The following is a 60,948-nucleotide window of genomic DNA, read 5'->3' on the forward strand; positions in this document are numbered from 1 at the left end:
GAGGGGCACAAGAAGTTGGGAGGGGCCACAGCCAGGGCAGCTGACCCAAAGTGGCCAAAGGGGTATTCCATACCATGGGACGTCACATCTAGTATATAAACTTGTTGGAGGGGGTGGGGGCATCGCCGCTCGGGAACTAACTGGGTGTTTGTTGGCAAGCGGTGAGCAATTGCATTGTGCATCACTTGTTTTGTATATTCCAATTCTTGTATTATTATTATTATTATTATTGTCATTTTATTATTGTTATTATTATTTTCTTCCTTTCTGTTCTATTAAACTGTTCTTAACCCACAGGTTTTAATTTTTTTCCCGATTCTCTCCCCCATCCCATTGGGGGGGGGGGGAAGTGAGTGAGCGGCTGCAGCCCCGGTTTATATACTAGGCATGACGTGACATGGTATGGAATATCCCTTTGGCCACTTTGGGTCAGCTGTCCTGGCTGTGGCCCCTCCCAACTTCTTGTGCCCCTCCAGCCTTCTTGCTGGCTGGGCGTGAGAAGCTGAAAAATCCTTGACTTAGTCTAAACACTACTTAGCAACCACTGAAAACATCAGTGTGTTATCAACATTCTTCTCATACCGAATCCAGAACATAACACTATACCAGCTACCAGAAAGAAAATTATCTCTATCCCAGCCGAAACCAGGACAAGCGGGTCCTGCGATGAGCCACAAAGATGGTGAAGAGACTCAAGCATCTGATATAGGAGGAGAGGCTGAGAGAGTCGGGACCATTCAGCTGGGGGGAGAGAAGACTCGGGGGTATCTTTTCAATGTGCATTAAAAGCTAGTGCGGGGAGTGAAGTATAGCAGCTAAGGAGCAGACCCACTGCTAGCTTCATTGCATCTGTTGCAAGAAGAGTGATTTTTGGCAGCTGGAGTCATTAACATTTTTAATTGCTGCAGCTAAATCTGAACAGTGCTCAGGGATCAGATCCTTTATGTAAAAAAAAAACCATTTAGTTCATATAGGATAAGAAAGCAAGTATCCATAATAACTCACAACTTCCTTCTGCTTACACAGTCCAACTAAAATGATGTGTTCGGTTTTGTTGGGGTTTTGGGGGCGGCCTCATGACATCCAGCAAGGTCAGAAGAAGTTTTGAATTAAGTACATTTTAGCAATAAAATAACAAATGCCTTTAAGCAAAATGAGGGAAAAGAAATAATATATAACTTTTTATGACAAAATGCTCCTTGATCTTGCACTTTGGATGAGAAGAAATGGCCTCAAGTTGTGGCAGGGGAGGTTTAGATTGGCTCTTAGGAAAATTGTCTTCACCGAGAGGGTTGTCAAGCACTGGAACAAGCTGCCCAGGGAAGTGGTTGAGTCACCATCCCTAAAGGTATTTAAAAGACGTGTAGATGTGGCACTTAGGGACATGGTTTAGTGGTGGACTTGGCAGTACTAGGTTAACAGTTGGACTTGATGACCTTAAGGGTCTTTTCCAACCTAAATGATTCTGTGGTTCTATGACTAAGAGCTGCTTTAAAAATCCTTGACTAGAAATTAAAACCCAAATAAAAAAAGCTGCTTATAAATGCTGTTGACCTTAAATATGAGAGGTCCTCTCTCTTTCTACAGAGAACATAATACTTCAAAAGAGCAATGTAATCCCAAAATAAAGATTAGCCTTGCCTAAAGAGGAAGTTTTCTTTTGATTATGTGTGAAGGCTTTTGCAGTACGTGTTAGATGGTATTACTTTATTTTTTAAAATATACTTCAGTGCATGTAGAAAGTTTACTTTTTTATAAGGTATTTTTTAAAATGCATATGGTGAATTTTACTTTTGCTTAGAAGTGTAATCAGTATATCTCTTCATCTGATTGCATCAGATGTTCAAGAATGGTGGATTGCTGCTATGAGTGTTTTTAAAAGCACTGAATTAAATGAATGCTTAATGAGTCCCAGCTAGGTAGCATTAGAAAATGCTTTTCCATTCTCTAAGGAAATTATGCTGGTACTGAGCTGAAGAAACTGCTTTAGCTCATTTCTTCAATTCCTTTAGCTTAGAAAGGATCTTCAAAATGTCAGTGTAATTCCTTACACTATCCAAGCCACGCCAGGAAATATCTTACCTCCATCAAAGGAAATATGAACTTTTACCACAGCAAATTCTGAATAAACTTATGAAACAACTCATTGTGCACTACTTTTAATGAGCACTCCTTTCTTTTCCTTTTGAGTCATACACCCTTATTTTGTTAGCCTTTTTTCCACTCCCTCATTTGTACTAATAGATGTAATTGTTGTGAAAGTCCTCTTAAGAATCCAGCTTCTGGCAGTACTGTAAAGACATGTTTACTTTGTTTTCTGCTTTGGTAGTGAACCCTATGCTGTGTTTGGGCAAAACAAAGGCGTATGACATTAGCACACAGAAGACACTACAAATCATGTTTCTTCACTAAGGCCCTACTCACTGAAACCCGAGTTTAAATGCCATATTCATCAGATCAGACACCTCTACACTTGCAGAGTGTGCAGGAGGGAGGTGGCCTTGAGCCTGCCCTTACCTGCCTTGCTGTGCTGGACCCAAAGGATTTTGTGAGTCTGTGGAAGCAGCTGCTCCTGGCCAGGCAGCAGCTGTACTCACCCACCTCGTTACACCCAGCTTGTACTGCAGTCGTTTCTCAGGTACTGTTCAAACTCTCCGGCCAAACCCAGTTTTGCTATTTATAAGGCAAGAGTTGAATGCAAAGAATCCAAAAGAAGCAAAAGACCTAGAAATAGCTCCATATTAGAGTTTTGAGAGGGATTATGAGAGGTTTTCTGCGTAAAACCTGCGTAGTATGATCTCAGAGGATGTTTTGAAATCCCCAACAAATCGCTTTTAACAGAGGCTGGATTAAGATCTGTGGAGTAAATGCAGTCATGGGCCTGTGCTACATCACAGAAAGGAATGAGTAACAAAAAAATTGAAATATTATTATTACTTTTACTACTGTCATTATTAATACTATGGAAACAGCTCACTTGATAAGTATTGTGATGCTTCAGTCTTTCAGCTCTATTGTATAGTTGCAACTACAAAGACTAGAGACACTCCTATAATGAACACGTAAGATATATAATCTCCCTCTGGCTTTTAGTACTTCTCTGGATCACAATGCTGAAGTAAAAACAGTTAGAAGAGAACAGACAAGCCTGAGGATTTCAGCATTGTTTCCCAGAGACTGCACAGCAACTAGTGGCTACACAGAAAGAAATTGGGGGGGGGGGGGGTGCTGCCTCTGAGAATTCATGCTGTATTTGGTTTTCTTCTTTTTAAATAGCTTTTATACATTTTGGATGCTTTATTAATTTTGGCTCACCTGAAACTTTTATATTATAACTACTAACTAACTTTTATTTTAATCTGTCACACGTATTTTTTTATTATCTCATTTTCTTTTCAATATAGCTCCCCCTGAAGAGATACTTGGGTAGGATTCAGAGGGAGGAGGCTCTGTTGGACGGAGAAAAATTCATAGGGCTGTGTGTAGGAGGATGAGCAGGACAAGGAAGAGGGGGTGATCTTCATGTTTTGGAAGGAAGGAGAAGGACTGTATCAAAATAGTGAGGTGAATTAAACAGAACAAGAGAGCAGAAGGTGAAAGGAATGGGGACTAAGACACTGTTTTAATAGAAACAGGGATCAATGGCAAAGAGGTGTACCAGGGAGACAGTCCATACAGAGCAGTAAAGAATCGAGGGAATCAATGTTTTACAAATGGAATGAAAACAGGAAGAAAAGATTTAGAAGATTGCAGCATTTACCAGGCTCTTCCAAACAGCAGTGTCTTTCATTAGAATATTATAGTAGCCATGTACCAAGGAACATTCTTTTACGTATTTTCTTACTTTAAGAAATCACAATAAGCTGAAGTGATCAAGGATTGTCTGAATAGATTAGCTGTGGTATTTTGCATATCAAGGCACTCAAACTGACTATTTTGCAAGGCAGCCAGGTGCTGGAAGACAGTAGCTTACTGTTAAGCATCAAGCACTGTGGAAGTTAGTATTTCCTGAAGATAAAAAACCTTTTGCATAATCCTTTCTATATTATCCCCTACATCCTATCCGCACTACATTTAAGAAACCAGAGATCCACCACTGATCCAATTACTCCAGTTAGCACCAACTGAAAACAAAAAAATCATACCTCCACCTCAAAATGCTGTGAGCATCTAGCTAACTCTGGGGAAATAGGAGCTCCGGAGAAAATCTGGAATCTGGCAGCAGAGGTTGGCTGTGGTGTTAGGACATGGTAAAATTTTGACTGAATTTAAGAATATAATTGAGCAAAGGTAGATCTAAACAATTTCCATGGCATTATGTCCATCTTGGTTTGGTAACACTTGACCAGATAGTAATACGTTGATAAGTGGTGCTACTTAGCACCGTTATAGCAATTAATCTGTTGGAAATGCCAATATGGAACACAAAGCCAGTCATGGCTATTACCTAGATGATTACTCTGTGTGAAATCTATTTTCTTTATGTTAATAAGAGGTGAATTGTGGACAAGTCAAATGAGTTCTGTAGTGACTTGAATATGATATCAAATTATCACCCAAAACTGTTGATTATAATGTTACTAGTAAAAGCTAGACCACTACACCTCTGCAGCTGCCAGCCACCTACTCACCTACCTAAAAGATAAGCTGATCTGTTTCTGTTAATGAGGTTTAGCCACCATTATGGAAACTATTGATTTGCATATGCACAGATAAATGATATTAAACTCGTGATATGCTATTGTACTTTATTAAAAAAAAATCAGCAGTATGCTAGCACTTGGAAAGCTTGCAAAAATTCTAAGCCAGACTTTATATGCTGCAGCCATGTTGCCCTGACTGAGTATCTGGAATTATCTTTCATTACTGCTATCTACTGCAGAGTTTCATGTACATACTTAAGGATTGTTCTACTGCCCTGGTGCTACAATCCTGATAAATGCAAAAAGGCCCCAAAGATCCAGAGTTTTTTCAAAACTTAGTCTAGTGCATCTCATAAATCCTAAATTCATACTGAAATTTTCAAGAGAAAACATGCCTGGGAGACTTTGGTATTTAAATTAATGTCTGGAAGGCTAGAGAGATGTTCAATAGCATTATTTTAATCAAGGATCTGCATCACATGAAGAAGCTGTACACTTCAGATCAGTGAAAAATGCCAAAGGAGGAGGAAAAAAGAGTAGAAGGTTAGCAATGCACATCTATCTTTCTTTATTTCTGGTCCATTTAGGAATGGCCATTTTTCATATGGGAGGAGAGATGGGAGAACGTTGCAGAAATAATCGCACGGTTGTGATTATCTAACAGATGGGTAGGCACTGGAAATCTTTAGACAGAGCTTCACAAATCGTGGCATATGCCAGTGGTGGCACGTAGACCATTGCCGAGCAGCATGCCATCCAGGAAAGAGCCAAGAGCTGCTGCTGCGGTGGTGGCTTTCAACGGCAACTTCAGCTATTGCACTTCCTCCTCTTCAGGCCTGGCCAGGGTCCCCAGAGCACACTACCAGAGGTCTTTGTATAGGTACTTAGTGAATCCTCCTTTGGTTAACACTGTATGTGTGATCCACTTCCAGATACCTCACGTATCTGAAGGAAGATTAACAATCTAGGCTATTCCACGTTCTACACTTAAATAATTCTGAGGTAAAATCATTATGCCCAAGGTAGGGTGGTTTTTTTCAAGTATAGCTAATGTTGCACTATAATAATATTTTCTATTACTCTTAATTAAGACTCTTGCCTTTTTTTAATTCTAATTTTTTAATTACTCTGTCAAATTCACCACTAATGGGTTCCCTTTATCATAAAAAAGCTAGCTTTCTTCTTCATGTTTCCATTCCTTTGTTATGTTCTTATGAGCTTGCAAATCTGTAAGCACTTTTCTCCATTTGCAGGCCAATGCAGGGAGGTCAGGATGTTTATAAGGACCTGGAATTCCAAAAAAATTCATTTTGTATTTTAGTTTTGATTATTGCCACTTAAGCATAATGACAACATCCATCCAGTTAAAAGTTCAGTTTCATTGGAAATTGCTTTTTTTTTTCAGTGAACCACTGCTAATCAAAAATGTATGAGCAATGTTTTCATAAGTAAAAAAAATAGTAAAATAGCCTCATAAGTAAAATAAAATAAAAAATGAAGAGTGAACAACTTTCTATTCTAACGTGGCCATCTGTCATTTATAAAGACATCACCCCATTAACCTGTCTAATCAACTCCATTCTTTTTTCAAAGTTGGTTAAGTAAGTTTATGAGGAGATGTAGATGTTCTCTTGATTAAATCTGTTGTAAAACGGCCTCCCTGGTGTTCTGCTTTGTGTGCATTTACACATATAAAGGTAATTACAAGTACATATCACTACTGTAAATTCCATGCTTGTCATATTACAGTACATGACATTTTCATTTCCTCCTGGTGAAAATGAAATCTGATCTTTTCTGTTCAAGCAATAATGACCAATTAGAATTTGTTATTATTGTTTGTCCTAAAGTGCTCCAAGTCATGAGGTGGTTTCCTCCTAGGCAGTTGAATTTATAATGTGGAAAAAAGGGGGTTGACATGTTGCTGTACCACCTTCAACCATTCCCTCTCAAGCCTGGTTATTTCTTCAACAAACTGGGAGATCCCTATGGAAAACCCACAATGTAGGGAAGAATATTACTGAGCTCAAGTTTAAGGTGGAGAGTTGAAATAACTGATTCTCCTGAGCAGAAATTTCTGAAGTCTGTCTCTGACCTTCCCTCCCTGACATTTTGCTTTTACCGTGGGGACCAGAGCTTAGTTCTCTTGCAAGTGAACGTAGCTCTGCAAAAGTCAGAGTCAGTTAAGTTACATCAGTTCTGATGCAATGTGGTCAGCTGTCTTCATCAGGATTTCTTCAGTGCCTTCAGATTCTACCAGTAAGGGGGAACCTATTGGAAACCGACCCTTTGAAGAACTGCCCAAGGAATGAATTCAAATAACTGCACTATACCTAGGAACCACAATAGAAAGGCTTCTATAATACGCAGTCAAAGTATGTAAATAGCTGAAATCCTGAATATGTTTTAAATGCTTTACTATTCACTTCGATAAGTTCCAAATAGGTTATATTTGATAAAATGCCAGTTTTATCACTGCCGATTTCAGCATCTGGATAATTTTTTTATTGCCTGAATCTTCTTTTATTTAAAATAAAATACGTGTCCTCAAATCCTGAGATGAGTAGATTTACATGTATGGAAAATTTTTGTGAAGACCCTTCAATGGTGATGGAAAGCACATTTATTTTTAGAGGAGTACTAACCGCTTGGTTTGAGAACCAAATCTCTACATTATACGTGAAATCTTCCCTCTGGAAACTTTCCTCTCTAGAGGTAACTGCAGAGACAGGTGACACACAAATGCACAATGAAGAGAGGAGAAAAGATGATTCTATATCATATGTGGAGGGAGAAAGGGTTAAAAAAGAGCAAGCAGTTGGAATTATGTCGTGACACATCATATGGTAGAAAGCAGATGACAACTTTTGGGGTGCTCCATTTGGAGGATGAAAACAGATCTGCTCTGTTCTCACCGAAATGCCGTGGAGGAGGCTGGTAAAGAATTGGCTGGGAATTATTACAACTCAGGGAGTGGCCAGCACATCTCTTGACAGATCTCAGAGTATTAGAAATTCAAAGGCAGCCTAAAAATACTCAGGGGAAAAAAAAAATACCCACAACCATGTCTCAAGCACAGACACAGAAGAATGGAGGATTTCTTTCTGAATCTGGCTGGCCACTTTTTCCTCTTTATGAGTTCATAAGTACCTGTAGCATAGTCACAGACATAAAGTGGCAACTGTTTCATCACCTTTTTCTCTCCTTGAAGAAAACTGACACTTTGAAAAACAAGGAGTAACCTTATGCCACCTTTTCAAGTCTGAAGGCAACTAGATGTAATACCACGAGGCAGCTAAAATTCTAATCCAGTGTTGGCAATTTTAAAAATTGAGTGGTTTTGCCCAGTTTGATATGTACTCTACTGGCTCTTGCCTTACAATTTTTTTTTTTTTTTTTCTGAAAAGCCAAGGGAGCTAGTAGTAGCAGTAGCAGAGAGTGGAAGCAGCAGTGGCAGATGAAAAACTCTGAACTTCAGCTTATTCAGGCAGCTAGCAGGCAGGATCTCATGGGAGGGTGCTCTGAAGGGCAAAGGGCCACAGAGAGCTGGTCAGTCTTTGAGGCCAGCCTCCTGAAAGCACAAGGACAGTCCATCCTGAACTGCAGGAACATGGATGTGCGTAGCAGGTGGCCAGACTGGCTGAACAGGAAACTCCTAACTGAGTTCAAATGCAAAAAGAAACTGCATGGGGCTGGAAGTGGGGATGGGCTACGCAGTAGAAATAGAAGTATTGTGGATATGCAAGGATGGAGTTGGGTGTTACATTCTGTTACATGTTGCCCAGAGAGGCTGTGGAGTCCCCAGCTGTGAAAATTTAAAAAACTTGAATGCATAAGACCCTAAGTAACCTGACTGAACTTCGAAACTACACTTACTTTGAGCCGGAAGCTAAAGCAAATGGCCTCCTGAGGTCCTCTCCAACCTAAAGTACTCAATGACTATATTCTTCATAGAATCAAGAGTCATACAGGCCAACCTAGACCAGTTTGCTCAGGGCACTGTCCATCTGAGTTTTTTGCTATCTCTACAGAAAGGCTACTCACAATTTTAACTTAGACATATGAATTGAACCTAATTTAAACTTAATCCCTACTGTTTCATTTCTGGCAGTCTTTCTTTTCAAATTGTGTGAAATATATGTACCACTATGTGGGTTTCTTTCTTGGGGGGGATGTCAGTTTTCAAAGCAGAATCTGCATTGTCATGAGGATTTTAAAGCTTAAATCAATTAACAGCCTGACTTAATGTAGGCTAAAATTGTTTTTCTAAAGAAATACAGACCAGAGGCTACCTTTTAGTTGTTTCTTTCTATGTGTATAGACAGTTTATAAAAGTATAATGTGATATTTTGAAATGAGGGGTACTTCAGGACATTGTTAAAGATTGTCTCGTTTTGAACATTGGTAATTATAAAAAAAGAAGTTTACAAATATTTTCTGATACTCGGTCGTATCAGAGGAAAAAAAAACCCATGTCTTATCATAATGAAGGATACATGATAGGAGAGTAGCAGTGATTTTCTACAACATTCACTGCACTCTTTATTCAAAAAGTTATATAAATGGGTCTAAAAATATTTATAGTAGGGAAGTGGACTAGATGACTTCTTGATGACACTTCCTGTAAAATATTTCTGTAATTTCTTTGTCAGGATATCACATTATAACAGATGTGAGCCCAGGGTTAAGAAGTCTTTCTGCATAAGCCCATGCCTATTGAAATGCACTGAGGTATCTTTAGTTAGAACATCATATTTAGCTGAAAGACATCTAAAAAAGAAAGGCTAGGTGCAGAAATAAAGGTTTACATGTTCTTGTAGTGCAGCTGGACTGGTTTTGATGAGAATGCCATGGGTGGTTTTTTCCGCCTCTTTTCGAGTACACTTCCAGTAGAATGGCAAGGGTATTTATCCATTTCAGAAGGATCTCTTTTTCAACTTAAGTTTGTACCTTAAAAGGATACAAAATTAAAATAGGTGTTATCATTCAATTACATATAACCTCACTGTTTGAATTCATAAATACTGCAAATGGGAGTCTTGCTTAAAGAAAGGAGCAAAAATTAAATAAAGGGTTTGGGATTCAGCTGTAGAAAATAACCATAAGTATCCACACGTTTTTAGAGGCTTGAATCCCAGTGTTACAAGAGTGTGAATGTCGTTAGGGACTGGATGTAGTATTATTCTAGTGATAAATCTATTTTCTGCTTTTTGAAAAAGAATTTTCCACTAAGATTATGACTGCCAGCTTTCCTACACCATTAGCCTCAAATATTTTGGAGGCTCCCATCATCTTAATACAAGATGTAAAAGGGATGATTTGGCCCTGGGACCACGTATGCGCCAGTTACTACGACACTTCAGACAGCTGGTAGTCTGAAGATCACAATTTGAAAACCCTAATGTGAGCAAATAACCATGTTCTCCACTTAATCAATTTAACTAACCACACTGTAAAATTATACCGCAAGCCATTCATGATCCTTGAGACGAAACATGTTACTCTTCAAATAATGCTTTACAGTGAAATATTTATTCCTTCTAGGGAAAAAAAAAAATCACAGAAGTATCTTAATTTAACTGTGGTATCTGATCTTTCATATTTTTAACATATCTGCCTAGTAGAACTGATGATTGGGTAAATAGACATTCAGCCATATGCCTTTTAGACAAAAACTTTTAAAGTCACATTTTCTTCATTTGAAGTGGGTGATGGATAAAATGCATGAGGAAAGTCAGATTTTTCTGCCAACTACAGCATAGTGGAAATCTTCTTGCATAATGAAGTGTTAACTAAGTCATGCTTTTGCAGAATGATTTAAAGTGTGATTCCACCACCAAAAGACTGTAAAAAAAGCAGGGCTCCATGGTGTCTCAGTAATTTCAACACAAGATATGCTGAGTTTGCAAGGAAAAAAGGTGGGAATGTTTCATTTGGGAATTTTTCCCCTCCTAATTTCCAGTCCCCCAACCTCCTCCTTTGGGCTTTTTACATCTCATGCATCATTAGCTGGAATAAATTATCATCAGACTAAGTTGCATGATTAACTATAGCTGAGTTGGCAGTAGAGGGAGAGAGACGTTAACCTGCACCATAGGCAAATTTGGTAGGAAATAACCGATAAAGAAAATACTCAATCACCTCACTAGGGCACTTTTACAAAATAATCTTTTGTAGAAGAATCAGAGCTTTAAGAAAAGCATAATAATGAGATAAAACAACCTTGTATAAAAAGATGCATGGTATCCCAGTTTCAGGAAAACTCACTACAGTCAGAAAATTACCAGGTTTATGGATAAATTTCAGACTGTTATATAAAACACTGGGGGTGGGGAATCAGAGAATTGAAAAACACACAGATAAATAAAATCTTGATAATCAATTATTTGCTTAGCAAAAAAAAAAAATGTAGAGAGAATAGATGTGCAAATAGTTTACACAGAAATGTCCTAAAACAGGTAAATCTGAATAATCCACTGAAGTGTAATCTAAAAGGGCAGAAGATTATAGAGTGCAGGCACTATCTGTCCCCCCCCACTCTGTTTAATTTGCAGAAGTAAAAAATTAAGAGGCAGCATGTAACATCTGGTCTCTATTCCCTACAGAGACCAGATTTAATTGTACTTATATAGAGAGACCATGATTTTTGTCTAAACAGCTTTCTGCTCTTTAAAAACCTCCAACTATAGTACTCTTAGTATCTTGGCTCTGCCTGTGCAGAATCTCTCCAATCCACCCTTCAAAGCAGCAGCACTAGCAGAAGGAAATGAACGGTGATTTTCTGGGAGGAGGGCAGATATGGCCCATTGGCACCTCCTTTCCCTGCCCATTCCCCACTGCTGGGGCAGGGGGAGAGCCACAGCAAAAGGCTGTGACTACAGCAAGTAAGACAAGAGGTGAGAGGGGCTGGATGTGCAGTGTGCTACCCTGTTATTATGAATGCTGGGAAGTGATCTATGCTAGCAGTAGCTTTTTCTTTGTAATTTATGTGTTATGCCATGATGTTTTGCTACAGTGGGATTCAAACTATTCAAAGTATTTTTAATTAACGAGGATCCACAAAGGAAGAAAACTGTATTTGTACAAGGAAATAGGACAACACAGAGGTTCTCATGTGAGCCAGGGTTCTAAGGAAAATATTGTCAATGAGGCATAAGGCTGCCTGCATCTGGACTTACACTGTGGTGTAAATACTTAGAGCTAGCTATACAATGTAAATTTGAAGCAAAATCAAAAGCAGAACATTAAATAGGCTATAGCGGTGCTATGAAAAAGCATATACCCACCAAGAATGAACATTGCCTGGCAAAGCATTCAGACCCTGATTTATTCTGCCTAATTTACACCTGAACTGTTGACTAATGTTACTCCAAATGAAATTTAGGTTTGATTAATCTATTCCTTAATATCTGCTTGTTGTAGGCAAAAGTATAGAGTTATACAGAACAAACCTAAATAGTTTTCCTAAATTAGAGGGTTTTATGTATAAAGTTAACGTAAATGAATTTGCCGGGGAAGCAGGCCAGCAGGCTGTAGCACGCTGTGCAGAGATACGGAGTTGGTTTTGCTTTTTTGCTCTGCAAGTTATTTCTGTAGATTTACCTTGTCTATAAGATTTGCTAAACTGGAAGTGCAAAAAAAGCCGTAGGAGTTATCTGAGAAGGGGAGAGGGGAATTTGAAACAAAGAGCTTGTGTTCTACTTTGCTTGTAAGGTAGAAGCAAAGGGAAATTTGGGGATAGTGTGTATTATGTATGCGTTATGAAAACTAAAACAAAAGGGAAGATTGCTTTTTTACATCTAGAAAGAATAATTTTCCTGATTTAGATACTAAGTAAATGCTAGTAATTCCTTCCTCAAGTACATAAATAAGTCATATAAGAATACTTATTTTGTTGTGCAGTATATTCATAAATATTAGATAGAAAAAAAATCTCACTTAAAGAAAGCAACAAAAGCTAGCGAGGCCTCTTGAGTTTTGCTTTTATTAAAATAAATCAGTAGTCTTGCTTGGATTCTTAAAAATAATTTATGTCCAGAAGTTAAACATGTTTGAATACATTCACTGCATAGATCTTCCAAAGAAAAAAAGGTCCAACACTACAGTCAGATTTTTGGAGAAAGCCTCTTGGTTTTATTCTGGTGGGTTAAAAAGTGTATGTTAAATAAAGCATGGTTTCTGTTGATTACTTGATAATGGTTTGTACAGTCTGTGTATAAAAAATTGCAGGTTTCTGTCAAAGAGTCTGTTTTAGTAGGAACTGCTAGTTTTCACTGGTGGTTTCAAAAAAAAAAAAGGTACCACAAGGGTAAGTTTCTTAGGAACACTTTAAAAAAATATCTTTGACACATGTAGCAAGAAGAAAGTGTTATTAAAAGGATGATCATTTAAATAGAATTAATAGAAATCCATTTTGTTTAGACTGGAAACCTGAAAGAACAAGACTGAACAAGACCCTCATGCCGCTTTTTTTAAAAAACAGTCATACCCTGAAGTGCTGACTGAGCTGTATGCTGTTAGCTCTTCTTGACTTTAAAGGTGCCCTTCACTTTGTCTGCGCTGTGTGACAAGAATAGTGACTTCTCCTTTCTTCTAACCTGTAGAAAGATCCTTCAGACTGATTTGATTTAGGGACCCTAAGAACAGGCAAGTTTCTGATACTTAAATTGTCCTTATCTTATGTAACAATTAGTAGAAAAGGGTACTACAGAACCCTTTCTGAGGAAACTGATTGCAAAGGCCAGTAATGTTGGGTGGTAGAGATAAAATCTCAAAACGGTTAAGCAGTTTCATGGGAAATGGAGAAAGCTAGCAAAGGAGACAGGAAATGTTGCTTCCTCTATGTTTCCAAAGATTTACAGGGAGCTACATAAAACGTCCTGGCTTCTTAATTATGAAACCACATTTACTCCCAGGTGGGGGTTCCAACCCCTTATAAGGAGGCAAATATTCCCTTTACCCACAAAGCGTTCCCACTACAAATAGAGATGCTAGACCTTCATAATTAAAGTGAGAACTTCTTTCCACATATCTTTCAAACCCAGTTCTACTACGGACAGACATGTCTTTCATAACCAGTTCTGGCCATAGGAAATTATTTCATTTTACAAGGTGGATATAAAAACCATGTTGCACAGCTCACCTCCTCTTCCTCTGTCTTCTGCCAGTTGCCAGGCATCTCCCTTGTGCACCAGTCTGATGGGACAGTGGACAGGAATACCTCTGCTTCTTTTACAGTCTCTGGTGAAGTCACCTTGCTTGGGGTGGTAGCAAAGTCTAATGATCCTTCCCCTCTGCTCAGCGCTGGTGAGACCACACCTGAAGAACTGTGGCTCAGCTTTGGCCAGCAGCAGGTCCCTCTTGTAACCGGCTGGAACTGGCTCCGTCCACCATGGGGACAGCTCCTGGTGTCTTCTCACAGAAGCCACCCCTGCAGCACCGCCACTACCAAAACCTTAACACACAAACCCAATACAGAAACACAGAAAGAAAATTTAAAAAGCGACAGGCAAAAAGAAATAGCAGGAGGAATTCATCAATGATCTGGACGAGGGGATCAAGGGCACCCTCAGTAAGTTTACAGATGACACCAAGTTGGGAGGCAGGGTTGATCTGCTTGAGGGTAGGAAGGCTCTACAGAGAGATCTGGACAGGCTGGATCGATGGGCCGAGGCCAATTGTATGAGGTTCAACAAGGCCAAGTGCCGGGTCCTGCACTTGGGTCACAACAACCCCATGCAGCGCTACAGGCTTGGGGAAGAGTGGCTGGAAAGCTGCCCGGCAGAGAAAGACCTGGGGGTGCTGGTTGACAGCTGGCTGAATATGAGCCAGCAGTGTGCCCAGGTGGCCAAGAAGGCCAACAGCATCCTGGCCTGTATCAGAAATAGTGTGGCCAGCAGGAGCAGGGAAGTGATCGTCCCCCCGTACTCATCACTGGTGAGGCCGCACCTCGAGTACTGTGTTCAGTTTTGGGCCCCTCACTACAAGAAAGACATTGAGGTGCTGGAGCATGTCCAAATCTATTAGGTTTGTGTGGCAAGGTTTTGGTAGTGGGGGGATTACAGGGGTGGCTTCTGTAAGAAGCTGCTAGAAGCTTCCCCTGTGTCAGATAGAACCAATGCCAGCCGGCTCCAAGACAGACCCACCACTGGCCAAGGCCAAGACCATCAGTGATGGTGGTAGCGCCTGTGTGATAACATATTTAAGAAGGGAAAAAAAAGTTGCTGTGGCACAGAAACTGCAGCCAGAGAGAGGAGTGAGAACGTGTAAGAGAAACAGCCCTGCAGACCCCCAGGTCAGTGAAGAAGGAGGGGGAGGAGGTGCTCCAGGCGCCGGAGCAGAGATTCCCCTGCAGCCCGTGGGGAAGACCATGGTGAGGCAGGCTGTCCCCCTGCAGCCCATGGAGGTCCACGGTGGAGCAGATATCCACCTGCAGCCCGTGGAGGACCCCACGCTGAAGCAGGTAGGTGTCTGAAGGAGGCTGTGACCCCATGGGAAGCCTGCACTGGAGCAGGCTCATGGCAGGACCTGTGGACCCATGGAGAGAGGAGCCCACGGTGGAGTAGGTTTGCTGGCAGGACTTGTGACCCCATGGGGGACCCACGCTGGAGCAGTCTGTTCCTGAAGGACTGCACCCCGTGGAAGGGCCCCATGCTAGAGCAGTTTGTGAAGGACTGTCTCCCATGGGAGGGACCCCACGCTGGAGCAGGAGAAGATTGTGAGGAGTCCTCCCCCTGAGGAGGAAGGAGCGGCAGAGACACGGTGTGGGGACCTGACCCCAACCCCCATTCCTCATCCCCCTGCGCTGCTGGGAGGGGATAGGTAGAGAATTTGGGAGTGAAGTTGTGCCTGGGAAGAAGGGAGGGGCAGGGGGGGAAGGTGTTTTAAGATTTAGTTTTACTTCTCATTGCCCTACTCTGGTTTGATTGGCAATAAATTAAATTTTCCCCAGGTCGAGTCTGTTTTGCCTGTGATGGTAATTGCTGAGTCATCTCTCCCTGTCCTTGTCTTGACCTATGAGCCTTTCGTTATATTTTCTCTCCCCTGTCCAGCTGAGGGGGGGAGTGATAGAGCGGCTGCATGGTGCTTAGTTGCTGGCTGGGGTTAAACCAGGGCAGCAAAGCTGGTGAGGGGCCTGGAGCACAAGTCTTATGAGGAGTGGCTGAGGGAGCTGGGGTTGTTTAGCCTGGAGAAAAGGAGGCTGAGGGGAGACCTTATTGCTCTCTACAACTACCTGAGAGGAGGCTGTAGCGAGGTGGGTGCTGGTCTCTTGTATCAAGTAACTAGTGATAGGATGAGAGGAAACGGCCTCAAGTTGCGCCAGGAGAGGTTTAGGGTAGCTGTTAGGAAAAATTTCTTCACCGAGAGGGTTGTCAAGCACTGGAACAAGCTGCCCAGGGAAGTGGTTGAGTCACCATCCCTAAAGGTATTTAAAAGACATGTAGATGTGGCACTTAGGGACATGGTTTAGTGGTGGACTTGGCAGTACTAGGTTAACAGTTGGACTTGATGACCTTAAGGGTCTTTTCCAACCTAAACGATTCTGTGATTCTATGAATCGGGACACGGGACAGGGAGCTCCACAGGAGACAGCGATGACAAATTCACTGCCGCAGGGCCGCCTTTCGGCCACCAGGCGGCGCCGGCAGCAGCGCGCACCCGGCGGGCGGCGCTTGCCCGGAGGCGGCACCGGCGCTGCCGTTCCGCGCTCTGCAGGCCGAGCGACGGCAGCGAGCAGCCGCCGACACCGCGACCGTGGGGCGGCGGCGGCGTTTCCTTACCGGGAGGCAGCAACGAGGGCGGCGGCGTCGCCTCGCAGGCACCGCAGCACCGCATCGCCGTTACCGGCGGACGGCGACGTGGAGCACGGCTGTGCCTCCACGCATGCGCACCATCCCTCCTGCAATACCGCGTTTCCGTCGCCAGACGGCAGCAGTGAGCGAGAAGGGCGAGACATCGCGCATGCGTGGCACCAGACAACGCCCACCCACCCCCACCCCACCCCCCCAATATGGCGTTTCGGTGACCAGGCGGCAACGGGGGCGACGGTGCGCGCCACTGCGCATGCGCTCTGGGGCGGGGGGGGGGCAGCGGGAAGCCCGCAGAAAACCACGCGAAACCGGCAACAAAACCACACCGGGAGCCGCGGCGGTAGCCAAGACTACGCCTCGCCGCACGCGTCCGAGACCAGCACGGCCACCCGGCAGCCAGGTGCCGGAAAACCGCCCCTGCCGGCATGCCCCGGCAGCCAGCACGGCCGCCCGGAGCCCCGCGCCCCAGGACTACAGCTCCCGGCATGCCGCGGGACGCAGCCCTGCCTGCTTTCTGACCCTGCTGGGACACCGTTGTCGTTCCCCGCCGCCCGCCTCGGGGCTTTCCCGCGGCCCCAGCGGTCGATCGCGCGGCCCAGCTACCGGACCCAGAGCCCCACCCCCCGCCCCCGCCGGTCATCCCGGCCCCGCCCCCCTTCTCCCTCGGTGCAACCGCAGCCCCGGCGCCGCTGGGCCCGGGGATCAGCACCGGTCGGGGCCCGGCCGTCACTGACAGCTGCGAGAGCGGGGCGTCTCCGTGTTGCACTGCTGACCTTCGCACCGCTGCTCCCCGTGGGAAGGAGAGTATCAGAAACCGGCCGTTAACAGGAAGAATTTAACCTGCAACAGCCTCTAGAAGGTCCTGCACTAACCTTGTTGCGGAAGTGCGTTACTGACGAGAACTGACGCGTGGAACTGGTTCCAGCACCCCACCGCAGGACATTAAATGTCAGTTGATGCTATTTCATTCACCTCCTTGGGGCAGGAAAAACTTCCGGGACCCCAGGGCCAAGACAAGAGGCAAAAAGAATGAAGTGCAGGTTTCACGGTGGTCGCATAGGTCAAGAACGCTACAGGTAGCTTTGCTGGGCAGCACTAAGGGAAATAAATACAGCCTGCTTTTCGTCCTGCATTAACAGGTTACTGAGAAAGCTTGCTTTGCTGTACTAGGGAGGCACTGCAGAAAAGCAGTGTCTCAGCCATTTCCTTTTCCTTCAGAATACCCAAGCAAGGCAGACAAGTGTTACAGCACTAAAGGCAGTTCTTACATGGTAATTACTCTGAGATACTTAACTTACTATTATGGTCTTCGTCCCTTTCCCACCTAAGGCATTGAAAAATTCCTGTTTCTACTAGAGTATCATCAAGCACTTCTTTATAAACTGCTCCTTGGTACAGAAGCACACCACAACACTGCAGGAGCGCTGCAGTGTTGTTTCTGTCCTGTTACTTTACTCGCTGTGGAGTTTTGTTCTCCACCTTTCTTCCATAAAGCGGGCAGCACAAGATGTGCCATCCAAACAACTTTTTGGGGCTTACCTCAGCTTTCTCTTGCCTTCGTGAGCCAGCTGTGTTGGGATACGAACCCTACATGTGCCTCCAATAGACCAGAAAGCCTGCACGCAGAGGTCACCGTGCAGCAGCTGACCTTCAAATAGCTTCTTTCCAGGTGACACAGCATCTTGCACTCACCTGTCCTTAGACCGATACTTACTAGTACCGGGTGCGATACAGGGATCTGTGCTTCTGGGTCAAACATACACCTCCAGGGGTTGGCACAGTATTCCAGCCTCCTCACACCTGTGAGGATGGCTTTGGGCCTGCAGTCCAGAAAAGGAAACCTTTTTCAACCTAATCCGTAAAAAAAAAAGACAGAAAATAACTACAGGTGGTAGGTACCAGTATTACTTGATATTCTTAAAATAAACATGGCTGGTAGATGTGTATTAATGACCCCTAACAGTCTATCTCAGCACATCTGTATGGAGTGAAATGCCTCATTCCTTCAGGCCAGAAAATGTTTTTAGTCTCAAAATGAAGACCTAGCCCAGTCCACCCATATGGAGATGTTCATCTGGAGGCATGATGGTGTTGGCTTTCTTGTGGACTGTTTTCTCCAGAATAAGTGTGATCCAGTCAGCAATGACCAGCCGGCATGCAACCTTCCCCTTTCTCAGCAGGTCTGTTTCATGACTATGTGCCATCAGCCTACAGCAGTCTCGGAGGCTCTATCAGGGAAGCTCCAGGCTGCTGGCCTGCGAGTCCAGAGCCCGTGTGGTCCAGAAATGCCTAAGCAGTCAACCCCACTTCATAGGCTGCTTGACTGATGTTTATTTGGCCAGCCGGGCTTTGTAATGCCGAAAGGCCTGCTTGACTCAACATCAGCGTGCCACTTCCCAGCACAGTAGTTTGCATCTCTAGCCAGAAATCAGTACTTTTCTCCATGGGGCATGGCACAGCACTAAGCTTTTCATTTGGCTTAACACAGGACATGCAACCTCACGCTGAAAACACAGCAAGACATACAGACCAGGAGTAAGTTTCCTACCTAGGAGGCATAAGGGCTAATAGCATGGCGAGTGCTGAGAGTGCTGTTTTTCCTCCTTCATTACTGAGCTGCAGTTCAACTGAAGCCACTGTTGGACTAGGAAACAGGCTCCCTCTTCAGCTATCCATGGGTGGTTCAACGTGGACTCAAAAAGCCTGCATGATACAGGCCACAGGTTTGACCTATTTGCCCCCTGTAGTGAGTCGATTAATTTCCACCCAAATAAAATGTCTCTTCGAAAAAGGCATCCAATTTCTCTGTGAAGAGGGAGAGAAAAGCTGGCATGTGTCTGTAATTTTGTGAAACAAAAAACAAGTGAGAAGCTTGGGAGTGTGTAACACAATGCACCATCTCAGCACGCACAGGTAACATACCTGCTCCTTCCCAACCTATCTGCCAGAGAGATTTTAGTATGAAAAGCTCATTATTGCTATGATTAGCAGTACTTAGGGTTTGTTACAGGAATCATGGAATCTGTGACTTTTTAAACATTTGGGATTTTTATAGAGTGCCAAAAAATGGTAGTTTACTACCAAAGCCAGGATTTTATTTCAAATCTTTTGGCAGAAATCATTGTCAGCTGGGGTTTTTGCATGCATGTTCCATGAAAATGCAAAAATTCCAAGTGATCACCTAGTGGTGTTAGCTTTTTTTTAAAAAAAAAAAAAAAAGAGTCCACGCTATTAGAGTAGGAAATGAAAGGGCCGGCCTATGAGCTAGATGATAGTTTTACCTCTGTAACATTTTTTAATGAGTTTGAGTAATTCCTTCTTTAAGACATGGAGCAGAAATACCACAAGTTACAGACTTTCCCCTCATGTGGTTTTGCAGCAGGCAACTATGCTGAGGAGAAATTGTGGTCTGACTCCCCTTGGGGAGGACTTGCACCACCTCCAGCTGCTCTGAAGGAGAACAATACTGGACTTCTACGAAGTCAAACGTTTACATCAAACTATCCCAGAGAAGAATCTTGGTTTCAAGCACTGGACAAGTAATCATCTTCTATGAAAATCCAAACCCAAAGGCAAATGACTCCCTGACTGGACTGGCACTTATCCAGGGAGTGGTCCAAGGCTCTGGTGCCACCAAAAAGCACTGCTGCTGAACATCGGGGATGTTTCTGCTGCACCTGAAAAGCAGCAGGAGCAGGTCAATGCACAATACTGCTTCTCCCCAGGTTTGCAAAACTGATCACAAAATGAATCTCAGTTCAGTGAAGCAGCATCCAGCAGTGTCAGCGAATGCTGGATATCTTACCTTTGCACAGGAAACCCAAGGAAGTAAAAACATGTTTGAGTGCCACAAAAAAATCAACTCACACAGGGAAGAGTGAGCAGGCAGTCTTTGACTCCCTTGGGTCTGTATGCTGCTGTTTGAGGGATCCCTTCTGGACTTGGCTCGCCAAGTTTTCAGCAAGCCTTGAGCCAACCTCGAGTGTTCTGCTACCTGACTTGGTCTGTCTGTCCCTGTAGGACAGGCTTGAGCACATCCCAGGACAGGTTGTGTGAAGCGGCCCGCCCACTGTATTTGGGTGCCCCATTGGACAGGAATACCTCTGCTTCTTACAGTTTCTGGTGAAGCCACCTTGCCTGGGGCAGTAGCAAAGTCTAATGATTGCCCTTACCCAGATGGAGACCTGAAGCACAGGTTTTGCTGAGGCAGAGTTGTCTGAGAATGGGGTACCCAGGGAAGCCAGATACCAGAACTACTGCTGCCTGTGGGCAGCACTACTCCAGCACCGCCCTGGGGGTATTCCTCAGAGACCAAACTGGAGCAGGGAATTTAAAAATGGGTTTTCCAACTGTTGGCTCCTGTGGCACTGTATAGCCTCCTTATGAACACTGCTGGTGGGGGGAAACCACAGCCCTGTCGAGGCACAGGACACAACAGCAGAGGTCTTGTATGTCACCCATGGGCTGCAGAGAGTCTCAGCAGGACTTGGCCGGTACTTGTGCTTTGTGCTGTTTTCTTCGTGGAGTTTGCGTTCACAGAGTCTTTTCAATAAAAAGAAAATACCTTCTAGTACAAATCCGTGCAATAGAAATTGCAGTGCAACTTATTTAACTGACATGCAGGTCATGTTACATGATTTATTTCTGTACTAGATTCCAAGGTTATATTTAATGTGCCCTTTGGATTCTTCCTGGGAACGAGGAAGGCAGATGAGCTGACACACGTCTTAGAAGAAATGCTGTTTTCAGAGCTGGTCTCAATGACTAGCAGCAAGACACAAAAGTAATTTTGTCAGTAACGCATTTACAAAAATACTGTGTTTCCAGTAGAGCAGGCAATGACTCCCCCGTACAGACACGGGAACAAGGGAGGATAGCTCTGTGGGGAGACAGATTGTTGGCCATGTGATGATTCAGGGAAAAGGTATTAGAATAACTTTGCAGCCCATCTGCCATCTCACCCCCAGTTTTTGCTATTGCCCAAGATGTGTATGGGCTGCAAATACTCAGATACCCCTTAGTCTGTCCTTTGAGTGGTTTTTGCTTTCTTTCTTGTCAAGGCACTTTTGTCTTCAAACAGTCTTCCCAGAAAGTACTTCCCATAAACTGCGGTTTTGATTGCAGCACAATTAAAGAGGTGGTTGGCAAGCTGGTGTTGTCCAAAGGTGTGAAGTGGGTGGCTGTAGCACTGTTTTGCCCTCAGACTGCAGGTAAACCCATCAGTCTCATTTTGGTGAAGTGCCAAGGACCAGCCTTCAGACTAGCCAGGGAGCACTTGCTGAATGGGTAGGGAGGCATGCAATGAAAAGCTGACTCAATGCCACAGTGGTAACTGCATTTGTAATTCTATGCCTGGTTCTATGAAAGGCCCCAATTCTTGAGAAGAAAGTGCAAGGAGGTCCCCTAACCACAATGTCCTAACTAAACCTACTCTCCTTTAGCACCCTGCAAGTAAAAGCAAATGGGTAAGTTACCTGAAAATCTCCACAGCAGCCTAGTCATTCCAGATAAACACCTGCACAGCACAACAGACAGGTTTTCTTAGTGTCAGGCAATTAAATCTCTATTGAGGTATAAATCAAAACACCAGCTTACAAATCATCATCATAAAACGTTGCTGGAGGTTATGTTTCCCTGTTTCTTTTCTACAGTTTACTAACATTGGATCTTGGTGGAATATGCTCTCTGAGATTTGTCAGAGAGTAAGTCAGAAATTGAATTCAGGTATATGGATGAGTCTTAAAATCTTGAAAATCATATTGTGAACATTTGTTGAAGCTGCTTGTGCTTTCATTGGTTGGATATTATATTCACTTGAATCCATTTCATATTATTATGTGGATGTATGCACAGACATAAAGCTATCAGATGTGTTACAGCTACTCATTGTGTTTGCCTTTGAAGTGTCTGAAGGTCTGTCCTGTCAGCTGGATTGTCCACCTGTGACTGATAGCCCTCCTTCCCTGATTTATATGTGTTGGGAAAGTACCCAGCAAGGAGCTGGGCCATCTGCAAACAGGTGTCTTGTCTTGATTTCTTACTGTCATAGACTGAGGTCTGTGAAATTCAACTTTGCTGCACTACAGAATTACTTAAGTGCATTACCTTGCCCTTTGAGACAAACAAATTAAATTTGCTGCAGATGAGGTATATTGTGTTGTACTGGGCACTCTGCCTTTTCTTTATTCCATCCTTACAACATGAAAGCATTCATTGAAAGAAGATGGAATCATACTGTCTGCATTAAGTGATGTTTTACTGTGCAGGTCATGCTGGAGTCCTGTTAATTTCCATCTCTCTTATGTTGTTTCTAGTCAGATGTTTTAGAAATGCCAGTAATAAATAAGGATAATATTTTGTATGGCTTTGTCATGTATTTTGAATGTCGTTTGTGCAAAGGTCAAGCGTTCCTATGTGGTCAACAAGTGATAAGCAACATTTAATAACGTGCCATTTAAAATGAGTTAGTTAAAAGGCGGTCTAAAAGTGCTGCTTTTCTAAAGGCTCACACATTAATACACTGAATTCAGAAACAGGTACGTTGTGACTGCTGTGGTAAGTGGAGGCCTCAGACAGCGCAGAGGCCAAGCAAAAAGAGACAAGAGGCGCCTGTGGAGAAGAGAAGGTACAAATCTTGCAGAAACAGCAGGCAACTCAACTTACCTTGAATAGGGTATTAATGGTGACCCTAACAGCTGGTCTTCTGGTCTTGGCTCCCCTGAAATGAAGACCCAGGGTCCATGTCTCCTGTGTGCTTGGAGTACTGGTTATCAGCCCCTGCTGAGATGTCTTGGGGAACAGGAGGGTCTCCTTCTCAGCTGCCCAGTGTCTGCTTAGGGACACTGCAGCATGCAGAAAGGATCCTCTGCTCCGGCTCTGCAGTTTCAGCCCAGACCTAAAGCAGCATATTGGAAAAGATGCACTCTAGCATCTCATTCACTGTTCACACTGTGATTTAGGATTGACAGCTGTTAAGAGAGAAGCAGCAGCATGTGTACATGTTTCTGTTTGTTGCAAGGGCATTTAAAACAGACCTTGTAAATCCTCAAACAACGGTGGTGATGGCAGCGTGCAACCGCAACGCACTCTGCTATGCGTAAGAGGGAACTCTGTCCAACCATAGCTGGAGCATGATGAACGCAGGCAGGAAGGAAATGGGGCCGGAGGGGGGGAGATTTAATAAAAGTTAAATGTACTTTCATGGAGCATCTTGGCTGGTTCTGTTCTACAGTAAAAACTTTACTGGTGTCAGTAAGAAAATTTGCATTGGTTTCACTGCTATGAGACACCCCCTCCACCAAAAAAAAAAGTTCGGGAAAAAAACAGGAGGTACTGAGTGTCATTAATTCCCCATGGAAGTACATTGTTGAAGAAGCATCATGGCTTGTGGACTCAAGCGCTCAGTAAAAGCACTATACTTACAGTTGAGCAAGATACACTGGAGGTGCCTGACAGTACTGTGTTTCACTAAACAATGGTTGCACTTCCATGCACATCCTGCACCTCTCCAAGATCTTACCTGAATGTAGGCTGACCCATGCATGCATTTTCTTATTTGTGGCACCAAGTATAAACATGTTTTTGCTTATTTCAATACATGGATCAAGCCATATTGGAAAAACAGTTGTTTCATGGTGGTGTAGAAAAAGAGGAGATCTTAAATACAGGCTGGGGGGCAACCTGAAACGCCAAATGAGCGAAAGAACATAATCACACGCAGATGCAACTGCACAAAATGACTCACCTGGAAGGCAGAGACAGAACAGGCCAAACAGCTCACAAGGGTCTCCAGGAGCAAAGACCCAAGGTGCATGGAGTTAGGACTTGTGAGAACCCGCAAGGGAACACTTCTGTTTACCCAGCTGTTCCCAGTCGATTGAATAACCTCTGGCGTTTCGTTATTCACCCAAGACTACATCTGGGCCAGGCTTGCCCAGATTTAGAATACAATAGGTGACAGACTGAATCAGGATTAGCATTCCCTTAGCTAGATGCAAAAACCAGGTAAGCTCGGCCACCTCTTGTCACAGTAGAGCCAAGAATTAAGGAGCCATTCTTCATTTTTGTTTTCATCAATATTTACTGTCATATGTGCAACTCTTTTCAAAACTGGCTTCTGAATTACCCTCCACTTGGTCTTGAAAATATTCAAATAATATTCCTAAATATCATGCTAGATAGTTAATCCTGCTCAAGTGAATAGATGCAAGCAGAGTAAGCACAGTCTGACATTTAACAGTGTAAGCATGGCACCTCCACTCCTTGAACAAAGCTAAATGCAGATATTCTCTCCCTCTCCCTGTATTGTGTTGCCCTGAAAACTAGACAGACCTTTTCCTTCAAATGTTGACAATATAATTTGTTTCTTTGTGCTGAAGAGATTACATGAAAAGGCAGAAGCAGGATTAATTTACTGCTGAGGTAAGGGGATGGAGTCCTGTTGATTTCAGCTGAGCTGTGTGCTCTCTTGCATCAGTGGAGGATTTGAACCTGAAGCTGAAGATGCATTTTTGAAGATGAAACTGATCTTCTGAAAATGGGGAAATGCTTCCATAGAAAAGTAACTAACTGCATGGGGCTTGATGACTTGGACTTGCCATCAGCAAATCCTTCCAGCTTCAAAACATTTTCAGGGATTTTTTTGCCCATAAACAATCATTATTACTTACTACCACAATTACCGTAACACCTTGAAGACTTGGAAGACCATTGTCTTCGGCACTGCACAGAAGGCCAGTCGGAATAAATCCCAAGCTAATGCCTGCTCACTGCCATCCATCAGGATGACAGCAGCTCCTTTTTGTAAGTTTTTTCCATGTGACACTATGCCTTTCTAACAGGAAAGGGTTGTCTGTCTGGCTGCAGCTGGAGAAGGCTGGGACAGTTTTGTGTTAGTGGGCACCAGGGAAGGATCAGCACAAATGGTGCTCCAGGCAGCTCTGGTGGGTTGACCCTGGCTGGATGCCAGGTGCCCACAATTTACACACAATCCACCCCTAGTCCCTTCACCACAATTACAACAACATAAATTCCCCACAATCACTCTGCTCTTCACTCTCTAGCTGCGTTCATTCCACGTTTTGCCTGTTACCTCTCCCAATTACTATCCTTATCTCGAATTCCTCATGCTCCACACTGGGTGCCAAAAAGGACCGTGGTGGGTTGACAATGGTTGGATGCCAGGTGCCCACCAAAGCTACTCTATCATTCCCCTCAACTGGCCCAGGGAGAGAAAATATAACAAAAGGCTCATGGGTCAAGATAAGAACAGTTTAATAAAGCAAAAGCAAAGGTTGCACACAAAAGCAAAGGAAAACAAAAGATTTTATTCCCTACTTGCCATCAGCAGGTGATGTCTGGCCACTTCCCAGGAAACAGGGCTTCAATACGCATAGCAGTTGCTCCAGAAGACAAACATAAATAACGAATGCCCCCCAGCAGCGCAGGGGGACAGGGAATGGGGGTTGCAGTTAGTTCATCACATGCTGTTTCTGCTGCTCCTTCCTCCTCAGCAGGAGGACTCCTCACAATCTTCCCCTGCTCCAGCGTGGGATGCCTCCCACGGGAGACAGTCCTCCACAAACTTTTCCAATGTGAGTCCTTCCCACAGGCTGCTGTTCTTCACAAACTGTTCCAGCGTGGGTCCCCCATGGGGTCACAAGTCCTGCCAGCAAACCTGCTCCACCGTGGGCTCCTCTCTCCATGGGTCCACAGGTCCTGCCATGAGCCTGCTCCAGCACAGGCTTCCCATGGGGTCACAGCCTCCTTCGGGCATCCACCTGCTCCGGTGTGGGGTCCTCCACGGGCTGCAGGTGGATATCTGCTCCACTGTGGACCTCCATGGGCTGCTGGGGCACAGCCTGCCTCACCATGGTCTTCCCCACGGGCTGCAGGGGAATCTCTGCTCCGGCACCTGGAGCACCTCCTCCCCCTCCTCCTTCACTGACCTGGGGGTCTGCAGGGCTGTTTCTCTCACATATTCTCACTCCTCTCTCCAGCTGCAGTTTCTGTTGCACGGGGTGGGGGGGGTCCCCCTTCTTAAATATGTTGTCACAGAGGCACTACCACCGTCACTGATGGGCTTGGCCTTGGCCAGCGGTGGGTCTGTCTTGGAGCCGGCTGGCATTGGCTCTGTCAGACACAGCGGAAGCTTCTAGCAGCTTCTCACAGAAGCCACCCCTGTAGCCCCCCCACTACCAAAACGTTGCCATGCAAACCCAGTACAGCCGTACACATTAGGCAGGGCACTCCTGTAATCCTCCTCATTCTTGAAGGAAACCAACAGTGGCAAGAAAGGTGCCCTCACATTTCCACAAAGCTTCACATTAGCTATGCACAACGCTGACAATATAGGGAGTTACATGTGATGCAGTAACGAGCTGGCTGCTCAGCCTTACACTGCTCGTTGACCTATACCCTCCTCGACAGCTAGCCCAGGAGCTAGTCCAGCCTTTGCTGAACTCATCACAACTGCTCCTGTGATCACCCTTACAATGCTCCCACTGACACTGAGAAGCCTTCTTGCCCCCGCTTTGCAGATGAGAAGTGATGATAAAGCCATGACTATGAAGCAAAGCGAGGACTCAGCCACAGGCTTGGGTCATCTCACTGAAAAAGCTTTAAGTTGATGCTTCACACCTCTGATATCCTAGAGAAAGAGCTTGTTATTGCAACTGAACTGACAAAATAACCAGTTTCTGCATCTTACCTCAACCAGTAAAAAGTGCAATTCCCCATAGTCTCTCAGCAGTAGACTCAGTTGTGGTTGTTCTCAGCATCCTTACTTCATGTGCATCTAGCTGTTTGTCCCTACCATCCACCTTGTCCCCCAGGGATAATAATCTGATTCATGCACTAAACTGATCTGAGTTGTAAAATAACAAAAAATGGCAGAAGATGTCAGCAGCAGAGAGTCTGCAAGTCCAGAATTGCAGCAACTACGCTGCACCCCAGATTCCCACTAATTGTAACAGGCCCATACAGAAGGTAGATGGCAACGCAGGCAAAGATCACACTTTGAATGCAGCGGTATGTTGCTTACACATGGTACTTCTACATGATGCTCTCATGCCAAAAACAAACAAAAGATTACACACTGCTGAAGCTTTCATTCAGTGCTGGATGTGATTTTGAACACATCCATCTTCCTGTGGACCCAATGCAGTCCACGCTAAGTCAGCATGAGGATTCTCAGAAGTTTCCGTATGCTTTGGGTCAGACCCTATAAGCTGACAGGTTCACTTGTAAACACAAGATTTCATGGAATCGTCTATATTACAAAATGATGCTACAGGATTTCATTTTGCATGCGGGCCCTGTGCTTTTTGGTTTTTTACAAACACACATTTTAACTTGAGTATTGCCTCAGTTTTTGTCTTACAGAAGAGGCATGGATTTATAACACTGAATGCCTATTATCCTATTATTCTTATTTGCTCTTAGAAAGTAGTAGTAACCCTTTCCATAATAGCAGGCAGTGGTTGTATTAACAACAACTAAGCAAAGAGGAGTACACCATTAACAGGAAATAAAAACTGCTATTAAGTACAATAATGCCATAGACTGGGTAACACATGAGCTGACTTCTGCACGATTTCTACCTTCAGAAATTTCTGCTGATTTCTGCCTTCAAAACCACAAATACAAAGTAGCAACCACTGTCAAAAAGCACTCTCTTTTTCTGTGTAAGTTCTATAAAAGCCTTTCTCCTGAGAGTTACAGAAAGAAAAGCATGGCCAAGCAAGAAGATATTTCTACAGAGCAGACTTACCTAAAGAAACACAAGTATCAGAATACTCTTAAAGGATGCTTGCCAGGGATTACCTCAGTTTACCAGCCTATTTTCCAAGTCACCCAAAAAAGGCCACCACAGCCCAGCACTGAAGGTCAGCAGGCTATTTCAGACCAACAGTGCCGTGACTGTCAGAGACATGGGCACTGGCAGTCCCTCTTTTTCCCTCTTGAATACTTGCTCCAATTTTAACTCAGGCACAGAAGCCAGAGAAGCTGCCTGTCTCTCAAGGCAACACCCTGCTTAATTCATTTAGGAGTCTATTGGTAGGACTTGGCACTTCCCACCGCACACAGAAACCCAGACCTCCTGGGTGCCAGGATAGAGTGAAAGAACTCGCCGTATTCAGCACTGTACGCACTGAGGGCACAGCAGGCAGTTTTCACGTGCTACTCTAGGTCTGCCTCTGTGCCTCTGAACCATTTTAGAGAGAAGCCTCACATAGAGGCTTTGCAGCAACCAAATCCCAAGATAACAAAGGCATAAAGTGAGAAGGCATCAGGAGAAAATGACCCTTACTCCTTCTTATTGTATGGCTGCAGGAACAAGCTCTGACCTTCCAGCCAGAAACAGAGAAGTCTGCCCCCAGAGACCCCAGCACTGCTGGGGCATCTGATCAGGATCTCACAGGGCTGATGACAAATACCAGGTGAATGCCCTCCATTAGGATCACCGTTAAACACATTTCCCCTGAGCAGTACTTTAAGATTCTCAGGTCAGTTCTGCTAAAGCTGCCTTAAACCCCAGATGTCCACAGCAAGTAGGGAAGGCAACCCAAATCAGAATAAATAAATAACTGTAAAGCTTTGGAGGAGAGCAGAAGAGGTGCTTCTTTATATTAATGACACCTCCCCAGTTCCCCACCATTAACCCTGCTAATGGCTTTACATTCCTGTTGATCATAAACACTGAATATGGGATCGAAGGATAAATTATCTGATGCCCCAGACACTTGAGATAAAAGACCAAAACAAAGAATATGAGCTGTGCTCAGTTAAGAGCTGTGCTTGATACCTCTTTAAAAGGGAATCGCAAGTCACTAGTATTTTCTTGGGGCAGGGGGCGGAGGGGTAGATGAATGAGAAATAAAAAACCCCATTCCTCACAATTGCTGGATGAAAGAGCAGCCAATAGTGAGCAGGGCCAGCTCCTCCACCCATCGGGGCACCTATGCTAGCTCACCACCAAGAGGTGTGTCCTTGCATGTCTGGAAAAAAGTCTGGCAGGCAGCAAGCTTCCCTCTATGCTCCCCTGGCTGTTGGACAGCAAGGAACTGCGCATTACCTGGCAGTGTATTAAACAAGTGTCTTTAATATTGCAAAGCTGATCTGAACACAGCGTGATACTTAATAGCATGGGTTGATCTCTAATGAAGAGTGGTTGCTACAGAAACCACTTAAAAGCCTGCTTTAAAATATTTGCCACATACTCAAAAGCCAGAATAATTTCCTGCTGTCACATTATAACAGCTCTTCAAAGGTCATTAGGAATATTCTTTAATCATTAAGATAGAAATATGCTTGTGGTTCCTCTCAGCAGACAGATGACTGAATTCTGATCTGGGATATTATCTTTGTAAAACTGAAGTCACATCACTGAAACAAAATCAGCTGTGCTACTGCGCAGCCATTCCAGAGATCAGATTTTTCAGCTACGTATTTCTAATACAAAGTTACCATGTCTGACACCCTAATGTTTTGAAGTAGCACAACTTCTAACTTACAATATTTCACAATGGTTCAAGTTCAAGGACAAATTCAATTTGCACAGCTAAAATGCTGTAAATGGAGAATGTCAAAGGCACAATGTGGAGGCCTAGGAACATTCTCTTCTAACTCACTTTCTCCTGCATTTAAGAGGACAGATTCTTCACCAGGGCCACAAAAAGCTCAGGAAAAACCTTTTTTCTGTTCCCAGATAAACTGCCTGAATACTCAAAAAGCCATTTAAAGTTTCAGGATAAACAAAACTACCTTTTTTTTTATTTTCAGAAAACATGGTATATTGGGTCTGGCTGGGATGTAGTTAACTTTCCCCATAGTAGCCCTCATGGTGCTGTGCTTTGTATTTGTAGCTAAAGCAGTGTTGAAAACACACCAGTGTTTTGGCTACTGCTGAGCAGTGCTGGCACTGCTCACTGAGGAGGGGAAGTGATAGAGCAACTTGGTAGGTACCTGGTGGCCAACCAAGATTAACCCACCACACCTGGGATCACTAAGTACAGAAACCTGACTTTTGTTTTAATGACTACAGCTAATCCTCTAGGCATGCTTTTGATCTGACTGTCCCAGAAAGTGTACAGTGTTTAGATACAGGAGTTTATTTTCCATCTTTACTGGGACAGAAGCAAGCCATGTCATCTGAATTGAGAGGAGTCCTGTGGCAACAGATGTGCAGCTGACTCCTGTCTTTCCTATGAAGGAGAACTGGTTTAGAGTGAGCAGTTTGATCTGGGTGCTCCTGTGAATCTGCTCAAGTTGCACCATAACCGTCCTGTTTGAGAATGCCTTCTGTCTCTGTGTAAGTCATGGGTCCCAGATGAGACAGAAACTTGTTGAGTAAGGTAACAAGAGGAAACGAGACTATCATATCCTAAAGTCTAAGCACACAAGGGAAGTCACATCACCCATAAAAATATAGAGGATGAGTTTGTGAATTAGGCATTGCACATCATTTGAACAGTGCCAAAAATAATACGGTTTCACCTTTCTGTTTCTTGTTTCTACTCAGAACGCTTATTAGCTTTCTTAGTCATGTTTCAATGTTAACACTATTATTATTTATGCAAGGGCAATACCTGGAAGGAGTGCCAAAAAGCGCATTTCCCTGGAAGAAGGAAGCTGCTTTTCACCCACACCCCGAGGACTGTGTGCAGTCCTTGTCAGCAAGGAGAAGCATGGCTGCTCCACCAGGGCAGGCAAGCTGGGGATAAGGGTGGTGGTGAGGCAGGCAGGGACCTCACTGACAGCCTCATGGCACCCAAACAAGGAGATCCAGGCCAGCTGGTGACAGCAACAGGGGTCAGCCACGGTCCAAGGACCACCAAGCCTGACCATAGAGACAAGACAGGTCTGAGGTCAAGCCAGGAAGTTACATTAGCCAGGGAAGCCCAGGATCAGTGAGGTACATGGCCAGACACAGGCATGCCTACAGCATAGTTCAGGCAAGGGCCTGAGCTTAAATTTGGTTCCCGAGCCAAGGGACAGAGATCTTCGATAAGATTTCCCGCAGCTCCTTTCCCAGCACCAAGCCGTGCCGTGCCAGGGCTGGCCATGAGCGCAGGCAGCCAAACGCCCATGGCAGGGGTAGAGCCTGTGGAGCTTCTCAGTGCATTTAGGGTCTGAGAGCAGCCATGCATGCCTTTCCCACATTAGCTCACCTGATTTTGAAGGGCTGCCTTTGAAAAGTGCCATGAAAAATGATAGCTGTTGCCAATTATTTGAAGGTCAGTGTTAAGTGGATGGCTACTTCCCTTCACCACACCCATGGGATCTTTTCTGGTCTCTTCTGATCTGCTAGCAAACTTAGAGAGTACAGAGAGATAATTAGCTAGTAGTGTACCATAGGGAACAAATCTTCACTTATGAGGATAGAAAGCATGGTGAAAAAGTAAGTTTTTCCACTTGTAATGTCAGGCATTGCAGAGCACGTCGTGCTGGTGAGAAAAGCAGGGTGTTCAGAACAAGTTTGCTCTGTGTTTCTAGCTTGATCTGAGATCTAATACATGGAGATTACAATGGACATTTCTTTTCCACCCACCGAAGAATCACAGCTGCTGCGTGTCCAGTTACAACGCCGGGCAGGACAGCATGCTAGCACACTGGCAGCCCATCTCTCCCTGCCCCGGGTAGTTTGGTTTGTTTTCCAGTCACATGAGGCAGTCAATTAAGGTTTTAGAATCCAAAGGTAGAAGCATGCAGGAAAGAACAATGAGTAAAAAAGGGAAAATAAGTAGCAGGAGAGAAATAATGAGAAAAAAAAATATGCAAATTGTGAAGGAAAAGGAGAACAAAATAAAGCAGAATGGGTGGCAGGAGAGGGAAAGGTCAGGAACATGATGGAGAAGCAAAACCAGAGGCAGTGAGACAGAAAAGAGCAAGAAAAATAATCTTGCAGGAGCCGAAATTCCTTGTTAGGGGAGCTGGAATCTAGAAAATTTAACTCATCCTTTAGGGAAAAAAAATGCAAGGGGAAAGTCCAAATTAACTGTTTGCAGTCAAAAACAAATGTTTCATAGTACAAGTACTTGCCCTTCCTGTTTGTGAATTTTTTTGCCACCTGTCTTCCGAGTGCGGTCAGAGGCCCCTCAAAGTACCAAGTGCTGCACCATGGCCTATCCCCCCTGCCCTGCTCCCCCACCTATTCCCCTGTGGATCCTTGCTGTTGTGCCCTGGCCTCGTCTTCAAGCCTGCTGCCTTCTCACAAAGCTCGTCTTACGCCTGCTGCCTTTTTTCTCCTGCCACCTCGAATTCCTGCTGTGGCCTCTTCAGCTGCCTTGCACTTACTTTCCAAAACCCTGTAAATATAAGAGCAGTTCCACTGCACATAAAGGCTCAGCATGAAACATTTATAATTTCCGTGCTGGCCTTCACTGCAAACTATCAAGGGCAGAAATTGCCTCTCAGCACTTGTGCCTAATAGCATAGAGGTTCCTGATACTTCTGGGAAGCCCCTGCTGGTACTTCTCGGTAAACAGCAATACCTGGTTTACAGGGTAACGTGCTGTTTTCATTCTCAATAAATCACTGGGCTAGTTTGGATACAATTCTGTATGGATCACTCCTGCTCAGGAGAACTGCCGCTCTTTACCTCATGCCAGGGGAGCTGGTTTCCACGGAGCATTGTTTTTCCTTTGTCTCACTGAGGACAAACAGGAACCAGGGAACAACCTGCAGTGACAGATGACAGCATTGCTATCCCCAGAAGACTCACAGGGTCAAATTCCATTCTAAATGCTGAGTGGGACACCACACATCTGGAAACCAGAACAATCTGGTAGGTGTTACCATGCTTACCTACCTAACCCCTTCTCCTACAAGTAGACCCGTCCAGTGAGAGCTCTGAGGGGTTTTCTTGGTGCTTTTCTGGCCAGAAGCCGATGGATTTTGCAGTCAAGGCACATTGTGCTGTGGGCACTAGGACTGCTTAGCTGTCCCCTACTGAATACAAAAGGGAGACAGCTGACATCAAGCTTTGCTCAGAACACAGTAAAGATGACATTGCAGTGGATGATAAATATTAATGGCAGGTTTGACAGATTAAGGATGCTACCTAATAACAGCACTAGATATGGATACATAGGTCCAAGTTTTTAAGAATCTGTACTCACAGTCAGGAGACCGAAGAACTTGGTTTCCTGAAATATTGGTGCCTTTGTAAAGTCCCTAGTTGGGAAACTGACATCATCAGTCTGTAAACCTACAGGTCCAGTATCCCATTTTACAGGGCTTTTTATAAGGTAACGTCAATCACAAAGAAAAGTTAGAGGAAATAATGCTCTTGAAATTTAAACAAACAAACCCCCCAAACTTCCTTACCTCACAAATATCTGGGATAAACTTGACAGTGAGCTCTTTAATCTCCTATGGAAACTACATCGGCTCGCACTTTTCAGGTTTCTGTTTTCAAGTACTCTTGTCTCTAGTGGACAGCAGGAGGTCAATGGGAAGGTGTGTTTCAAAGGCTTTTGTAATTAATCTGATTTGCCAAATTGCGTCAAAGGTCAAAGACTGTGTCAGTAGCACAGCGCCACGCAAATGATCTCTTTAAACTGCCATTTGGACACGGGTCAAACAAGAAGGAGGCGGCAGGGTTTTTTTCATAGAAACAGCCGCCTCGGAGCAGCACGCTCAACTGTATGTTAAATCTATGGCCGTATTTTTCCTGAACAACATAAACACTTTTTTCTAAGGCCCTCTTGAGAAGCCCACGGGCCGTAGCTGCAGACACCGCCTGCCTGTCCTTGCAGTCGGCCTTGCCACCTGGCCGGCACTGGCTTCGCGGGGCGAGGAAGGCGGCGAAGAGCGAACGGGGGGGGCTGTGCAGGGACACCGCCGGGACAGCGCCGCGAGCCCGACGCCTTCGCCTCGGCCACGGCCATACCGGTCTCCGTCTCCGTCTCCCTCCTCCTCCTCCTCCTCCTCCGGTCCCTCGCCCCTGCGAGGGGGAGGAGGGAGACAAGAGCCGCCTCCGCTGGAAAGGCGTGGCGCGGCGAGAAGGCAGGCGCGGGGCCGCCACAGCACCCCCGGCAACAGCCGCCTCAGGGCCTCGCTCTCCCCGCCGGCTGCCGGCCTCCCCTGCCGCGCCCGGCGGCGCCGCCCCGCCGGGTCCCTGGCGGCTGGCCCGTCACGGCCAACGGCCAACGGCCAACGGCGGGGCGGGGCGGGGGCGGGGGGGGAGGCTCGGCCGCCGCGGCGGCCGCCATTGGGGGCGTCGGGGGGGCAGGGCTGCGGCGGGACGGCCCACGCCGCCGCCCGATTGGCCCGGCGCGCTCCCACCGGTCGGCGGGGCGGGGCCGGGAGAAAAGGCAGCGGGCGGCAGCCGGGCCCGCGGCTCGGCGGCTTCGGTTAGGGGAAGCGCCGCTCTCGCACCGCTGGGGCGCAGCTCGCCGCCGCCAGCTGTCCGGGCGCGGAAGCAGGTAGGGGCCGCCGCACCCTCGGACAGGTCCCCCGAGGCGGCCCGGCGGCCGCGCCGACGTTTAGCGCCGGGGCCCCTTCACGGCCCAGTCTGCCCGGGGCCTGGGGTGAGGGGAGGGCGCCCCCGGCCGCCGCGGGGAGCGGGGTGGGGATCCAGGGCTCGGAAACTTCTCTCCCCGCTCGCCCGTTGCGGCGAGGGGAGCGGGATGGGCGCGCAGGGCTCCGGGCGGCGGCTGGGGCCGGGCCGCGGGGCGGGGGCAGCGAGCCTGCCCTGGGGAGGAGGCGTGCTCCGCTCCCGCTTACCGACACCGGTCCCTTCCGCCGGCCGTGGCGGCGGCGGCGGCAGGTGCAGCCCCCGGAGCCTCGGCGGGGGAAGGCCGGCAGCCCAGCCCCGGCCGCGGCGGGAACGGCGGGCGGGAGGGAGGAAACCAACGGACACCGTCGGTCTCCGGGGCGAGCGGCCGCCGGGGCAGCGCCGCGGGCTGCTTCGCAGGGCTGGGGGCTTACTTGCCTTCTCCTCCAGGCGCGGCTGCTGCGCGGGGTTTCCGCTCTGTCAGCCCGCGGAGGTGTGGCAGCCGGGGCTGGGTCCCGGCGCGCGCTCTCGCCGTTAGGCCGCACTCCGGTCGGGCAGAAAGGCGGCAGCGGAGCAGTGAGGAGTAGCCGCCGGCCTGCCGGGTCTCTCTGCCGGCCCCTTCACCGCGGCCGGGGGGAAAAGACTGCAGCAGAGACACCTCTGCCGTCGTGGAGGGGCTTGCAAGAAGGGATCGGTGCCGGTCACATCGGTCTTTCCTCAGAGGCTCAAAGGGCGCTGCCTAACGTAACTGCACAGCTTTTGTAGGCGTAGAATAAACCCGGCCTAGCCCAGTCGGTCGGTCGTGTACAAATTCGTAAATTAGCAGCAGAAACCTCTTTAAATTGCTGCTGTCTGTGCAGTTTATTATCCAGGCAGGGGGTGAGATTATATTGTCACAGATTTAAAAAACCCTCTGATTTAAGACGAGCTTAATGTACAGAAGCATACAGTACTGCCCACAGCTGTGGGGTTTGGAAAGCATGCAAGGCAAATGCACTTATACGTGTTCAGAGTTTTGGATTCCTTTTTAAATACGTTTAATCCCCTGGGGCTGCAGGCATGCCTTCTCTTTCTTCCGGGTTTCTTTTTTTTTCCCTTTTCTTCTCGCGGTCTGGAAAATTTCCATCTGCCAAGAAGCAGCCAGCCTGTAATAGGGGCACAATGCATGTTGAACTACAGTTAAATCGTTCACTTTGTTCGCTTTAAGCTTTGTATTTCCGTGTCTGTCTGCAGGAACTATTTCTTTAAGTTAAATGTGTACAGATTAACAGGATCAGATGGAGCACCTCAAAACAGATTTCCATTGACAACTGTCTATCTTGGACTTTGGCTTTAACACCAGTGTCCCCTTTTAAACAACTCGGCCTTGTTTTGCCCAGATAGGCTTGCCCTCTGTTTGCAAACGTATCAGTTAGGAAGGCACAGACTGTTTTATATCCAACCGAAAGCATAACTATTTAGATCACAGAAACTAAAGATCAGGTTCCTACTCCTGACTTGCAGAGACACTTGAAAAGCAAAACCATTGTCAGTATTTATACTTGCCTGGAAAAAAAGGCCTTTTGAGAATTGAATTTGATAGGGAACAAATGCATTGATTAGCTTGGGATTTTGGATTAATCCTCTGATTCATGCTGTGGATACCAGGAAATCTAAATATAGCTAACATTTCATGTCCTCCTTTCAAGCTGACAGAAGTGAAACCAAGTGTGGGTTTTGATAATTGGCAGGCTTTCAATTTGGTCGTGCTGTGTTTCACAGAAGGAAGTTAACATACTGTTGTTATGAGTTAACAGAAAAGAAAAAGCAACTCAAGAAAGTAAATCAGTTTTTAAATACCTCTAAGTATGCTGAAATAAGGGTGTGATGTTGCTGTCACCCCACAATAAAATGGAAAATATTAAAATTCCAGGTGTTTGGTTCCACTCACCTGGTGGCCTAGCCCACATTCATCTGGTGCAACAACAGTGATTCCCAGCATGGTCGGCCTTTTGCCAAGTTGACAGTTACTCACTAAGTGCTAAGTAAAGAAACCTTTCTTCATCTAAGAATTGCATGAAAGGTAAACCAAGAGCTTCTAAAGCAACATTCTTCGAGCTGTGAAGAACAAGTTTAATGGCAGCCTCCAGAAAGTTCATGTCACAGCCATTGTCTACTGAAGCAGCCACTTAGTAAGTTACCTTTGACTGAGTGTTTTTGCAAGCACCCAGATTTTGTCTAGTAATTTAAAATGTAGTTTTAACAAATATTTCAGATCTACAGATGCAATTGTGATTGGCATGGGGAAAGTACAACGGCAAGGCACTCCAGCCCAGAATTACAGCGTCTCTGGGGTACATGTATTGCTCTTTGCTGCTCGATTATGTCAGACCACCCTGCCGTCTTTTTTTTGGCATTCACCGTTAATCCCTTTATTATGGCATATAATAGCTTTCACTCATAATTTTGCTCTCAGCAAACTTTGAGCAATTAAGTTAGAAATCCCTCACTTAAAATTTAGTGTGGTTAGTTACAGTGATCTAATGGTCCAGTTCAAATTACTCTGGTGTAACAGCATGAGCTTACTACAGACTGCATCCCAGCCTATTGGAGTTTCATCAAGTTGGGCGTTACTCTACAAAAGGTTAAATAAGCCAATCTTTCTACATTTTTCATCATGCTAGATGAATCATCATTTAGTGAATTTTTATCTGTGCTGAGCCAAGTGGTGTGTTTACTTTATCTGGGCTGGAAAAGAGATCTGAGAAGCCAGTAAAAGATCTTGCTTGCCAGTGTTAGCCAAGGGAGCCCAGTTCATGGCTAGGTGACAGAGAACTTCAGGCCAGACAAAACAGCAAAGAGCTGCATGGGGTTTTTTTGTGGGGAAGTTTGTGTGTGCAATTGTGTATGTCCATGGATACACTCTTAGTGGTTGTTCTTAGATAGCCTAAGAAAATCACAATTCACTTCACAGGTCTGTGTTGAAAAGTATTGTTCAAGTCCTCAATAAATGTGACAGAACCAAATATCATGTGCAGATGAAAAAACTCTTTAAAATCGAAGCAAATACATTTCTCCCACCTTTCCCCCTGGGAGCCACAGTGCAAATGTTTCAGCAGTTGTTTGGAGAGCATGCATTGAACGTGCTCATTTTCATGACCTTACCTCATATTTTCACATATTCATATTTTAGCTGACATGGAGCAAAGTCGTCACTCTCATTTGCTCCATCACAACTTCTTCAACCTTTGAAAATACAGGATATCACTATGCAGGTGGCCAGCAGAAATGCCTAGCCTTGATCTATCTGCAGTACTCCCAATTAGATGTGGTCTGGTCTGTGTAGGATTGTTTCTCAGTGAGTCATGCAGATTGCTCTGTAGTTTCTTCTAGGCAGTGCTGTACTATGCATGATTAGCGGGCTCTGAGGGTGACATTGTTTCCTGAATGATGTAACTGAAAATTCCTCTTCCTGTGCTTCTTGTTTCCTGATCAGTTTTCTTTTTGTTCTCGAAGACATTCCAGCAGCTGCGTATCTTTTCTTCCTGATCTTTTATTCCTACGAATCTCTGTGAAGACAAGTTATGTCAACAGCTACTTTAATTAATTTGGTACGAAACGGAGGGTATCAAGTAAGAAGGAGAGCCGTGCTGACGTCCCGCCTCTTGCAAGACGAGAAGCGTCCGACAGCCGCCTGCTACAGCTCCACCTCCGAGCGCCGTGCTTCCCGCTTTGATCCAGACGGGAGCGGGCGACCTACCACATGGGACACATTTGGCATCTGGGACAATCGCATTGACGAACCTATTCTCCTCCCACCAAGCATAAAGTATGGGAAGCCAATTCCAAAAGTCAGCCTGGCCAACGTGGGCTGCGCTAGCCATATTGGGAAGCGTAAGGAAAATGAAGACCGGTTTGATTATGCTCAGCTGACGGAGGATATCCTATACTTTGCAGTATATGATGGACATGGCGGGGCAGCAGCAGCAGACTTCTGTGATAAGTACATGGAAAAATATATTAAGTAAGTGTGCATCAGGTGAATGTGTATCAAATGAATTACAGTAGAGATTCCTTCCCTAGGACTGAAAGGGAACCGGTGGGTCATACATTGTCACTAATCCTCCTAGGTTATATAGCCACCTAGCCCAACGGGACAGCAGGAACACTGGACTGGAACAGTCCATTACAACGGACACGCTATGAACTGCTTATTCTGTATGGTGCCTGCCCCATTGAGCAAGCTGGCAAAGACAAGAGAGGAAAATACGATTGTACCCACCTTCCAGGAAAGGACTGGGAACACAGAATTGACTGTTTTCAGATGGGGTCACTGTGATCGCTGACCTATGGCTTGTTTACACTCTTCTGTATCTCTGTGTCACATCCCTGGGTCTTGGAAGAGGAATTCTATCTATTTGCAAAATTACAGGATTATGCTGCCAGTGCAGGTCATTAGTAAAATCATATTACCTTTTCACTGAAATCCAGCATTATTCAATGCATGCAGGGAGGAGATAAGGCTATGGAAGAGATTGATCAAGATGTGTATTTCTTGGAAAGAAGTTTAATTTTTTTTGTTTGCTTGTTTGTTTCCAGAGAATTTCTTGCTGAGGAGGAGAACTTGGAAAATGTTTTGAACAAAGCTTTTCTAGAAATAAACAAAGCATATGAAAGGCATGCTCATCTGTCTGCTGATGGTAGGTAAAAAAATATTCTACTTGTATGAGTGTGGAGAATAAGGTTTTTCTTATTTGCTCAGTTGTTTTTTAGTGAAATGTCCAGAAAAATACTTGAAAACTGTTTTACTTAACATAGGATTTTGCTCTGATCACTTACGGCAAATGAAACAGTTATGCTTTACCTCCTTAAAATGAAAAAGCTATAAAAAGTCTCAGTCAAATTTACTGGGGGAGTTATTAGTCTGAATGTTAGCATAATCATCAATGAATTTCTCTTAACATGATTCTGTCAAGGAAAGTGTCAAGTTAGCAAAGAGCTATTTAGATTTGCAAGGAGCCGAACTTCATTGTGCGAGAAACCTGGAGGGGGGGGTTGGTTTGGGGTTTTTGGTGGTTTGGTTTTGTTTTGGGTTTTTTTTGTTTGTTTGTGGGTTGTTTTTTTGTTTTTTTTGTTAAAGCTGTTATTCCTATGTGTTAAAAGCAACAGTGTCAAAAGTTCCCCTAACTTGGCTGCTGCACCTGAGGAGGAGCGTAAGCCAAAATTAATACAATTGATAACTGCTCCTGCACAAATAGAATCACAGGAGTAGCGGAGCGTGAAAGGGAAAAAAGCAGTGAAGAGGAAAACGAGGTTGGCTGTGGTAAAGTTCGCACCAGCCCTTTTAGACTCAATAGTTCTGGCTGTTAATCAAGTTCGTGTATATGTGTCTAGCAACTAAGTACATCTGAAGTTCCAGTTCCAGCAACTTGAGGTTATAGAAATTATGGAGAGTAAATTGGGAAGGAGATAGAGGTCCCCATCCCAGTTTTGTCACAAGAGTTTCCTCGGCCATGACATGATAGAATTTTAACAGTCAGTTTGGCCAGCCTTAAAAAAAAAAACCCCAACAAACCAAACCCAATTAAAAAAAAAAACAAACCAACAAAAACCTGTCCCATTGCTGGTGCAGGTGATGGCAAAATGACTGAGGTCGTTTCAGAAGAACATAAACTGTAAATGTATTCTCTCCCAGAAGGACTTGAAATGAACAAGCCCTCTAGGGACTGAAGTGATACTGTATTCTCAAGCTACTTTTCTTAAGAAATGAATGAATACAATCAAGTAATGGAGTGGCTTCCTGCACTTTAATTGCTAGATAAATCTAGGTAGACTCAAATATTTCCATGCAGAACAGGTAGCCTGACTGTTGCAGCACTATGAGGGATACACACCTTTCCTCCTACCTGATACAAGCTAAGGTATCAGGGGTATCAGGAAAAAAGTCTTAAGTCCTGAAATGCAGTCCTTAAAAAAGGGAGATTAAATCTATAAAGCTCATTTCCCCATTATATCCCATTTTATTTTTTTTATATCGAAAGCCTTTAAAAAAAAAAGATATGGTAAAAAAAGTCCAGAGTCACTTTTGACCTACGCGGTAAATTTTAACTAAGCTCATGAGAGACACATCAGTAGAACAGATGTGCTTTTCATCCAAGAGCCTCCTTGCAAATATGTTTTCTTAAAAGCCCACATTCAAGAAAGCATCTGAATACAGGCCTATGTGCTTTCCTGGATCAGGACCTTTCATTTTCACTAACATGAAGATCTGTTATATTTGTCCCCCTCCCCGCCCCTTTGTTAGTAGGACAGCTCTTGGTTTGGCTCACTGAAGTGACCTCTGTTAAGTGTCAGAGCAGCTCCTTGAGGAGAAGGATTGGGAACTGTACTTGGCATATTATTCTGCTATTCTGCAAACGGTTTCTGATTATAACATTTCGTACGTGAGACTTACGGAACTGTGTGACAAAAATATTTGACAGACAAGTTGTGCAGCAAGCTGAGCACTTTGGAACCGCATATAGGATTTTTTTCATATCATTTAACTAACTGGTGCTGCTTAATGAAATATAATGCAAATGCCAGCAAATTTACGTAACAGTTGCCAAGATACTGGACAAACCCTCTTCATTAAAAAAGCATGAGGTCAAGCAAAATAGAGGGCAAAAGTGTTGTCAAACATCCACAGGGCCCACGCTCTGGCAAGCCCTCAGTGTTTCTCAGGTAGGCTGAGCACCTGCAAGCTCTTGCAGGAGCCAGTGGGATCTAAAAGTGCCCAGCTCTCTGCTCTTGACTGGTTGCCCAGCTGAAAATCAAGATATAAGACAGAGTGGAGTAACAGGGTGCAAAGACAAGTAGGGATTTCTGAACAAATTAAACTTTTGCATATCTGTTGTTAAAATAATTCAATACTATGTTGACTGCTTGGTGTTGTTATTTTTGTTGTTTCTGCTGTTTTGAAAGTTACATAAAATTTCAATGCTTGGCATGTATCCTTGCTAGAAGCCTACTTCCAAACTGATTCAGTTTGCCAGCAAAATTTCTGATTAATTGTGGCTATTCTAGATGTGACAGTCAAAACTGTTGCTAAAGTATCTTGAAAATGGTGGCTGGTTGTGTAACATTGGGTATCTGGGATACACTGGACGTTCCGCAAGACTGACCTCCTTTTGAAACCTGGCCATAGCTGATGAAGTGGAAAATGATAGCTTAGTCTTGTTCAGTAGATGACCCTGCCAGGGTTCGCTCCTTTCACTGTATCTGCAAAAAAACCAGTGCACGTTCAGGATGTTCAGGTTTTTACCCTACTAACACACAACCAGCTTTGAAAATGTATGCCTGGGTGTTTGAAGTAACATAAGTCCTGAGACAAATCCCTGTAGCCAAAATTGCATGGATATTGTTTGATGCATTGTTTATAGTACTATTTAAGGGGTAAAAACCTCATATAAAGGCACAAATTTAACAGGACTAGAGATGTGCCTTGTTGGATCACCTAGCTATTTTTTCAATGGCACAGCCCTTTGTAGGTCACTTTACAACTACAGAATATTTGAAATTATAGGTGGAAAATACATAGCATAATAGTTTCTGTGAGCTTCCAATAAAAAAAAAAGTATGTGTATGTGTTCCAGGTACTGCTACTGTGTCTGGCGTGCAGTTCACTAGTACTGTTGGAGTGCTGTACTGGCCCTCTGGAGACTGGTCCAGTATCTTTACCTGTTGTTTCACACAAAAGCATAAGAAACTTGCTGTAGGCAGATCTGGGATAATTTGTCCTCCACCTAAATCCTTTCTAATAATTAATAGCTTAGAGATATGCCTGAGCTCTGAAGCATGGTGTTTAAAAACGCATTTTCATTCACTTCCATGCATTTAAATATATCCAGTCACTTTTAAATCACTGCTGAACTTAGGTATAGGACACAGTAAAGGAAGCTCATGCCCAACAAACATGTTATTATCCATGGGACAACTGTTGACACAGATGGACAGAATTTTCTGATATTTTTGACCAGCCATAAAAACTGAAATGTAAAGGCTGAATAGCTTTGCTCAGCAAGGACAGAAATAAGGAAGTGAATCATGTGCTTGAAGAAATTTGAGCACCTCTCTGGAGAAATGTAAGACAAACCCTCTCCTGGCCTAGTGCGGTCCTAGAAGGTACTGCTACTGCTTCTGTTCACTGAGATCCACTACTCAGAGAAAACAACACAGAGTCTTTCTATCGACCTCCATGTTCAGTGCATCCAACTGCAATCACATTGGCCACTCACTTCTGGAATAGCCACCTTAGTAAAACATAGCCAGGTATTAACTGATATATCTTATGTTTGAAAGGCACTTCTGCAATCTTACTATGCTGAGCAAACAGCAAAAGTTATTTAAAAATATCTAAATTTTAAAAGTAGTGGGTTTTGGTTTTGTTTTTTTTTTTAAGTTACCATTCAAACATATGATTTTTCTTTCTTTGAATATGTTAACCTGCAACACTGAGGAAAAGGGAGAGCTGCAGAAATTGTACTTAAACATTTCATAAATCTGCCAACATTACAAAGGCAGCCTTTTTATCCAAGGGCCCTGATTATTATCTAATGAAGTTAGAAGATACTAATTACAATATTAAAGGAGCATATTTTCCTGTGGGTCAGAACAATTCATATACTTCTATTCAGTGCCTTTAAGATGGCCCCATTTTATTTGGCACTGGTTTGAACTCCCCATTTTTGTGTTATATATAAATATATATAAAAATAAATAAATTACCTTGAGGAAACAGATTGGGCCATATTCTGTACTGAAGATGTTCTTCCTAGTGGCCACTCTTGCCATTTATGAGGCAGCTGGCCCTCTAGCACTGATAAAATTCTTTTGTTGGTTGGTTACTTACCTCCACGGGGCAGGGGGGGGTAGCTTTTATTTTGGCTGAATTTAAAGTGGTTTTGTCACACAGTTTTAGCGAGAAGGTGAGAATGGTGGCAATTCCCCAGAAATACCAAAGCTGATTTATCCGTGGCCAAAGATACATGTGTAAACCTCAAGTATTTCCTATACAACCTGCAAAAGACAGTGCAGGCAAAACCAAGAGTGACCCCAGTTCTGCAGCTCTTATTCTTTCGTCTCCAGTGTTGCAGGTTTATTTTGTTTGAACAAAGTCCCTGGGTGAATTTCCTATTTGCCTCTGTGTGCGTGTTATTTGTGGCAGACACTGTACCTGGTCAGCAGCTCTAGAACTGGAGGCCCTGGACACTATATGCTGGGCTTCAGTGGAAAGAGAGATCTGCTTAATTTTGTCCCAGGTGAAGGAGTCCGGCGGTTCCTAGCCTGGACTACTGGAAGGTTCCCACATCCTCTTTGTCACATTAGTTGACATGACTTGCAGTAGAAGTTGTCCAGTGAGTGTTAAGAACCTATTGAAAGATCTTAGTTTTATAGTGATATTGATAGGAAAACAAAATAAACTCTTTAATTGTTAAAACCAATATACATGCTGATGCAACATTTGATGTTATTAAATAACCTAGTAGCAGTTGTAGTAAAGCATTAGAAATGTTATCCCATCATCATTCCTGTGTTTTTGAGCTGTGCTAGAAATCACATAATGCTTGTAGTCTAGCTACATCCATGTTCTTGCACCCCTACCCAGATCATGAACTGGTTCCAAGGAAGAGAGTGTGAGCAGCATTTATTTTTCTAGGAGTGCTATTTAACTAATAAATGTATATAAATCTCAAGTCACTGTGACCATTACTACAATTCTGAACAATATCTTGGCTTGTTCTTTAGTACCATCCCTTGATTTTGTGACAGCAGCTCTTTGAGAGTTTGCACTTGAAAGACGCAGATTCACCTGAATGTCCAAATGTTTTCAGTCATTTATGAATTCAAGACTGTGGATCTTAACTTCTTCAGAAACTGCTTATGTTTGTCAGCATAGTTCCAAAACCAAGGAATGAAATGGGAAAGTAGTGGTGGTTCTGCATTAATTTTAATGTCTAAATAAAATGTATTTTCTGTGAAATAAAAAGGTAGTTTTACGTAGGTTCTTCATGTCACTTCTTGTAACTGTTGGCTAAAACAGGTATTTTACTGGTTCTACTAAAATTTCTAATTGCACTGGTACTTGTTAGCATCTTACTTTCATAATGTGTCTCAAAGTGAGCCTGCACTGGACTAGTCCTTGCTTCAAAGTAGAAACAGGATGTCAGTGCTTACCTGAATAGTCAGCAGCTACCAGCATCTAAAGTTTTGAGTATAGTAGCCTGCATGGCAGCCATAACATAGTCCAAGGTTTGACCTAGGTCACCATGGTCAGTGTTCACGACTGACACATTGGTTAAGTGTATAGCTAAACCAAGTCCTCACTGCAGTAATAATACCTGTTTTAAATAATAACACAAGCTTAGACTGTTTCGTGAGTTTTCTTGTATCCATCAACTCACTGCTTTTGCTGCACAACAAGGCTCAATGCATCTTTCAGGGCTTTGTGCACTTCAATTTACTCCCAACCCTGTTTTACTTATGGGATGCTGAGACCTTGCAGGGTTGGGGAAAGAGGTTGCCAAGATCCCAGAGCACTTGCGCTTCTGTTACCGTAGTACACTGCGTGTAGTTTGCTGGCAGCTGGTCAGAGATGGGGCTGGCTGGCATTCCTTGGGCTCAAATGCTCAGTCCTGTCTCAGATCCATCCTGCCTCCCTGGGGTCAGGGCTGCAGGGCCAGAGGTAGGAGTGCATATAGTTGTAGGTGAGCTCTGCAGAAGCGGTGGTGGAAAGATCGTTAACTATTAGTCATGTGAAAACAGGATTGTAACAACTGGGGATTGTCATTCCTAAACTAGCCCAAAACTCCTCTCGAATTGGCTTGCTTTTAAAACCTGGAAAAACTGGAAAATCCCGGAATGCAGGAGACCTACAGAGGGCCTTTCAAGGGGATTTGCATTGGCTGTGAATGCAAATGTGTTCCAGGCAATAGCTTGTCCCGGCCAGACGTTTTACTGTAATAGCTCAAGTCAGCAGGAGTTACTGCTGTCCAGGCCCCTCTCACTGGGTTACCTTTGCATAATTTGCAGGGAGGGAAGATACTAACTAACTGTAAAATGGGACTGCTCCTTTCAAAAAGCAAACAAAAAAGGAAAGCTGGACAGTTCTGGCATTTCCTTCACCGCAGATAAAACTGCAGATCTTTTCTGAAATAGGCAGACTCACATTTCTCCTTTTCAAGCACTTCTTTTTTTTCCAGAGCATTGTAGAAATTGAAATGAGAAGCCATTAAATTTACTTGCACCAGTTAATCTGGCCAGGTCTCTGAACACAGTCAGTCAGCTCAGCCTACTTACTCCCTTACCTGTAAGAGAAGGAAGACAGCACCTAGGTTCTGTTTTGCCCTCTAGGCAGTCACTGTACACCCCTGTCAAGTGATCCCACCAGTGGCCAGGGCAGATTGCCTGGAGAGCCACCGGCCAGCTGACTGCATTGGTTTGCAGGCACAAGGCAAGGCAGAATTCAGCTTCACCTTTGCACTGGGACCTCCACCAAGTTGACGGGGTCTGAAGGGAGCAGCATCCCTTTCTGAAAAAAGCCAGCGGCCTGCTGGCTGAACACTTCCTCTCTTACCAAGGCTGGGGGGAAGCAGAAGGAGATTGTAACAACTCTGACAGTAACGGGAGGATGCCACAGACTGATGTAAAGGAGTGATCTAGTGTTTCTCTTCTGGTGAACTACATAGGGCTACTGTACTCACTGTTACTCAATTGCCCACTTCACCACTTAACAGAAGGGAAGAGCCACCAGCTTTATGGTGGGCTACCCGTGCAGTCACTGTGCCCAGGGATAAGGACAATAACCCTGTAACTTGAGGTAAGCTAGTGGGACAGAAAAACTATTTGCTACAGGCTGAAAGGAAGCCACTGTACCTTGTACCGCTTTTACTCCACTTGCCCTCTTTGCATAGAGCCATGTTGTTGCACAGACATACTTACGCTTTCCACTTCCTCTCTCTCCCCGCAGTCCTACATGCATGTGTGTTTGCTGTATTTTTTCTTATATGTAGATTTAGTTTAAACTTAAAAGCAGTTACTTACTGGTAATGTAGAGCACAAGTTGTCTTCATTTTACCAATTTAAACTATTGCTGTTATAAATGGTCCCATGCTTCAAGGCAGTGCTAAAACCTCTCTCTTTGATATGACGTTTGTAGCAACTCTGGTGAACTCTGGGACCACTGCAACAGTGGCTCTGCTCCGGGATGGTATTGAGCTGGTTGTGGCAAGTGTGGGAGACAGTCGTGCCCTGCTGTGTCGAAAGGGAAAGGCCATGAAACTCACCATTGACCATACTCCAGAAAGAAAGGAGGAGAAGGAAAGGTACCTGTTGGCTGATGATGTGGCTTCCCAGGGCACAGGCTCGGCCAGGATGTGCTTGTGTTCTGCTGTTGGGTTGGGCCTGGAAGAAAGCAGAGAGTTGAACATAACACCCTGAGACCACTTCTGAGCTGGCAGAAAGTGGCACAGCTCCAGTTAATTCATTTGGTTCCATTTAGAGGACTTGCATGAGCATAAATTGTCTTGGCAGTAAGGTCAGCATAGCTAGGACTTGGTACAGAGCTGTAACCACATGGTTCAGACTTGTCCAAGACTGCCAAGTTAGAGCCAAGACCTGAAGAAATGCACTGTGCTTCCCAGGTCACGACTCAGCCCACCAAGCCACATCCCTTCTGTGGAGCCCTTCAAACAGCAAAAACCAACCCTCAGTCTCCCGCCTTAGGTCCTCTGTACCCCATTCCACATCAGTAGCTAGTGACAGAAATTGTAGATAGAGACAGGGGTAATGGTGTGAAGCAGTAACTCATATTTGCTTTTTCTTTTGTGCCTCTGGACAGGATTAGGAAGTGCGGTGGCTTCGTTGCCTGGAACAGTTTGGGACAACCTCATGTGAATGGTAGACTTGCAATGACGCGGAGCATAGGAGATTTGGATCTTAAAAACAGTGGTGTGATAGCCCAGCCAGAAACAAAAAGGGTTCAGGTAAAATAAGGCCTGCTTAACAGGGACAGCAACATTCGGACTAAGGGGCATCATAGGTATTTGATGCAGGTGGCAGTACCCACATGACATGTGCCCAGGTGAAGCCTGATGGCCAAGCATTGTCTTTTATTTGTGGTGAAGTAACCAGAGACCAATTCTAATTAAGTCATTTCAGATTAACACTAGCAGGACAGAAAAGAAACGGGCCCTGGTACTAAATTCAACCAGATCAACTTCTAAATCCCATTTATCACAGTACAACATAGGATGAGGGAAGAAAGATAACACGTGGTATCCATTACTGAAATACAAAGGTATTAGTCTGTTTGGGGCTTGTGGTCAAATGAATAATTTTGAGGTTAATCCTGATACAAAACCACCCCTGGAACTAGGTGGGGTATGGATGGGCTGTCATCGCAAAAAGTAGAATACGTAGAGGCTTGCACACTTGGGAGGAAGGGAGGAGGAAAGGGCAGTTGCATGCATCTTACTGTAGCTCTGTAGTTGTCTGGAAGACAAATTAACCACCCATAAGGTATTCAGCACAGTTGCCTTCACTTCTGCAGGAAGGCTCTCCTCTCAGCTCATGTTCTGTTTGTTGCTTTTCCCCAGTGCACCTCCCAGGGCCTGGGGAACTTATATTCAGTTGGTCCTAATTAAACACCACCAACTAGGCCTGAGGGGTTTAGGGAGATGACCGCAGTGCTATCATGTCTTCCTTGAAATCCTCAGTTTATGGAAGCATTTTATTTACTGGGTGATGTACAGGCCTGGTCTTTTGCCCTCAGTGTATTCAGAGGGCTGCTTCCTAGAACTGAAAGCACCTTAAGACACTCTCCTCCAGTACAGGGAACACAGTCTGTGTGGCTGATGGATATACTCGAAGGTTCAAGGGGCAGCCTTTGGCTAGCCGAGGGTTTGCAGGTTCCAGTTAGTCCTTGCACAAAGGGCACACAGGACCCCCAGAAAAAGTGCTTTGCAACAGAGTATAAAAAAAATGAACGCAGCTAATTTGCCTTGCGGCACTCACTCCATCATTGTGCATACTGTGTGCCTTTATTGCAGTTGCATCATGCAGACGACAGCTTCCTGGTCCTTACCACAGACGGTATTAATTTCATGGTGAACAGTCAGGAGATCTGCGACTTCATTAACCAGTGCCATGATCCTGCTGAAGCTGCCCATGTTGTTACTGAGCAGGTAATGCCAGGGCTTCTCTTGGCACTAAATACTTGTTGTTGTTTTTTGTTTGGTTTTAAAAAAATGAGTATACAACCACACATTCAAGTGAATTGAACTATGCTGGTTGAGACATTCACTAGTCCTGCCAGCTAGCCTTTTCTTTACCCTGGGTCTTGCAACATCCTTGCCAGGCATTATTTCAGTTAACTTGCTTAGCTCATGATCCACTGAACTGCGTGGGACCGTAACTGCAGTTTATTCCTGTGCTGAATATGTCATCAGCATAGACAGAAATGGCCAGTTTCTCACTGGGGTTCTGGATGGTGGCATATCCTATGGAAAGCTCTGGGGCATACCAGAACGCAGCATCAGGGCTGGGAAGGGGCAAGGAAGTCTTGGGCCTCAGGGCATGCTGTCCCATGTGGAGCCAGACACTTGTTTCCTTTTCCAGGCATGATGATGATGCTGACAATTTGTTTCTTCTCTCAGGCAATGCAATTTGGCACTGAAGACAACAGCACAGTTGTCATAGTGCCATTTGGAGCGTGGGGAAAGTACAAAAATGGTGAGATCAACTTCTCCTTCAGCCGCGGTTTTGCTTCCAGCGGGAGGTGGGCGTGAAGACCTGCCACAGCTATCTTTTCCTGCCATAATCTGGACACAGTGTGCTACAGGAGAACACATCCATCTGTTCATAGGTTGACTCGGTGTCTTGTCCATCTCTTCTGTTCCCAGTGTTACAGAAGATGCCACTGCTCCCTTGGTGCGTAATGCCCCATTGTTGCTTACGCCTGATCACATTTTGCTGCGTTTATTTATTCCAGTCAGCATTGTGGCAGCTATTTCTTTGGGTTTGTAGTCCCAGCAGCTCTGCACATCACTTTGTTCACATAGACAAGGCTCTGGGCTTTCACCTAAGGCTGGAGGTGTTGCACAATTTTTTCATACCTACTTGTATTACCCAGGACCCTTAGTTAACTGGCAGCTGTGTAAGTCTGAGTCTCTGAGCCACATGCTTGCTTCTTTGTACGCAGGGGAACAAACGCACAGTGTTCTTAGGTAGACAGAAAGTAGGTTTGTTGTCGTCCTCTGCTGTGCAGCCACCGAAAACTCCCCTGTGCTTCAGGAGAAGCTGGTGAAAAACAAGGGAGAAATTTCAGATGTGTTTAGGTTCTGATGCCAGTGGCATTTGGTGCAGCTGAACAACTTCTGAGACAGTGCTGCTTTGCCGGGCTTTGTGCTCTCACCACCATCATCTGTGATCCTCTATTTCCAAGGAGACAGAGCAGGCTGGAGCCACGTGCTGTTGGACAGAGGGGAACGTTTTTCTGTTGGGTCTGAAGCCTGTATGGTCTCTGTGGACCACGCAGCAGCCCCTTGCACTGTCTTCTCTTTGGTGTGCCAGTGCTTGACAGGAGCACAGAGGAGGGAAAAAGCTGCACGTTTTTGATATCCAGAGACTTTCATCAACTTGAATTTCTTTTTTTTTTTTTTTTAAAAGAAAACCAGCTAATTTCAAAGAGTTTACTAATCAAGATTCTTTGGATGTGTAAGACAGGAGAGTTTATTTCTTCATGAATATATGAGGATTTTCCTGCCCTCTGCTGAAGGTTTCTTTCAGTTAGTCATGATCTCCTGTGTCTCTTCATGGTATACAGGGAGTTGTAAAATGCCCAAAGCAAGCAAGCTAGAGAAAGGAGAGAGCATTATAATAACGTAAGGTAATTTTTATAAGTTTTGGGTATTGTTTCTCATAGGTGTCAGATATTCAGGCACCAGAAGGTAGTTTTATACTTAAAGGAAGCGTTTCCAGTTCCCTTTCTGGAGGGAGTCTGCATCCAGTGAGGCATCGGGGGCCAGAGCTCTGAGCCAGCTCTTATCATTGCTGTGACATGGTCTGCAGGTGACATGTTGGCAGCAGGTGAAAATCTGTCCCAGCATGCCTCGTTCAGACCTCCTTCTTCCTCTGCTCCATATCAGGTATGCAGCTCCTGTGGCCTCTGAGTCACCCTGTTGCAATGAAATACAGGCAGAGAAGAATTGGGCTCTTCTCAGGCTTGCCGCAATATTTTTCGTTACATGGATGTTTCCAACAGCACAATTATAAAAACAAAACAAAACAGTGAAAGAGAAGTTGCCTGATACTAAATCACCTTGCAATAAGGAAAAATACTTCTGAGATGCCTGGCCTGATTCTCATTTTCCAGTGTGAAGTATGCATCTTCATTGCTTTTAGCCCTTTCTTTTTAGCCCAGGGTTACACCTTAGGCAGTCATTCCATATGTTTTTCCTTGCCTCTGGTTCAAGGCCTAGCAGCACCCAGCAGAGCACAGTGTTGTACTGACAACATTAAGTACTAGGTGTTTAGAGAGTACGCTGGTTTTGTCCCATCACCGGGTGTATTACGTGGTGTACATAATGTGTATATTTGGTTTATAAGTACAAAGAGCCTGTGAGTTGGTATATGTAAATCTCTGTTGTATTGGATGCTGTTGCCCAGGCCTCCGTAAGGAGCACATCAGTCAGTTACAATAATAATCCCTTCTCTCTCCCCAGATTTTCCCCAGGGTTGGGCTTCAGTCTTCACCTGAGGTCAGAATGTTTGCTGGTCGTGGTCCTGGGCTCAGCCTTGCTTACCTGAGGCAGAGGGGCACTTTTAGTTGTTACCAGCGAGAGCAGGTTCTCAGTCTGCGGCAAGTTTGAAGAGTCCCACAACCCATTTGTGGCAAAAATGGCAAAACGTAGCCTCTCTCAAGCACTTGAGGAGAGGTCAAACCCGACAGAGGTTCAGAGAGCTGCTTGGGGAACATGGTTATGATCAGTTTGCACTGCAGCATGAACAGCTGACAGCCTTTCTCCTGCCAAAGAAGTGACCTGCTAAAACAGCAAGTCTGATAGTTCCTAGCGAAGGGTTAACCACAGCACACAGGAGTCTTACTCTGGGCACAGGGAAGGGTTAAGAGTCAAGCTCTGGAGAGGGAGTTGCTGTGGGGTGGCTTTGGTATCAAGTGTCAGACAGGCTTGATCCGGTGCTGGTGCTGCCGGGATTTGGACAAGCTCCATCGACGCTGTCCTGTTCCAAATGCTGCTCACTTCTGATCGGCTGGCTAGCCTTCTATCCAGACAGAAGATATTAAGGGCGCTGAGGGTGTTTGTGACACATACACATTGATTTTTTGAGCAGTGCTGGATACTTGCCAAGCTGAAGACATGATGTTAAATGCAGGCTGCTAATGAAAAACATTGCAAATGAAAAGCAGGTACTCAGAGGAATGACCTGGTGGTTAGAGTAGCTTCTAAACATTGACCCAGATGTAACATGAAATGACAGTTTTTCTTCTCATTGGAGGTTTTGGGGCATATTTTTGTTTTATCCCTATCTTGTTGCCTGATTGCATTGAGAACAAAAGTGGTTGGGTGCTTTCATTTCTTCTAACGGAGTGGTTATCCTCTCAGAGGAAAGATCCATCCATAACTTCTTTTAAGTTTTATAAAGGAAGGGATAAGACAAAGCTTTGCAAAATAGGAAATGATTAGAGAAAGATGTATTGGCAGTTGCTATGGCTGCCTTTATACAATCACAGAAAAACTTAGATTGGAAAGGACTTCTGGGTGTCATCTAGCCTAGCCTCCTGCTCAAAGCAGGGCTAACTTCAGAATTGCATACTGCAGTGAAGGGATGTCTCCTGACATGGAAATGCAGTGCCTGAAAATGGATGGGAGAAAGAATTTAGCATGCAGTGTGGTTTACCTGTGGAACCACTTAATTATATTGAAGTTGAAAACTTACCAGTATTTCACAGGCACTTTGTATAGCTACCAATAAACTTCACAAATAAATTAGCACATACATAAAACTAAGATATGAGCCATTTTGCTCTAAGCAAAAACGAATCAGTAACTGACAGGAAATTACAGAGGTGCATTTCTTATGTACAAGTTATTCCCTGCCTGTCCACTCTAGTTTTCTGCATCTCATTCTGAAGTAAATGAGCTACTAATGAAGAGGAAATGCTTTGCCAAGTGGCCCAATAGTCTGCCTGTTCCTTCTTCCATTAAGTACAGAGGTACCTTTACACTAATTTGTGTGGATTCCCTATTTCCTGCTGCACATGACAAGACTCTGAGTGCCAGCTTGAAAAGCATAGTGTTTTGTAGAAATGCCATTACCAGCACCGTTGGTCTCTGCCTCCTGAGCCACAATGCTGCTTTTTCCTACCACGATGACAGTGAACTCCCCTAAGATTTAGTGGCAACTGCACCAAACCTTGTTTTTCTCCAAGAAGTCGGGAAAACCCTGCAATTTCTTGGGTGATGGATTTTTCATGATTTGCCACTTCTCACTGAAGAGTCAGAATAAGTCCCTGCCCTTGCATCAGTTTTGGGGCTGTTTTGACACTGATACTGTGTTGGCACAGTGAGCTTTGCCCACGCATTCATGTGTGGAGACAGAGGTGTATGGCACTGAATTTGGAGTGTATGGACTATGAAGTCAGTGGAGTAAAGCCACGTTGGGGAAAATGGAAGTGGTTTGTTGTAGCGGTAACAAGGGATCAAATTAGCAGTGCTGTGGTAACATCTGGCCAGCAAACCTCTGGGCATAGGGGCATAGTACCACTAGAGCTAGGTACTGCTCTGCTGTGATGAAGCTGTACTTTGTGGTGGGTTGACCTTGGCTGGCTGCCAGGTGCCCACACCAAGCTGCTCTATCAATTCCCTCCTCAGCAGGATGGCAGGGGAGAAAATAAGATGGAGAAAAAAAACCTCATGGGTCAAGATAAAGACAGTTTAATAAAGCAGAAGCAAGGGAAAACAAAAGATGTATTCTCTACTTCCCATCAGCAAGCAATGTCCGGCCACTTCCTGGGAAGCAGGGCTTCAGCATGCATAGCAGTTGCTCCAGAAGACAAATCTCATAATAACGAATGCCCCCCCCCACCTTTCTCCTAGCTTCTATTGCTGAGCAGGCGTCATATGGTACGGAGTATCCCTTTGGTCATTTTGGGTCAGCTGTCCTGGCTGTGTCCCCTCCCAAGATCTTGCCCACCCCCCAGCCTACTGGTGAGGGGGGGAATGTTGGAGAGACAGCCTTGATGCTGTAGGAGCACTGCTCAGCAGTAGCCAAAACACTGGTGTGTTATCAACACCTTTCTAGCTACCAATACTGTGAGGGCTGTGTGGTGGGGTTTTGGTAGCAGGGGAGGGGCTGCAGGGGTAGCTCCTGTGAGAAGCTGCTAGAAGCTTCCCCGGCTCCAGGTTGGACCTCTGGCCAAGGCCGAGCCCATCAGTGATGGTGGTAGGGCCTCTGGGATAACAAACACATTTAAAAAGGGTAAACTGCAGTGAGTAGGGGGATTGGAATGTGAGAGGAACACCTCTGCAGACACCGAGGTCGGTGAAGAAGGAGGGGGAGGAGGTGTGCCAGAGGAGGGGATGCCCCTGCAGCCCATGGTGAGATGGCAGGCTGTCCCCCTGCAGCCCATGGAGAATGGTGGAGCAGATGCCCACCTGCAGCCTGTGGAGGAGCCCACGCCGGAGCAGGTGGATGCCCCCAAAGATGGCTGTGACTCCATGGGAAAGCCCGTGCTGGAGCAGTGTGTTCCTGAAGGACTGCAGCCCATGGGAAGGACCCATGCTGGAGAAGTTTGTGAAGGACTGTCTGCTGTGGGAGGGACCCCACGGTGGAGCAGGGGACGAATGAGGAGTCCTCCCCCTGAGGAGGAAAGAGCAGCAGAGACAAGGTGTGGGGAGCTGACCCCAACCCCCATCCCCTGTTCCCCTGTGCTGCTGGGGGGGAAGAGGCAGAGAGAACCAGGAGTGGAGTTGAGCCGGGAAGGAGGGAGGGGTGGGGGAAGGTGTTCTAAGGTTTGGTTTTTACTTCCTAATATCCATGGTTTGATTTGACTTGTAGTAAATTAAATTGATTTTGTTTCTTCCCCAAGTTGAGCCTGTCTCTTGCCTGTGACCGTAAGTGGTGAGTGATCCCTCCCAGTCCTTATCTCGACCCACGAGCCTTTCTTTATATTTTCTCCTCATCCCACTGGGGCCTGGGGCAGGGAGGAATGAGCGAGCGGCTTCATGGTGCTCTCTTGGGCTTAAACCACGACATGCTGCTATGGGGAAGATTAACTCCACCTCAGCCAGAGCCAATACATACTTGTAGGTTTTTTTCTATCATCTAGTCAATAAACCTCTTGCTGCCTATAGTAGCTCTGCAAGCAACCAGCTTTACACACCAGGGACCAGCAAAATTCTCTTGCCTAGCAGAGAGCTCCTTTCAACTTGAGGACAAAGAACAAATTGTCCTAACGACAGCAGTTGCTTATCAGAGAGGTTTATTATTGAAGGATCACTAGAGGTATCTTACACTTTGAATAAAATGAAACAGAATCTCAGTTTGCTCTCTACCTCCTTGTCTTTTCCTGGGCACCTGTTGTTTCAATGGAAAGAATGGTATTTTTGTTTATTACAGACTGAACTGAACATTAAGGGTGACCTACTGAGCAAAGTGTAACAAGGGTTTGCTTTTTTCCTGCCTTTTAGGGGTGGATTCTGAACTCCATCGGATCTGATAAGAGTATTTTCTTGCCTGAAGACTGCCCCTGGAGCAGTGATCTCTCTCACTGTACAGGCACTGCAGGAGGGAGGGCTGTAGGTGCAGAAAGGCAAAAATGCTGTCCAGCTAGATACTAATTTTTACTGTGAGGATATGGAAGGCACTGGGGGGGGGGGCTGGTGTTGCTGGAACATTTACTAGGAGGGGTGTTGAGCCTGCAACTGGAGTTCCAGCTCAGTCTCTCCACCACCTGGAAAGGGCGGTTTCACGCTTTGCAGAGGGAACTCACTAAAATGTCATTTGCAGCCTTGATTTAGGAGAGCTGGTATCTCTGGAAGGTGAACATAGTGCAAGAGATTGAAATTGGGATGAGATCTAATAGTTTGTTTAATACAGGGTCCTTGATACAATCAGTCCCTTTTGGCTGGAGAATAATCAGGGAGCACACTTTGTGGTTGAGAACGGGAGTGCAGAGAGAAATCAGCAATATTACTTCTTTTTACATACTTGGGGGAAATGAAAATTGTGATGAGCTTAGAGTCATTGGAGGATTTCTGCTGACTTCCACAGGATCAGGGTATCAGATCACCTTTTCTTGTCTCAGCAGGTGGATGTACTGTGATCAAAGGCATTGGGATTTCTAGCTAAGGGAAAAGCACAAAACAACAGATACCAGTGAAACTGGTTTAATATTAATTTTTCTTAAATAAATTAATTTGGGCACTACTAGGTCCATTGGTCACTTGCCCAACAAACCAAATGTATGGTAGAGCAGCACTCTGGGTACTCCTTGGTTCCGAAGCTGCTGTTCTCAATGCAGAGGTACCCAGTGGGGTGTCCTTTTGACCCAGGATATCGAGTGGTTGGGCAGCGGTGCATGTCATAACCTACTACAGACTTCAGTGCAATTGCATACATTCGTTACATAGTTTGCCTTAGGACTGTGTATAATTCCTGCAGTTTGATGTTTATGTTTGGTGTAATCGGTGTCCATAATTCATCTACTTCCTAATTTTATAGTGGTGTCCATTTTGCCCCCCCCCCCCCTTTTTTTTTTTTTTTTTTTAATGTTTGTTTGTCTTCTTCAACTCAAAGCTACAGTGAAGCAGATAAGTCTATACTGGAATGCTTAAAAGATCTTTTAATAAAGAATTGGCTTCTAGAGTTGTGTCACTACAAATGGATTTTGCTTCTTCCACCACACTGCAAGCTACCAGAAAAGTTTCTGCTTCTCAAGCTGTGTCGTGACTGTTGTGTTAGCTCCAGGCCTCAGCCCCTGCTATAAAAAGCTTCTGATAACCAAGGCTTTGCCTACAAACACATTCACCCAGTGATAACCAGTGCAAAGTACCTTCTCTGTGCTCCATCAGCATCCAGCATCACAGCAACATGTTCTAACTTGCTATTTTTGTCTTTTATATTTTGAAATATTACAATACCAAGAAACTGGAAAGCCCTCTCTCTAAAACAAGTCTGTCTTAAAAAAATAATTTTGTGAAGCAGGGAAGCACCCTAGGTAGCTGTCATCCTGTGACAGAGTGGAAAGAAACAAATTGGGCCTCCTCAATAAAAGAATATATTTTGGCTTCTGCATGGATTCAAGACTTTTCAGTTATTTTTCTCCTTATCATTTCTTTTAAGATAACAGCTGAGGGTTTTAACTCATCTACAGAAGTAACACTGAGATCACTATTATTTTGAATTACTACTGCTTTTACAGCTGAACTCAAGCCTATTTTTACTCTCTCCCTTGAAAGGAGCAGACTTGACATCAGTGAAGTCCTAGCAGTTTCCTACAGCCGAGCCCCAGCCCTTCCTTTTAGGACTAAAGCGAGTCTGTTTTTGTCATCCTTTGTTGCCAATCCACTTCTCAGTTCAGTTCAGAGCTGATCAGCTCTTAGATACATGCATATATCCCGTGGTGGTAAGCATACAGTAATCACTGCTCAGGTAGGTGAATTTTAAGAGCTAGGGTAGTGTGTTGGGAAACCCGCTGGACAGCTTTGCCCTCTCCTCACACCTGCCCTTTCACAGTAGTTGGGAAATGCCTCCTGGGTTACTCTGCAATTGGAGCATTTGTCCTGTAATAAGCGTCCCTGTGACCTGCTGGTTCATGCACGCCTGCAGGAGAGGAGGGCAGCTGAGGCCCCGCAGCACCGTGGTGGCTCCCTGTCCAACTTCATCCGGATGGTCTTGGGAGAGCAGCCAAGCTTTAAGAAAAGCAGTCCTTGCTCTCACGTGGGGCGCCCACAGAAGCTGTCCGCCTCGCCAGGACAGGGCTGGAAGCTGTTCCAGGAGCTGAGGGCAGCTTGTGTCAACACCCCCCCACAGCCTACCTGCACAGGGCGGGAGTCGTGTCTGATGACACAAAGTTTTCATCACTGTTCTTGGGCAAGAGCCTTGCTCTGCATGCATGAAGACACAAACCATGCATCAGTATTTACATTCAAAACATACTCTTGCCCAGTGGTCGTCTGCGCTCTTGCTCAGTGCTGTAGCACTTTAAGCCCCCTGCAGCTCTGTCCAGCAAAGCAGAGCAGGAGGCGCAGGCCACAGTGGCATCGGAAGAGGGGAGGGAGCATTCCTTCCTCCCAGGGGAAGGTGCTGGTGGGACAGCCGAAGGCCCAGCACCTGGAAAGTGAGCTGGATTTGAGCTACCACTGGCTCTTGGCAGCCTGGTTTTACCCTTTATTTATTTAATGTGGTCATTACATTTTTTAGTCATTCCCCTCCATGCAATAATGACTTCACAGCTTTTTCTAGACACCCACACTTCGAAAAACAATGCTGCTTCTCCTGCTGGACTGCCTGCCCCACAGCACAGAGGGCCTCAGCTGGGGCAGCATGCCAGGGCCTGTGGCAGACTCTTGAGCAGGCATGATTGCGCTTATGTTCATCAGCAGCCATGTTCAAGTTTTGGTCCCATTTCTTACAAATTCCCCTTCTTTGGGGCCAGCCATGCACCCAATGCAATGTCACTCAACTACCCCAGGAAGATAGAGCAGGATTTGGCTCCCAACACATCAGCCCTGTTTCTGTGCTCACTTAGCCTGTCCTCCTCTCTTCATTGTGTGGCACACTAACCTCACTAGCAAATCAGCACCGTGTCCTGACACGGAGACAGACATGTTGCACTGCCAATTCTTTAAAAATACATACACATTTTTTACAATGGTATACAGCATAAAACACTTTTGAACCTAGAAAGCAGACTCCAAACCTCACCTTTCTGAACTGTCAAAGTCATCCCAACCGTGAAGACGACAATTTGGTCGCAGCAAATTGGCCACAGATTTGGTAACAACGGACCGTGTTACGGCACTATCACAGAATGAAATGCTACAATTTTTAGTGCATAACAACTCCTCCCGCCCCAAAACCAGACCTCTGCACACCTTCTGTGAACAACAGGCACAACCAAAAGATGTGTTGGAAGACCTGGCCATTTGTTTTAGCTGCTAAATTGAATACCTGGCCCCAGGAGGTACTTCTGCCTGGCAGGAGCTGTGGTGGAGCCGAAGTTAAAGGCTGGTGCACTCGCAGTGAGCTGCTCTGTCACTCACCGACTGCCTTGTTTCACTCCAAAACTGGCTGCTGGCCCGTCTGATGCCTGTTGGGGATTTTACGGCTCCAACACTGACGTTTGAGCTGCCGTGAATTTCACAGGGCACCGTTCTTCCTTCTCCCAGACCCAGGTTTAGTGCAGGAACCTCACAAAAGGCTATGGCTTTCCTAATTAATCACCCTTTTGTTTGTCTGGACGGAAAGCAGCCAAACTAACTCTCTCAACACCCAATTTGCAACAGGGACTCTAAATTGCACTATCTTAGTGTCAACACCAAAACCTGTGCTCCATCGGGCAGGGATGGGACTGATTCGACTTTCCCAATCAAAAGGTCTGTCAGGACTGTGGTCCCCACTGCTTCCCTGTGCTTGCTCCTGGCACCTCTACTCTCCACCATGGCTGGGGCATGCCAGAAGCAGCAGCGCAGCGCAGCCCAGGCTGCTGGAGTTCGGCCACAGCACTCGGCCTCTGGCTCCACAACCTGCTCGGAAAACTCAAAAGGCAGGTTTTTTTGTTTCATCAATGCAGGCTTCAGAGAGACCTGTAGAAGGGAGTTTTTGGGCACACCACAGGCTGGCAGAGGTAGAGAGGAGCACGTGCACATTGGGGTGCTGAGGGCACATGACAGGCACAAAACTACCCTGTGAGGCTGGCTCACCTTCCCAAAGCTGAGTGATGCCCTCCATCAGACATCGCAAGCTGTGCAGACGAGGTGCTGCAGTGCACTCTGTAGGCAGGATGTGACATTAATTGCAAGTTCCTTGCATCATTCAAAATACTGTACCAAGTTAAGCACAAGTTAGCTAACTTAATATGGCACAGATCAAAGAAGGTGGCAGTCACTTTTTTTCCCATGGAAAACTGATGCACACTGAACGATCCAGCTGCACAGACCAGCCAGGAGCTACTGTTAGGAGGGCCTCTCTCCCTGCAAAGACTGGGCAGCAATGCCAGACCCTATACCCCACAGTTGGCATGGTTTACTGGCTCAAAATGCTTTGAGGAAGTTAATTCATGACCTGCTCTCTGACAGCAGAATAGCATGCTGGGCTGCAGCTGTCAAGTGTCTGCAGGTATGCTGAGAAGTACAGTAATTCCCCCATAACTGTTAAAGAGAAAACATTTTTTTCAGTGTATGTAAAGATTTAAGATACAGAAATCCCTGAGTGAGAAATACTTGAACCTGAGACTCAGGGGAAAAAAAAAAAAAAAAAAAAAAAAAAAGGAGAGTTTACCATCTTTGGAAGAAAGGGCAGGCAACTCAGGAAGAGTACAGGGGTCTTGTTAGGTCATGCAGAGAGGAAATTAGAAAGGCAAAAACTCAGCTAGAACTCAATCTGGCCACTGTCATAAGAGACAACAAAAAATGTTTTTACAAATATGTTAACAATAAAAAGAGAGCCAAGGAGACTATCTATCCTTTATTGGATGCAGAGGGGAACTGCCACCAGAGATGAGGAAAAGGCTGAGGTACTTAATGCCTTCTTTGCCTCAGCCTTTAATAGTGAGACCAGTTATCCTCAGGGTACTCTGCCCCCTGAGCTGGAAGGCAAGGATGGAGAGCAGAATATACCCCCCACAATGCAGGAGGAAGCAGCTAGTGACCTGCTATGCCATCTGGACACTCACAAATCTATGGGACCAGACGGGATCCATCCGAGAGTACTGAGGGAGCTGGCGGAGGTGCTTGCC

General features: G+C 45.1%; 1 protein-coding gene and 2 long non-coding RNA genes across 5 annotated transcripts; 1 reads left to right on the forward strand and 2 right to left on the reverse strand.

The window, feature by feature from the left end:
- Positions 1-9,157: 9,157 nt before the first annotated feature.
- Positions 9,158-16,086, reverse strand: LOC128134525 (uncharacterized). The gene is made up of 2 exons (XR_008232771.1): positions 13,132-16,086; positions 9,158-9,593 (listed from the first exon to the last, which is right to left on the reverse strand). It is a non-coding gene; the product is annotated as an uncharacterized LOC128134525 (long non-coding RNA).
- A 1,488-nt stretch (positions 16,087-17,574) lies between these two features.
- On the reverse strand, positions 17,575-34,513 carry LOC128134520 (uncharacterized). Its single transcript, XR_008232770.1, has 6 exons — positions 33,782-34,513; positions 33,264-33,403; positions 31,624-33,133; positions 23,117-23,348; positions 19,002-19,258; positions 17,575-18,304 (listed from the first exon to the last, which is right to left on the reverse strand). It is a non-coding gene; the product is annotated as an uncharacterized LOC128134520 (long non-coding RNA).
- A 253-nt stretch (positions 34,514-34,766) lies between these two features.
- On the forward strand, positions 34,767-56,855 carry PPM1K (protein phosphatase, Mg2+/Mn2+ dependent 1K). Of its 3 annotated transcripts, none has more exons than XM_052772298.1 (7): positions 34,767-34,881; positions 38,428-38,955; positions 39,531-39,631; positions 47,128-47,293; positions 47,809-47,953; positions 49,019-49,153; positions 49,625-56,855. In XM_052772298.1, exons 2-7 carry the CDS (start codon positions 38,516-38,518, stop codon positions 49,754-49,756), a joined length of 1,119 nt encoding a protein of 372 aa, XP_052628258.1. In that variant the 5' UTR covers positions 34,767-34,881; positions 38,428-38,515; the 3' UTR covers positions 49,757-56,855. The 3 variants fall into 3 exon arrangements, with proteins under 3 accessions (XP_052628258.1, XP_052628268.1, XP_052628278.1); XM_052772308.1 differs by having other exon boundaries at positions 38,448-38,955; XM_052772318.1 differs by lacking the exon at positions 34,767-34,881 and adding an exon at positions 35,629-37,123 and having other exon boundaries at positions 38,448-38,955.
- The last annotated feature ends 4,093 nt before the right edge of the window (positions 56,856-60,948 follow it).

Source organism: Harpia harpyja, chromosome 2 (genome assembly GCF_026419915.1).
Source record: "Harpia harpyja isolate bHarHar1 chromosome 2, bHarHar1 primary haplotype, whole genome shotgun sequence".
Lineage (NCBI taxonomy): Eukaryota > Metazoa > Chordata > Aves > Accipitriformes > Accipitridae > Harpia > Harpia harpyja.

Bases quoted from the DNA above. Each gene is read 5' to 3' on its own strand.
- PPM1K (XM_052772298.1), top strand. From the start codon at position 38,516: ATGTCAACAGCTACTTTAATTAATTTGGTACGAAACGGAGGGTATCAA. The intron at 39,632-47,127 runs GTAGGTAAAAAA...TGACGTTTGTAG, and splicing joins TGCTCATCTGTCTGCTGATG to CAACTCTGGTGAACTCTGGG. The intron at 47,954-49,018 runs GTAAAATAAGGC...CCTTTATTGCAG, and splicing joins CAGAAACAAAAAGGGTTCAG to TTGCATCATGCAGACGACAG.